Raw genomic sequence first — 56,199 nt, forward strand, 5'->3', positions numbered from 1 at the left:
TTTGGGGGGGGGGCGTGTGAGTCGCAGTCGAAGTGGTTAATAGAGAGAGAGACATTCGTCATTGGGGAATGGGGAGGAGGAGGAGGAGCAATACGTGCTGTGTGTGACTTAGCCCCGTACGGGCAGAGGGCTGGCACACGTTCTACTAGACACGCCCCCCCATTGATGAAATGAGTCGGTCTGACTTGTACCTCCGCACATTGGAGCCGAGGAAGTGTCCAAGCGCTTTGCGGGGGTGGCACCGCGTCCAATCACTAGACATTAGTTGTCCATCCGCTGAAGTGTCCAAGTTTGTCCCCTGCTGGAGACTCGGGAATCTGCTGCTGCCAAACTGCTCTCACTCCTCTCGGCCATTCCCGTGACAGCGGCTGCCTCGCCTCTAACATCCGAACGGACAGACATGACTTCCTTTCCGGGAGGTGAGTGATTTGTTCTTTCTACCAACTGCACCGCTGCCTCTAATCTGACTGCTGCTCCATCATCTGCTCCATCATCTCCTGCTCAGTCATCTGCTCGTCCCATGCCCGAACCCTGGGCTCCTGGTACCTGCGCGACATCTGCACACGGGCTCCCCAAATCCTCTGCTTCTATTGGGTCTGTGTGTGTTATATAGAGAACTAGTGGCACTCACAGCTGCAGCAGTCACAACCCACAGTGACATGACCTTCATCTCCAGCACAAGAATATAATAATAATACAATCATATCATAATATAATAACACAAGAATATAATAACACAATCATACAATCATATCATAATACAAGAATATAATAATATAATAATATAATAATATAATAAACAATAATATAATAATACAAGAATATAATAATGCAATAATATAATAACACAATAATATAATAACACAATAATATAGTGAATAAAGTAGCCCCTCTTGTGAAATATAAGGATATTATAAGTTACCAGGGAGTTTCATGACCATATAAAAGTATGAGGCTGAGTGTTTTTATACAGGTCATGGAACTCGGAGGTAACTTCTAATATCCTCATATTTTACAACTGGGGGTACTTTATTTATTATAATACACAAGTTTCAGTGAGTCATGTGACAGAAATGACATCAGAACTCACCGTTTATAACTGATGACATCAGAACTCACCGTTTATAAGGATAATATAATTTACAAGATATTCATGGCTTTTGTGTATTATATAATAATATAATAACACAAGAATATAATAATATAATAACACAATAATATAAGAATATAATAATATAATAATACAAGAATATAATAATACAATAACACAATAATATAATAACAAGAATACAAGAATATAATAATACAAGAATATAATAATACAAGAATACACACTAACATTTCCTCTGATTCACACAAAAGCACCAAAAAGGAGGAAGCAGAGTTTTGGTTTTTAATGCTGATCCTATGGGGGCGGAGGGTGCAAGAGATTCTTGGAGCAGTGGGATTTATTATTATATTTTGGCTGCAGCATTTGTGCTCTAACTCCCGGCTCCGAGAGCAGCTAGTGGGAGTTGTAGTTCAATGACATTTGGATGTTGCACACTGCTGTGTATAAGGAGAGGATTGCAATATGCCTGTGTAAGTCTTCTCACTAGGTATATAGGAGATATAGAGGGAAGGCTACAAGCTGTACAATCTCTGCTCTCCTGTAGCAGCAGTGACAAACCTTGTGCAACTAGTTTTATTTTCCATGGAAGTGCTGGGTAATGAGTGTTTTTTATTAGTCATAATTGCAATAAAGGGAAACATTCTGCATGGTTTGCTACAGGCCTCCTACAGTCTTTAGGGACTAGAGGTCAAAGCAGGAGTAGAAAATGACTTTGCTGCAATACTGTGCTCTATTACTGGATCTGTATGAGTTCTCAGAAACACTTTGTGTATTCACATGAAATTCTTATGTTACGCTCCCTATGGGAGAAGTCGCTGAAATATTTCTGTGTGACGTTTAGACTTTCTACCATTAGAGTCCCATAGAGCAAAAGTTCTCAACCGCCCAGTACCGGGCCACAGATAGTCTTGAACTGGGCCGCCGACCCTAGAGAATAATTAACCAGGACTGGACTGCGATTCAAAATAGGCCCTGGCATTCCTAGTACACTGAGGCCCCAACAGCCCCCCAACAGCCCACTTAATAGTCACTTTCTATGGCACCTTACAGCAGCCCCTCTGGCATTTGCCAGAACCCACAGATTGCCAGTCTGGGCCTGATTAACGTGTTGCGCCGAATTGGACGCCGGTGCTCCAGAATTGGATGCCGGCCCTTGACCCCAAGTTCACCAGTCCCTGGGCCAAAAAAAAGGTTGGGGACCCTTTCCATAGAGCATATTCCTATGGCATTAAACTGTATCACACCGTTTGTGTTCTCTTTATATTATTACACAGTTATAAATTCATTAGATGCCTTATTAGATTCCTTTAATGGAACAAAATCACTGCAACTCTTATATATAACATTGTTATTGTGATGCATTAGGACCAGTAATGAAGATGCTCCTCTGTCTTATATTGCTGTGCTCCAGTTGTTGTGTAAAGCAACACATTTATAGAATGCTATAGATTGGTGGCTGTTGGGTTATATATCACAGTTTGGATCAAGTACAAGGGACTGTTTTATTATTACAGAGAAAAAGGTAAAGTGAAGCCTTCTGAAATCCGAGGGGATTTACTTGTCTCATGCCAAACATACAGCACTGCCTGGATACCAAACACGAGAGTTTTAATTCTTCCATAAGGGAGAAAAATGTAATAATTTGTAAAAAATGTGGATTATTTGGATTAAAATTGAGTCTATGGGAGATAGCTTTTCCTTAATTAGGAGCTTTCTGGATAATGGGGTTCCTAATAATGGATGTTATACCTGTATATAAGTAATTCAGCCATTGTTCGATAAATATCAGGCCACATATTTGACCTTGAGAATTAATTTGAATCTAGGAGAGCAAATAAACATTTTTCCCAAATTTCACTTTAACTCACTTTCAGGCTGAGGCCCCCCTGCTACTATTTCAAGGAACCACTGCTATATCTTAAAATACCATTATATGCTTATAGTTATGATATTTTGTGCTCTCTACATTGCCTATAGCAATCAATTAGATCTTGGCTTTTGTTTTCTGTTCAAAACTTATTGCTGATTGGTTGCTATGAGAAACATAGCCGGTGATCCAAAACAGATCCCTAAATCTCTTTTCCTTGGTTGTTGTGTGTTTGTGTGTTTCAGATATATTGTTGTGTTTCTGCAGCTGAATACAATTAAAGCCATGTTTTTCCTGTTTTACTGCAGATTGTGAATAGAAACACTATAATAACAAATGATAAAGATATATGCAAATAAGGAGTTAGTGGGCTAAATAACTCTCATGTTATGCTGATCATGTATAGAAAGGCCAAGAGAACATAAATTGTACATATAAATCCTCATACATTTTCTTGGATGTAAACACTTTCCATTGTGCACTTGGTTTTCCTATTATAAAACCAAAAAACTCCACATTGAATTACTTCTGGGGGACCAGACATAGGTCAATGTAAATACAATTGTTTCCATACCTGCTTTAGATTTCAGATATATTTTTCTAAAAGTTTGTACAGGTATGGGACCAAAATGCTCAGGACCTGGGCTTTTCTGGATAAGGGGTCTTTTGTAATTTGAATCTCCATGTCTTAAGTCTGCTAAAAAAGTTAGTTAAACATGAATGAAACCCAATAGGATTGTTTTGTCTCCAATAAGGTTTTTATTATATCTTTGTTGGCATTGCACAACCATTGAGTTGTGTAGGCAACTATTTAGTTTAATTATGGCAGTGTAATTTAAGCTGCATTTGTGTCTCACATGCAAGTCGCTATTAATGGGGAACTATTGCGAAAATGTAATATTAGCTTTAGCACACTGAAATAAGAAACTTTCTAAATACAGTCAATTAAATATTCTGTATTGTTTCTGAAATAATCACGTTTATATTCACTATTCCTCTCTCAGCATCTGTTTCTCTTCATTCTCTCTTCATGCAGCAGTTGGGTGTCAGATATTCACTGACAGTTAGATCCAATATATCTTATAGGGGGGCTCCTTTTGCCTAGAAGATGTATTAGAGGTCACTCTATTAAACTCACCAGACATCATGTCTCTCTACATGCAGGATTTGTGCAAAAGGCAGTTATTTTGTTACATTTTGTTGGTACTGGAATCAGTTATTTGAGTGAGTTCTAATACATCTGCTAGGAAAGGAGCCCCCCTATAAGATATATTGGATGTAACTGTCAGTGAATATCTGACACCCAACTGCTGCATGAAGACAGAATGAAGAGAAACAGATGCTGAGAGAGGAATAGTGAATATAAACGTGATTATTTCAGAAACAATACAGAATATTTAATTGACTGTATTTACAAAGTTTCCTACTTCAGTATGAGGAAGCTTATATTATATTTAAATTTTTTACAATAGTTCCCCATTAATATATGGTTGTAGCATAATTAGTGGTGGTTGATTATTGGCTACTGTTACAGAGAAATGCACCTTTTAACTGCTTTGCCCACCTACAATGTAGAGTCCAGTTGTGGACACGTGTGTGTAAATGTGCTGAAAATGTCACTTCAAGGGCAAGAAAGAATAAGTGCACCAGTAATGCAATGGGCACATTCTCAGGAGACTCTGTGGGTATCGTAATTATGCCTCAGGGTGCAGACGCTGGTCAGCTTTAACCCGTTCTGCAACTGGATGGTACAGCACCCACAATGCAAAGCAAATGTAGATTATCTTTGATGCATCAGCACAACACTTCCTGACAGTTAAAGCAGCTGACACACAGATATGCAATTCTTTAATAGTGCAATTGAGGAAGTAAATTCAGCAATGTCTTAATTCACACTAGATTTCCCCTTCTTATTCAGGATTGTTCATTACTGATCCTATAGCTCATGGCTCTTGAACACAATCACAAAGTGATTGGAAGGCACTGGTTAATGTGTATTAAAGGAGAAGGAAAGGCATCTTACACTTGTGGGTGGCAAATGTTAGGCCCCCCAAGTGATTGTATTGACTTACCTGAAACCCCAGGCTGATGCTCCTATCAGCAGAAACCTGCACCGGCCCAGGGTTATACCAGTGAGCACCACGGAGTGATCTTCTGTCTTCCTCTTCCTTTACATGGCTGCACATGCACATGTAGAATGAAAAGACAAACTGTAACTAAAAAGTCTATTTGTACAACTGCGCATGCGTCTGCCCCGGGAAATTCGAAGAAAGAAGATGCCGGAAGAAGATCTCTCCATGGTGCTCACTGGTATAACCCTGGGCCGGTACAGTTTTCCCCTGATAGGAGCACTGGCCTGGGGTTTCAGGTAAGTCAATACAATCATTTGGAGTGCCTAACATTTGCCACTCCAAGTGTACAAAGCCGTTCCTTCTCCTTTAAAGAGATTCTGTCATGATTTTTATGATGTAGTTTTTTCCCATTACAGTATCCCTTTAAACATATAATACACAATACAGTACTGCATCTTATAAAAGTTGTCTAAATACGAGATAACCCATGGTGTAGTGCAGTGATCCCCAACCAGTAGCTCGTGAGTAACATGTTGCTCCCCAACCCCTTGGATGTTGCTCTCAGTGGCCTCAAAGCAGGTGATTATTTTTGAATTCCTGACTTTATTATACAACCAAAACTTGCCTAAACAGTTGTACTGCCAAATGGAACCTCCTGTAGCTGCCAGTCCGTTTAGGGGCTACCAATAGCCAATCACAGCACTAATTTGGCACCTCCAAGGAACATTTTATATGCTTGTGTTGCTCCCCAACTCTTTATACATTTGAATGTTGCTCACTTGTGAAAAAGGTTGGGGATCCCTGGTGTAGTGTGTGTGCAGCAGTTCCTAAATTGAAGAACAGAAATAGTCTGAGTGATGGTTTTACAGTAGATTGTAAATCGTGAATTCTCAGTGTTTGCAATATTTATGGTATGGCTCTGTTATCTCCGAATTTCAGAAAAGCCATCTCCCACTTAATAAAAAGATTACGATTTTGAAAAAAATATGTCCTTTTTCTGTGTAATAATAAATCCGTACTTTGTAAATGATCCCAACTAAGAAATAGTTAATCCTTATTGAAGAAAAAACAATCCTATTGGGTTTAATATTGTTTAAATTATTTTATTTGTAGACTTAAGGCACAAAGATCCAAATTAGGGAAAGACCCGTTATCCAGAAAAACCCTAGGTCCTGAGCATTCTGCATAACAGGTCCCATACGTGTAATTACTGATATTGAAGTGACATTGAGAGAAGCAGCCACATGAATACTGGCAGACCGTTGTTCCTATTCCTTCTTGTTCCTAGTCCATGCAGTGCATTAAACATTGATTTTTTTACTCCCTTTTAAACATGAAATACTGCAATTTAATAACTGTGTGGCTTATCCTTTAGTCCTTCACACGCTGCTATTTCAGGAGATTAGTCTCCCAGCAACAAATCGTTTCTTCTTCGGGCGACTAATCTTCCCGAACTGCCTTCCTGCCGGCTAGAATGTAAATTGCCAGCGGGATGGCACTCAGATCGCTTTGGCTTTCCGTGAGGTGACTTCGGAAAACGAAGCTTTCCGAGTGCCATCCCGCCATCTAGAATGCAAATCGGCCAACCTTACCAAAGAAACACACGCTGGTTTAGCAAATAATATTCTATTATTTAATGTCATAAAACTGAGGTTTCTTTGATATAAAACAGACAATTTGTCAATTAAAGATAAATTAAATGATGGATAAAACGAACATTATTTCATTTCCAGCATAGCAAAAATGTAACTCTTCTCATCAGCCCCTTTCAGTTGAATAAATACATGGGGAGCCATCAGTCTATTGCAGCTGCGTTCGACTGCCTTGCAAGAAGATTACCCTGTGAATGGGGCTGAAATTATTTACATTGCCTGTTTTTTTTGAGTTTTTTATGGTTCTTCAGATATTGATGGGGCAGAAGTTTATTTTGTCCAAGGACAGCATCAAGCAGTAGTTGTGGTCTGCATGGACTGCTCTACACAGGCTTTAGCCCCTGGGGTGTATGTATTGACCCTGGCCTGGTATGGGCCACACTCATTTGGCAGCCATTTAACAAAAAATTGCTTCCCATAACTCGTAATTCATAAAAAGCCAAAGATTTATTAAATTCACATGATGACCATTTAAAAAAAATATTACATACTGACCCCATATGACCTACCTTACGCGTTTCATACCCTCCAGTGCTTAGTCATCGGTGTTCATGTTAAACATAAATGGCTGTTTAATGGTCCCTGGGAACTGGGGCAAGTCCCTGGCACTCAATACAGACTGGCAGTATAGACACCCCCTCTCTCAAATATTTTTTCACACTCATTTAGCAACTTGCTGATACGATTGTTAGGTATATGTCAACTTAATGCAGTGGCAACGTGCTTCTTATAGTGGTCTTTTTAACTTTGAGGCACACATCCATATTCCAGGTCTGAACGAGAACCTACCTGAAAACCCACCCTATCCCCCCAGACCTCCAGCTGTACTACATACTGTACAAAGTCTCAGTTGGCCAGAGCTGGAGACGTGCCAGTGAGTGTAGGTGCTTCTATGATCTAGTGATGGAGCGAAGTCAACATATTAACTGGAAAATCACAGATGAGCCCGTTACCCACCCTATCATTGTACAAAAGGGCAGTTGAAGTCACAAATGATATTGTAACTAAAAATCAAAGTTTGTGTCCCTGTCGCCCCTTTGCTACAGAACAGTAACAAAACTGATTATGAAAAATGTCAAGAACTTGGCAAATGAAACTGGTGCCAAATAGATGCCCCTAGAATGGGGGACTTTATACCCCTTCCTATACACAATGAGATGGTTAGGAGACAGGTCAGGCTGTGTAGATAAGTAGGAGATAGGTAGAATGTGGATAGTGAAATCTAGGAAATGGAAAGTGAAAGTAATTTCCTGCTCCGCTTCTATATACATAGAGGAGGGGCAGGCAATACGTGATTGACAGCTGAGACTTTTAAATGAGTTTATAACAGGTATGAATGTTTTAATAAAAACAATAATTTGGGTTTCATGTATAACTTGAAAAGGGCTTTTATTATACAGCTTTTTATATCTGATTGATAAGATGCTTGGTCTTTAGCGCCATTGTTTGACCTTTTGACAAGTCTATTTCTATTTTAAGGGATTATTTATTAAAGTCCGAATAGCAAAAACTTTAAAAATTTTCTTTTTTTTACTATATAATCCAAATTTTTTGTGTACAAAAAAAAAAAAAACTTAAATTTTTCGTGATTTATAATTCCCCCGTGGATGGAAAAAGTTAGAATCTGAAAATCTAGCATCTCAGATCTGCTGAGATTGTTTATAAATCAATGGTAGAAGTGCCGGAGATATCCTGATTCTGTGGTTTTCGTTGAAAAATCCAAAAAATCTGAGTTTTCAGACGGAAAATTTGTACAATCTGAATTTTTCACTAATTTTTGAGTTTTTTTCTCCCTGCACAGGAAATTTTTGGGAAAACTTATTGCTATATAAGGGGAAATAACTCATGCTGATTTGGTTGGAGTATATTTCAGAAATAAATGAGACATTTTCGGATTTTGATAAATAACCCCCTTAGTGTTGTGTGAGTGACAAGGAGCCGTTGTGCCGTATTAAAGTTGTGATGGTGGTGGCTGCAGAATATTGATTCAATATGTCTGTCTGGGTCATATGAAAACCTTTAACTTTAGCAGAAAAGTACAAGATTTCCCACTGTTTCACTGGAGTTCCCGTGTTTTTTTCTTGATAGATTGTATAACAACACCATTTTTCTGTTAAAGGTCAGTACAGGTAGGGAGACCCGATATCTAGAAAGCAACATTATAATCAAATAACTTAAATTTTAAAAAATTATTTCCTTCTTCTCAATATTAATAAAACATTGCCTTGTACCTGATCCAATGTAAGATAAAATGAATCCTTATTGGAGCCAAACCAATCCCTTTGGGTTTATCTAATATCTACATTATTTTTAATTAGACTTAAGGTATGGAGATCCAAATGATGGAAAGATCCCTTATTTGGAATACCCCAGGTCCCAAGCATTCTGGATAACAGGTCTCATACCAGTATAGACCATTTCAGCAAAAATAGGCTGAACATACTTTTGCATTTTGTTTTAATCACAAAAAAATCTTTAGTTTTGGTTATTTCTTAAAGCTAAACAGGGAAATTGAAGCTACTCCATGTTTGGTCCTTTTTTTAAGAACAATGGGCAAAAAATATGATGAGCACAAGCCCTATTCTTTGCAGTCATGTTGGAAGTGAGTGTATATTGATAACGTGTATATGCCAGGCTATAAGTAATAATAAAATAATCTCCATCAGATTTGGGCTTGGATCGTTACGATGCCACAAGCCAAGTGCATTTATAGAAATGTGAATGTCTCCGGGTGAGTTTAACATCTGCACCGTGCACAGTTGGACAGAAAAATGTATATTGTTTTGATTTTCCCAGTCTCATAGGGAAACCTGAAACTTTCTAGCTAAACTTCTGCTTGCTGAGCGATCAAGTATGGAACGTGCCACTCAAAACTGTGAGCTGCTGGGACAAAACAGCATTGGTCTGGTTTAGAATTGAGTCCTTGGGCCATAATCTCAGGCCCAGGATTACAAAGGATTCTATCACATGAGACACAAGACCTTTATTAAAATCTTATTGGTTACAATATTGCTAGTGACACTTCCAGGGTGCCCCAAATTCCATTACTGGATAAATTCCTTATATTACTGGTAAATGGCAGTCAAAGGCCAGGCATCTACATTTGTTTTATGATGACTGTAAGCAATGGCAAACTGAGCTACTTAGAAAAGCACATTTGTAAAAGGAAATGTTAGGATGTGTCTCTTTAAATGAATTTCTCTTTAGAAATGTGTTATTCATTAAAGTGTTGCAGATAGTTTGCCCCAGTAGAGCAGAGGCCTCCTGCATATAAACACGCTCTTGTTTCAGAAGGGCCTCTCGCTCCTCCGAGGGATTTGCCAGAGCTTATAAAGTGTTCCAGGGAATGACGGAGCACAATAAGAGTGTGGCTTTTGTATGTGTTGATGGCAAGCACATTGTTTGTGTTTAAGTCTTGCAGGAGAGCTGATCTCATTAATGGCTCTATTCATTATGCAGAACCTTTCATTACTGTAACCATTGCCCTGTCAAAAACTGCCCTTGGGAAAAATAAACTTTTACCATTCTACTGAAGTGGGAGGTCAGATTGGGGGATGAGGGCTTTCCGATCATATTCTCATAATCAAATGCATTTCCCCAGTTCATTCTAGATACTTTTATTTGCTGCTTTGTGGTACACGGTCTCTCTCCTATTTGCTTCAGGAGACCCAACTGGGATGTGAGATAAGATTTGGTCCCAGTCTGGCTCATGAAAAGAGGTGAAGTTGACCTTGGAACACAAAAATCCATTGTTTTGCTTCAGGGTCACCGGGCTTGATGTTCAACCTCCCTGTAGCTTTGCCAGTCCACAGTGTGTGAGCCAGAGTGTCCCTGTTCTCTATCTGCACCGGTCAACATAATATTGGCTCATACCCCATTTTGTATAATATAAGGACAAGTTCCATAACCACATAAATCACAAAACTGAAGGCCAAGTGCTTTTATACAGGTCAGGGTAATTGTTGTAGCTTCAGCTTCAAAGCAGTGATTTAAAAATTCTTTCATTTAGGAGTGTAAGGGTAGAACTACATGGGAGATTTAGGTCCGATCCGATGCCACACAACAAAACACTGGCATCAAGTCGGATGCGCCGGAAGTCCCAGCGTGCATCCGACATTTCTATTTCTTACCTTATTTCCAGCGCATCCGACTTGATGCCAGTGTTTCGTTGTGTGGCATCGGATCGGACATAAATCGCCCATGTAGTTCTACCCTAAAATACTACATGTTTCGGGTCAAGTGTGTGACAAGTGTTCAAGAAAGGGCTTGACCTGAAACATGTAGGGGCAGATTTATCAAGGGTCGAAGTGAATTTGAGGGAATTTTCGAAGTAAAAACATTCAAAATTCAAAGTAATTTATTGGATACTTCGACCATCGAATAGGATACTATGACTTCAAATTTACTTTGACTTCATTTCGAAGTAAAAATCGTTGACTATTCGACCATTCGATAATCAAAGTACTGTCTCTTTAAAAAAAAACCTTTGACTTCAATACGTTGCCAACTTAAACCTGACGAAGTGCTATGTTAGCCTGTGGGGACCTTCCAGAGCATATTTCTAAGTTTTTTTGTAGTCGAAGAAAATTGTACGATAAAATTGTTCGAATAGTTCGATTTGAAGTAGGATCGGAGTATGATCGTACGATTGTACTACGATCGGAATACGATTGTACGATGTATAAAATCCTCCGAATTCAAATGTTGGCGGATTCTATTCGATGGTCGAATTTCGACGTTTTTTCTACTTCGAAATTCGACCCTTGATAAATCTGCCCCGTAGTGTTTTATTGCTAAATAAAAGAATACTTGCATTTTGAAATCCTGATTTACTTTAGGAGTGTTACACAGACTCCTGGCACGAACTTTGTATTGAGTACGTTTGAGCCAACATTTTGTTTTTCTTTTATTCAGGTTATGGAACTCCAAGGTGATTTCTAATAGCAGGGGGTACTTTATTATAATAATTCGTCAGTGAATCATGTGGCATAAATGACTAATCACTAAGCACCAATTATAACTGTTGACATCACCAAGCACCATTTCTAAGGCTATAACTTACAGAATATTCATGGCGCAAACCTTGTAACCAGTGACTTGCTATGGGTGATGGTAGTTTTTGCTGAGCAGTGAAGTGCGTACATCTTTTTATGGAAATAAATACCCTTTGGGAAGCTGCGCGTTCCAGAACTACAACTCCCAGGCAGCCCAAATCCGCTCCTAAGTGAACACTGAGATTTGTAGTTTTACAGCATCTGGGGTGCCAAAGCCTTTCCTATTATGAAAATGTTTATAACGAATCTCTTTTTATTGTCTCTGGGTTTCATTGCTGAATTTGCCTCTTTTCTCCCACATGTGTATAATGAACTGTATAATACTGTGTATTCAAGTTGATGAAATTGTTATGAGTTTAGTGTGTGTTTGTAGTTGTGGACACTGTCCAGGCTTTAGCCCCTTGGCTCTTACTGCTGATCAATGTTTCCATCAACTGGAGAGAAGGGTAAAGAGGTTTAATATTACTCAATATAGACATTGTGATGTTTATTAGACTCAGATATCCATGATGATACTTGGTGTCATTTATTTTTCCCTCTTTCGTTTGGCTATGGAAGTTTTATTTTATATCATTGTGTCATTTCTGATATTCTCTTGATTATTTGATCTGGTACCAAAGGCTGACGCTTTGTTTTGTGGTTTGTGATCACTGTGAAATTGGGATTGCTCTACCAGATAGATATTTCAGTATTTTTGGTTTATAAATGTACCTGAATCCAAAAGAATCATCTTTAAACCATGCTTCAGTCCCCTTAATTAAAGGCAATTGATCCGTTCAACTTTCAAAGCTTGACAGTTGAGTCTGGAGTAGATATTCAGCATTTGCCCAGTTAATTTCTATTCCCAATGTAATGATGGAGTTTATTCCTCATGTTACCAGCACCATCTACACTGGAGACCCAATAGGTTCAGCATGAGAACCTGTTACTTTTTTCATGGACTAAGGCAGTGATCCCCAACCAGTAGCTCGTGAGGAACATGTTGCTCTCCAACCCCTTGGATGTTGCTCCCAGTGGCCTCAAAGCAGGTGATTATTTTTCAATTCCAGGCTTGAAGGCAAGTTTTGGTTGTATAAAACCCAGGTGTACTGCCAAATAGAACCTCAATGTAGGTTGACAATCCATATAGGGGCTACTAAATGGCCAATCACAGCCCTTATTTGGTAGCCCAAAAACATTTTTCATGCTTATGTTGCTCCCCAACTTCTGAATGTTGCTCACGGGTTCAAAAGGTTAGGGATCGCTGGACTAAGGAATCCACCAGATACCCCAACTTCCACCAGAGCATGTCTAATCAATGCAAGGGAACTTCTACCTTTAACAGACCCAGCTCATGACTGTAGTTAGCCCCTCCGGGTTTATGAGTATGGGTAGCAGCTCCAACATAAATATATGTAATATAAAAATGGTACCTGAACTGATTTCCTTTGTATAATGTATTTTATAGAACATATAATAGTAAAATAGACTCCACATATTGACAGGACTTTTTTTTTTTTACTCCATTAATGTAACCGTAAGTCTTTCCATAACCCAGACGTGTATGGCACAAGTACAGAGTAGTTGAAGTCAGTGAAAGTAATTGATTGGAAATAAAGATTTGTGAAAGCTTTTTAGCTTGTAGTTGTTTACTGATGGTTTGCCACAAGATCACCAAGACCATTGTTCTGGCTGGTTTATGAATTGTTAGAGGATCCCTACACTTACCCAGCTATTGTCCATGTGTGCAGTAGGGATTTAGCAGTCACATGTGGGTTTAATGTTCTGATGTTCTGATATTATTCTATTTCATTCCTGTTACAGGTTTAAGGAAAGCAATGGCAGGCGGTGGACTGTTACAGTTCCAGGAGGCCATCAGAGAGGAGTTGGAAGAAGCCATGAAGGCAGACTTGGAAAAAATTCTCTCCACTGCCCCTGAATCAGAAATAGAGGTACCAGCACAATCGCTCTTCACGTTAATACTAACACAGCCAATACTACAGATACACTCCATGCTGCCTTTGATATTCTTATTTGTTTTTTAATGACATTATTTTACCAGCTGCATTATAAGGCTTTTGTGTCTTTGCTTTCAAACTACTAATAAGCAAGTCATGGTGCCTCTTTTCTATTTCTAGAACATATTCCATTATCAGATGCTACTTTCAATATGAATCGTAGAGGTCGCTTTTTAAACTGACGTTTCTTCTGCTTTATTTTTTGCAGCACACAAAGAAAGACCTGGCTGGGTTTCAGAAATTGTTCCACAGATTTCTACAGGAAAAAGGTCCATCAGTCGACTGGGGAAAGATCCAGAGACCTCCGGAGGATTCTGTAAGTTAAACATGATTCACTGCTGCTCCTACACTCATATGAAAGCAATTATAGCAGTTGATTTGATAAAAAGTTGATTTAATATTACAGTATAAACCATTTTGTAGTAGGGTTGCCACATTTTAGTTCTGGCCCTAACGGCCGGTGATGTAGAGGGTTGGGGCGGCCCAGAGAGGGGTGGGTTGTGCAATTTTGGAGGTGGGTTTATGACATATCAGGGGCGGGGTTATGACATTTCAGCGGCGGCGTCATGGAGTTTCACCAGGAAGGGACTGCAGCCCTTGGATTAGGTGAGTAGGGAAGAGGGGCGGATCTGAGGTGGGCCGGAACAAGAGGAATTACAAATTTACAGGCGAATACGTTGATGGTAAATTTGTAATACCGGCCCCGGCCTTGGCTATGCCGATGAAATACCGGCCAGGTGGCAACCCTATTTTATAGTGAAATAAAATAAGTTTATAAAACCTCCCTCTTTTGGTGTCAATGCAAATTGCTGCGGGTGGCTGTTTCAAGCTCTTACTATTAGGCTTGGGTGAATTTGACCAGTTTCGTCAAAAATTTGCTGCTGGCAAAAAGTCGCCGTAGCCCATTAAAGTCTATAGGCATCAAAAATGTTATGAGGCGCTGCAAATTTTTTTTTCTGCTTACTATATTATATTTTCTATATATTTTGTGTTTCCAACCCCAGTCATCCCTTGGTTTTCCCCTTGTTTTGTTCATCCGTTGAGCTGGGTCCTGTCAGTGTTCTTACCCTCTGTACAGTATGGAGACCTATGCAGAGAACATTCCCTCTAATTACTTTTTTGCAGTTTGGCCAAAAATGATGATTTATGTGCACAGAGAGGCAGGTGGGGCTGAATATGTGCCAAACGATGTGTTTTCACCCAAAATTCTCTTTGCACGCCACAATTTGTTGTTACTTGGACCATAAAATGTGTGTAAAAGAACAAATGAGCATTTCTCCCTTTTCTTCATTCATATTGCTGCTTCAGTCAGAGTTGAGAGAAGGATTTTTCTCTTAATGATTCGTGACTGGCATCAGAGTGGCACTTGTAATTGTCTGGCCAATTTTGCAAAAATATTTCCTGTTTCCTAAAAACAAACGGCCATACACACTAAATGCAGCTCAGGATACGTAACCCATTTATTTTACAACTGCCAAATGTGACATCTACTTAACAATTCAGAGGACAAGGCACACGTCATCAGCTTTGGCCTTGTTGAAAGGTGTTGTTATTTTTCTTTTGTTGGTGTCACTGTCCCTTTAAGCAGCCCAAGGTTTTCAGTTACTGAACTGAAAGTCACCAATTATATCCGGCTGCTAATTTTGTTGTAAATGTACCACTTTATTAAGACCTCGGCATGATTGGCTTTTCAGCAGGAGAGAAAGTGAATTCATATGGAAATCATGCCTGTTGCTAATTACTTACAACTAAATTAATTTCATGTTCATTTTTTTTTAATTCAAGCAGCTGGAGCTACTGAGTAAAATATAAATACAGGTTATGGAAGCTGCATAATACCTTGTGCTGTATGGTATTTATAAGTCAATTTATTCAGATTGCTTAATTAGTAGCGTTAATTGAGAAATAATTGGAAGTTCCTGTAGGGACATCGTTTGTAAATATTTAGCAATAGTTGTATTAATTGCAATATAATCAAATGGAGCTGTTTGCTTGCTGTGTAAGTAGAGTAGATTGCCAGTTAATTACATTTTCTCAATTAGCTTTCTTCTATAGAGTAATCAATAATTGGCTGTCTTTCTTTCTTTTTTTTAATGTTGTCACTGGCAGAAAGGGAATATGTATAAGGAATTGGAATGCCAGGATTCTCCTTTAACCCTTTAATGTAGAATTGATGGTGGCCACAAAAAAATATACCCGTGCCAAACTCTCCAGTTGTAGTTTGTTCTGTTTTTGTTTAAATATGTGGCATGGGTCAAGAAAATGGTTAGGTCATGTGTACAGAATAATACATTTCTAATTACTTTTTAAAGCAATGTTCGCCAAACTCATGGAATACTATAGATATATTGGGAAATATAAGAGGAGATTTTGCTCTCTTACTGGGCAAGTGCTGCTTCCCATCTGAATACACCCCTGTGTAACTTCTACATAAACTTAGTCCCTTCTCATCTGAATACACCCCGGTGTAACTTCTACATAAACTTAGTCCCTTCTCATCTGAATACACCCCTGTGTAACTTCTACATAAGCTTAGTCCCTTCCCATCTGAATACACCCCTGTGTAACTTCTACATAAGTGTAGTCCCTTCCCATCTGAATACACCCCTGTGTAACTTCTACATAAGTGTAGTCCCTTCCCATCTGAATACACCCCTGTGTAACTTCTACATAAGCTTAGTCCCTTCCCATCTGAATACACCCCTGTGTAACTTCTACATAAGCTTAGTCTCTTCCCATCTGAATACACCCCGGTGTAACTTCTACATAAACTTAGTCCCTTCTCATCTGAATACACCCCGGTGTAACTTCTACATAAACTTAGTCCCTTCTCATCTGAATACACCCCTGTGTAACTTCTACATAAGCTTAGTCCCTTCCCATCTGAATACACCCCTGTGTAACTTCTACATAAGTGTAGTCCCTTCCCATCTGAATACACCCCTGTGTAACTTCTACATAAGCTTAGTCCCTTCCCATCTGAATACACCCCTGTGTAACTTCTACATAAGTGTAGTCCCTTCCCATCTGAATACACCCCTGTGTAACTTCTACATAAGCTTAGTCCCTTCCCATCTGAATACACCCCTGTGTAACTTCTACATAAGCGTAGTCCCTTCCCATCTGAATACACCCCTGTGTAACTTCTACATAAGCTTAGTCTCTTCCCATCTGAATACACCCCTGTGTAACTTCTACATAAGTGTAGTCCCTTCCCATCTGAATACACCCCTGTGTAACTTCTACATAAGTGTAGTCCCTTCCCATCTGAATACACCCCTGTGTAACTTCTACATAAGCTTAGTCCCTTCCCATCTGAATACACCCCCGTGTAACTTCTACATAAGCTTAGTCCCTTCCCATCTGAATACACCCCTGTGTAACTTCTACATAAGCTTAGTCCCTTCCCATCTGAATACACCCCGGTGTAACTTCTACATAAGCTTAGTCCCTTCCCATCTGAATACACCCCTGTGTAACTTCTACATAAGCTTAGTCCCTTCCCATCTGAATACACCCCTGTGTAACTTCTACATAAGCGTAGTCCCTTCCCATCTGAATATACCCCTGTGTAACTTCTACATAAGTGTAGTCCCTTCCCATCTGAATACACCCCTGTGTAACTTCTACATAAGCTTAGTCCCTTCCCATCTGAATACACCCCCGTGTAACTTCTACATAAGCTTAGTCCCTTCCCATCTGAATACACCCCTGTGTAACTTCTACATAAGCGTAGTCCCTTCCCATCTGAATATACCCCTGTGTAACTTCTACATAAGCTTAGTCCCTTCTCATCTGAATACACCTCGGTGTAGCTTCTACATAAACTTAGTCTATGAGGGAATTACCATGTTTTAGCCTTAGCAGCAAACCAGAGGCAACAGCAGGAAACATAAAGCAAAGTGTAGTCTATTCATAGATAAGAATCAAACTTTATGTACTGGAGTGAGAATGTTCTCCTCTGATCCACGTAAAAAGAAATTGAATTAATCACACAGATGGTAAGATATGGAAGCTGTTTCCTTGTATTCTCTTGTCAGGTGCAGATTATTGCCGCTTCTATCTGTGACCAGCCGTAGACTTTATGTTTGTTTCACATGTTGGTTGCAAATGAACAAAAAGGCTGAATATCAGTTTACAGATTATGTTCATGACAAGCAATTGAAAGTTGGTATTTAACACAGGGTATTGTATGTTAAATCTTGCAATTAGGGATGCACCAAATCCACTATTTTGGATTCGGCTGAACCCCCGAATCTTTTGTGAAAAATTCGGCCGAATTCTGACCAGAATTCCGATTCCAGTTGGAAGGGGGAAAAATGTTCACTTCCTTGTTTTGTGACAAAAAGTCACGCGATTTTCTCTCCCCACCCCTAATTTGCATATGCAAATTCGGTTCGGCCGGGCAGAAGGATTCGTCCGAATCCTGGCCAAATCCCAAAACGAATCCTGGATTCGGTGCATCCCTACTTGCAATAAACTATTTTATTTAGATAATGTTTTTAATGTCTGTAAATTTTGGGAAGCAGCCCTGGAGGAGGAAGGGAAGTGAGTTGAGCTGAGAGTTGATAGGCTTCTCTGGAAAGGTGAGTGCTAAAAGGCCAGTAAAATAAGTGTATTTATCTTTAAAGGACATGTAACCCCCCCCCACACACACACACAAAAATTTTAACAGTCTCTCTGAAATCTGGTTATAAACACAAGCCAGGTGCGGGGAGCATCACATTTCTCTCACACGCTCACCTCCATGCTGCACGTAACATCCGTCCCCCTCGGGGTCAAGTCCATGAAGTTTATCCAAAACGGAGCACTCGGAGTGATGTGTTAAAATCATTAAACTTTAATAATCCAAGTTAAAAAACAGCATGTCAACATACAAAGTATCAGATCATACGCTTTACGCGTTTCATGGCTTCTCGCCACTTCATCAGAAATCTGGTGCTGGTTGTTCAAAGGTTAATAGTAGTGCTGCAACATCCATTTAATCACCTGGAAATCCTTCTCCTCCTCTAACCCACTTCACTTGGCCTCCTCCCTTGGGAATTTACGTTGGCTGTTGGCTGCTGAGCATGCTCAGTTCTTCTCATCTTCTCAACTTAGATTATGACACGCCATCCAGTCTAGCAGCCAATGGAAAGATGCCATTTCTGGTTCCCATAGAAACTCTGCTGTAGTTGTTTGCTCATATTTTTTCTTCTTCTTAACCTCCTCTCCTGAGCTCAGCTCAGTTCAACTCCAGGAAGATGAAAGAAGGTGTAAAGTTCCCTGTGATACTGTTACAATTAGAAGACTATGAGAAGCCAAGTTATCTGCAAGAAGCCCCCGCAAAGTCCCATTGTTGAAAAAAAAAGACATGCCGAAGAGCTTACAATTTGACAAAGAACACATTGACTGGCCTAAAGAGAAATAGTGCAACATTTTGTGGACTGATGAAAGCAAGATTGTTCTTTTTGGGTCTAGGGGCCCCACACAGCTGAATTTGTGGAATTCAAGTGACAGTACAGAGTGAAGCATCAGGATATGGGGATGTTTGTCATACTGTGGTGTTGGGTCTATTTATCACATAACAGGGATCATGGGTCAGTTTCAATACATCAAATACTCAAAGAGGTCATGTTGCCTTATGCCGAAGAGGAAAAGCCCTTGAAATGGGGGTTCAACAAACAACGACCCCAAACTCACCAGTAATGAGCAACCTCTTGGTTCCACACCAACAAGATTGACGTTATGGAGTGACCAACCCAATCCCTGCAACTTAATCCAATAGAAAACTTGTGGGGTGACATCAAAAATGGGGTTTGTGAGGCAAAAGGAAGAAATACAGAAGAATTGTGGAATGTAACAGGTTGTTGGAAGTTGGGGGACTCCATGTAACACAGATGTGCAGCACAGAAACACTGATTATACAACTAAATATTAGTTCCGTCATTCAAAGGAAAGCAACATCTTGAAACATACACACAAATATACACACACGGTAATGATATTAACCAGCTTCTGTGGTTTATTGTATGATAAAAGTGAACTGAAATGAGCAGGACATGCAAATAGCTGAATACTACTGGCTTTACAGTTTATCTTTCTATCCATCTGGATACTGAACTGCTGAACCCGAAATGTTTTGCTCTGAACAAATATAATAAAAGCAGTCACACTATCTCGTATATTTTGTGTCTTTGTACTTTTAACAGCCTAACTGTCGCAATAAAACCTGCGCGTACTGAAGCACGTTCTGAGCAAGAATATTTGCAAAATGGGTAACGCTGCTTGAAAGGTTCTGTCAGCTCAATCAGTAACCCGGCCTTGTGCAATGGTTGTGCAATTGTTGTGCGATTGTTGTGCAATGGTTGTGCGATTGTTGTGCGATTGTTGTGCAATGGTTGTGCAATGGTTGTGCGATTGTTGTGCAATGGTTGTGCGATTGTTGTGCAATGGTTGTGCAATGGTTGTGCGATTGTTGTGCAATGGTTGTGCGATTGTTTGCGTGGCTTTCCAACTGTTTAAAGGTGAGCAGAGTCCTGTTTAACATCCTGCAGTTGTGATATAGCCAGGCTATTACTCAGGTATTCTCACTGCAAGGAAGAGTAAAGAAGTAGCAGTTTTTTTCTTGAAGATAGAAGTGCCGATTACATTCTTGTTTAGTGCCGCTTTACATACAACCAGCCATTTAAAGGGAGACTATCGCAGGGAAATGTGCTGTTTTCAAAACGGAGGCATTGTGGATCTGCTGCTTGATGTGCCTGGATTTTGACAGGCAGACACTTAGGATCTTGGCGCTTAAATCCTGCATTTTGGCGACTAAATCCAGCTCCTGTGTCTGCACCAAGCGGAGACACGTCGGTCACCAAAGCAGCAGCAGTGGATTCTTTGCCTTCTCCGCAGGCCAAGATCTGCAATGTCTGCCCCAGCCTTAGGAAAGTTTCTATAAGCTGCAGTCTTTCTTTACAGCAACCCTGCAAATTGATTCAAGTAGCCCCCCCACTGCCAACCAGGCCTCAGAATGTAACAAGTTAACTCCCTGATACCTGACCACAAAGTTTTCAGTACTAGTGGATGAATAGGAAGCAACATGGGGGGTTTCAGGCGTCTCCATGCCATTAGCTTTAGACTCGATCTATCAGTTTGTACAGTAAAGGCCAAGCATAGACTTGTAAATAATGGTACAGTAAGTTCCAAGAACAATATCCCCACATCCTAAATATATTTAAACAGTGAGAAGCAGTTTCAAATACATTATGGGGCCGATTCACTAAATTCGAGTGAAGGATTCGAAGTCAAAAAACTTCGAATTTCGAAGTATTTTTTGGGCTACTTCGACCATCAAATGGGCTACTTCGACCTTCGACTACGACTTCGAATCGAAGGATTCGAACTTAAAATCGTTCGACCATTCAATAGTCGAAGTACTGTCTCTTTAAAAAAAACTTTGACCCCCTAGTTCGCCATCTAAAAGCTACCGAACTCAATGTTAGCCTATGGGGAAGGTCCCCATAGGCTTTGCTAAGTTTTTTTGATCGACGGATATTCCTTCGATTGTTGGATTAAAATCCTTCGAATCGTTCGATCGTACGATCGCAGAATTTGCGCTAAATCCTTCGACTTCGATATTCGAAGTCGAAGGATTTCAATTCCTAGTCGAATATCGAGGGTTAATTAACCCTCAATATTCGACCCTTAATGAATCAGCCCCTAAATGTCGTTAGAGGTACTGGGTCCTGACACCCCCTTACTATCCAAAAAAGCAGGGGGCTTGTTGGAGCACTTTTCAGCAGCCTACAGGTCACAATGAGCTCAGACATTTACACGGCTCTGCTGAATATTCATTTACCAGCCAGTGGCAGTTGGATGAAAACAGAGAGCAATTCCTGGAGATGGCAATTTTGATGCATTAGCTGCTTCAAAGGACTTACATGATGCTGAGCTGCTGGTTCTGCAAAGCTCACGATCACTTATAATGAATGGATGGATTATCTGGTTATGGCAGATTCGGACTAGGATGCCAGGGGCCCACCAGAAAACCTTAGGCTGAGGGCCCATTTTTTAAACTATTAAACCTCCCCTCCTCACTCAACTTCTTTATTTTTCTAGTCTCTTATCTCTAAATACTAAACTCTATTCTTCCATTATTAACCATTTTTGTTCCTATAAAGAAATAGGGAATGACCATGAAATAGGCCAAATGATTAGAAGCAAGAGGACCACTGACACCTGGACCCACTGGGAGTTTTCCTGGTATCGCGGTGGGCCAGTCCGACACTGAGATGGAATATCTTAAATAGTTACTATAGGCGGTCTAACTCTGATCCATGGGACTAATAAACTGGTTAAGCTAAGAGATACAACTAAATCACATAAAGAGCAGGGTTGATAATCCAGGGGCGCTCGGCTAATGAGGCAGCGCCAGATACATTTCCAGGGGCGGCAAAAAGCCACTCCTGTACTTTTAAGAGCCGAATTTCTGGTTTTGAAACTGGAAATTCGGCTTTTCTAGCAGGGCCGGAACTAGGGGTAGGCAGAGCAGGCACGTGCCTAGGGCGCAAAGTTGGGGGGCGCCAGGCACGCGCCTTCTCTGCTTCTCCTACCCCCTAGTCCGGTCCCCGCTTGCAGATGAATCCGGCTTGTGCTTTTTAGGACATGCGCACTGCGTCGGCTTTTCGCGCATGCGAGCATTCATTTTTTCCTCGCATGCGCACAATTGGTATTTCTGCGCATGCGCGTCTGTGGAGCACTCTGCCCGGCCAGGCAGCCTAGGGTGCCTGCCCAGGTTGGCCCGGTGCTGTTTTCTAGTACAGAAGACTGAAGTTGCACTCTCCACACTAGTGTTCCTGCCTCGGATGCCTCCCCTGCAGATGGGTAAGCCGATGAGGGGGGGCAGCATTTTGAGGAGACGCCTCAGGCAGCTTCTTCACCGGAATTGCCGCTGGCTGCATCTTAACTTGTTTATTTATCCTGTTATTACCTGGGTGGATGGGAGCATCTTAAAACCAGTTGTCAAAAGATGAGCCTCTTGCCCTGCAGGCTAACAATTCATACCCTGCCATTGAACCAATGGGACATCTTTTAAACTAACCCTGTTAAATAATATTACCAGCATGACACCTCCTTCACGTTAGCAGCTGGGGGGCAGATTATTTGTTTGGGGTTCTCCACAGGCCAAGATCCGTATGGTGAGGCTCTAAGGCCTCTGTGTACCCCCACCCAATGTCTGTGAGCACAATAAAAGAAAATGTCATTTAAAGCAATTCTAAATAATAGGGATGCGCTGAATCCACTATTTTGGGATTTGCCCGAATCCTTCATGAAAGATTTGGCCGAATACCCAACCCCGAACCCTGATTTGCACAAGCGTTTAAAATACTTTTTAACTTCCTTGTTGTGTGATGAAAAGTCATGTGATTTTTAGGATTTGGATTCGGTTTGACCAGACAATTCGATTCGTCCGAATCCTGGTGAAAAAGTCCAAATTCCAAACTGATTTCTGCTAACTTTGTTTTAGGAATGAGTGGGCCGATGAACAGAGAGAGCGGGTTCACTTGTAGTTACATCTACAAACACTTTTGAGGGGGGTCGCCGACTCTTTAACTGTTCTAAATTGATACATTTAGTTGATACATTTCTTATCTTTGTCTCTGCTGAGCAGAATCCCTGAGTTTCATTACAGGCAACTGTTAGACTTGATACAATAGTTGCACTTATATTCCACAGATACTGCTGAGAATTGTAGCAACTAATTGTATCAACTAAATGTATCAACTAAATGTATCAACTAATTGTATCAACTAAATGTAGCAAGTGAATGTATCTACTAATTATATCTACTAATTGTATCAACTAATTGTATCAACTAATTGTATCAACTAAATGTATCAACTAATTGTATCTACTAATTGTATCTACTAATTGTATCTACTAATTGTATCAACTAATTGTATCTACTAATTGTATCTACTGATTGTAGCAACTAATTGTATCAACTAATTGTATCAACTAAATGTATCAACTCATTGTATCTACTAATTGTATCTACTGATTGTAGCAACTAATTGTAGCAACTAATTGTATCAACTAAATGTATCAACTAAATGTATCAACTAATTGTTTCAACTAATTGTATCTACTAATTGTATCAACTAATTGTATCAACTAAATGTATCAACTAATTGTATCTACTAATTGTATCTACTGATTGTAGCAACTAATTGTAGCAACTAATTGTATCAACTAAATGTATCAACTAAATGTATCAACTAATTGTTTCAACTAATTGTATCTACTAATTGTATCAACTAAATGTATCTACTAATTGTATCTACTGATTGTAGCATCTAATTGTAGCAACTAATTGTATCTACTGATTGTAGCAACTAATTGTATCAACTAAATGTATCAACTCATTGTATCTACTAATTGTATCAACTAATTGTATCTACTGATTGTATCTACTGATTGTAGCAACTAATTGTAGCAACTAAATGTATCAACTAAATGTATCAACTAATTGTATCAACTAATTGTATCTACTAATTGTATCAACTAAATGTATTTACTAATTGTATCTACTAATTGTATCAACTAAATGTAGCAAATTGTAACAGTTCAGATGCTCCTGGATCACTACTGAGCTGCCAGACTCAAACACCAGACACATGAACATTGAAATGAAAATTTTGGGAAAATGGTAAAAAATAGAAAATGGAAAGCAATTGATAAATGGGACCTGGGGTTTGCTGGATAATGAATCTTTCCATAATTTGAATCTTCATACCTCAAGTCTACTAAACATTAAAAAAAAAACAATAGGCTGGTTTTGCTTCCAGTAAAGCTTATTATTATTATAATAATAATAATAATAATAATAATAATAATAATAATAATTATATCTTAGTTTGGCTCAAGTACAAGGAATTTGTAATGGAAAATCATTTTTAAAAATTTGAATTATTTGGATAAAATGGACTATATGGGAGATGGCCTTTCTGTAATTCAGAGCTTTCTGGGTAACGGATCCCATACCTGTAGTGGATGTTATACTGAGGTCTGTGTTATTGTTATTAATAGTTCATTGTATTTGAACAGTAAAACAGCAATTCATTGGAAATAATTTCTTGAATTTCTTGAATTGCTCACTTCCAATTAATTTGTCTCTGCTGTGTGACCCTAGTTCTGGCCCTGAAATGGCAGGAGAGGCCAACATTTTGGGGCAAATTCACTAAACGCCGAAGCGCCTAACGCTAGCGTGAATTCGCTAGTGTTACTTCGCACACTTACGCCTGGCGAATTTTCGCTACGGACGTAACTACGCAAATTCACTAACGCGCGCAGTGTACTGAACGCTACCGTTTACGCTAGACTTCCTTCGCCACCTCAGACCAGGCGAAGCGCAATAGAGTAGATAGGGATTGCTTCAAAAAAAGTTAAAAAAATTTCTAAGTCCCAAAAAACGCTGGCGTTTTTTCATTTTTTATGGGTGATAGGCTGAAAAAGATCGAATTTTTTTTTGGGGCTCCCCTCCTTCCCCTCTACATTCCCTAACTCATGGCAACTTAACTATACAGTGGGCACATGTGTAGGGCAAAAAAAATATATTATTTGATGTTTTGAAGGTTTCCCAGGCATTTGTAGTGCTGCTGCATATTCCTCCATTGAAATTTGAATTTGGCGCCATATGCAAATTACCCATCGCTCGCGTAACTTCCCAACCTTACGCTACCCCTGAGCGCAACTTTGGATTTTAGTGAATTTGTAGAGCGCTGGTGAAAATACACCTGGCGAAGCGCGGCGAAGCAGACGCCGGCGCAACTACGAATCTTAGTGAATGTCCCACTTTGTATGTTATATTGGGAAACGCCTAATGAAATCATGTTTATAGGCACCAGGAATGCAGTATTTCTAGTAAAGAACTTTGCATTTAGCAATGTAAATACAGACTAGACTTTGCTTGATGTTACTGACTAAGAACTCAAGGGATTCCTGGTGTTGGCGACAAGTCTAGGATATTGGCCGTCGCTCAATTGTGACTGATTCTACGCGGCGCTGCCCTGACCAGAACATTATTGTGTCCTGACAGGTTTCCAGGTGTTACAAATGATGTTGAGAAGAAAACTTCCCCATGTGGAGCCGAGACTCTTCCATGTTTTATCTTGAGTCCAACCATCAAAGCAACGGGGGACCTTCAATGGGGCTTTTTCTCCTACTCATCAGTGATCAGGGATACAATAGAGTTTATACTAGTTAAACCACTTGAAATGATATGGAAGGAAATTAATCATTAAAAAGTATTTGGCTGAGCAGTTTAGTTGCCTCCCAACTGATATGTCTTTGGCTGAGCCACTAAATAACGGGCAAAGGTCGAGGCTGATATTTAAAGTTACAGTCGCCTTGTTATGGCCCCAGTAATTCCCTAATCTGCTCAGTTAATGTTCAGTTATGTACAGAGATACCCTTGCACTGGCAGCTTTATAATTATAATTCACTTCCTTAATATTATAATGCTGTATAATAAAATATATTCAGAAATATACACATTCAAATATTCAATGTGATGTACTTGCAACTGGGGCCAATATTAGAAAATTGCTTCTCACTGTGTGATGTACTTAGTACTTATAGTGGTCATTGACCCTCACTGTATATAATGTCCAGTGCTTCACCTGCCTCTACTCACCTCACACAGCAGCTTGTTTATATAAACTATAGTAGTACTTATCTGTTATCTACTGTGTATCCTGTGCTTGAATGGCTGCCCCCATGGCTACACTGCAGCTTGTTTATATAAACTATAGTAGTACTTATCTGTTATCTACTGTGTATCCTGTGCTTGAATGGCTGTCCCCATGGCTACACAGCAGCTTGTTTATACAAACTATAGTAGTACTTATCTGTTATCTACTGTGTATCCTGTGCTTGAATGGCTGCCCCCATGGCTACACAGCAGCTTGTTTATATAAACTATAGTAGTACTTATCTGTTATCTACTGTGTATCCTGTGCTTGAATGGCTGCCCCCATGGCTACACAGCAGCTTGTTTATATAAACTATAGTAGTACTTATCTGTTATCTACTGTGTATTCTGTGCTTGAATGGCTGCCCCCATGGCTACACAGCAGCTTGTTTATATAAACTATAGTAGTACTTATCTGTTATCTACTGTGTATCCTGTGCTTGAATGGCTGCCCCCATGGCTACACAGCAGCTTGTTTATATAAACTATAGTAGTACTTATCTGTTATCTACTGTGTATCCTGTGCTTGAATGGCTGCCCCCATGGCTACACAGCAGCTTGTTTATATAAACTATAGTAGTGTTTCTGAATCAAACACACAGTTGTACCAGTGCAGGGCAACACTACATTATATTTTCATTTCTTTAAAACATTTATATTTCTTGATGTTCCTTTAAAGTGGCTGAGGAGGGGTCGCTACCATAGATCAGACCCCCGCAGTCTTGATGTGCCGTATGTTGGTTACAGCATCTAGTTTTATTGGCTGGAGATGACATTACTTATTCCTGTCACAGTACATCAGACTGACAGTTGGTAGGTGTTGCCAGTGTAACTGTCGGACAGCTTTCTGCCTGTCAGTACTTTTTCTGTTCACTAGAGGTTTGTGATTCACCACTGAAATGAATCCTCTAAAGTAACCGAATCTCTCAGCCCCGACTGAGAAAGGAACGACCTGCAGCAACATTGTCTGATCTCCACCTGATCTCCCCAAACACAACCTCTGATGCCTCTTTACTGATTCCTATAAAACATCTGCACTTCTGCTTCTGTGTCAGGTCAGGACTCTCACAAAACCAGCAACTGTCAGGTATTGCCAATTTCCAGACTTGCCCCTGTCTTGGCTCAGGGATGGAGTTTGTACAACCCAAGCGCTCACATGACTAATCCAGTGGGATTCTCCTTCCTTCCATCAATGACAGATCTATTCCTTATGCTGCAATGAAACAGTTATCTGTAGTGTGGCCCTAGTATAAGGCTGCCCTAGGCTTATCTTCTGGGGCCACAATAAAGGAAACATGGGGCTTTCCAGCTGGTTTAAAGGAGAAGGAAAGGCTAAAAGTAAGTAAGCTTTATCAGAAAGGTCTATATAAATACACCAGTAACCCCTCAAAGTAATGCTGCTCTGAGTCCTCTGTCAAAACAAACAGCACATTTCTTTCCTTCTATTGTGTACTCATGGGCTTCTGTATCAGACTAACTGTTTTCAGCTTAAACCTCCAGGGCTAGGGCTTGAGCATGCTCAGTTTGCTCCTCTCTCCCTCCCTGCTGTAATCTGAGCCCAGAGCTATGAGTGAGCAGGGAGAGACTCAGGCAGGAAGTGATGTCACACCAAGCTAATATGGCAGCTGCTATCCTAAACAAACAGAGAGTTTCTAGAGCTGGTTACTCAGGTATGGTAAAACATTCTGCAGAATAAATATAGTCTTATAGCTTGTACTATTGTGACCAATCTATTGACAATAAACTGCTTCGGTAGCTTTCCTTCTCCTTTAAGCTGCCCACTCCCTCTGCAGATCTCAGTAGATGAGAAATCATTATATAATTTCCAAAGCCTTTCCCTTTGTTCAGACGAATGTTCTTGTTCCACAACTGAACATGTGCAGATCTTTATTAAAGCAGTTGCATGTGGAGCAGTGGAACCACGGGATTGAGTTCTGGGCTGAGTGCTGATCACTCTTCTGCTTTCACAATATGTCACTGACATTTCATCAGATTTTCCTTTCACAATAAGTCGTGAGCTTTCTGCACCCCGAGGTGTTTCTGCCGAGAACAGACTCCCTTTATTTATCTACATAATGTAATGGGCTGTTCAACCAGGGAGGCGGCGGCACATACACACTCACACACTCACACTCATACTCACTCACACACTTACACACACACACTCACACAGACACATACACACTCACACACACACAGACACACACACTCACACACAGACACACATTCACACACTCACACACACACTCATACTCTCTCACACTCATACTCTCACTCACTTACACACACTCACACTCACACACACACTCACATACACACTCACACACAGACTCACATACACACTTACACACTCACATACACACACTCACATACACACTCACATACACACTCACACACACACTCACACACACACACTCACACACACACACACTCACTTTCACACACACTCACACACACACAGACAGACAGTGGGAATTGTGCACCAGGATAGAAGAACTCCCAGCATTCTGTTTGCTGTTGTTTTAAAGGAAAACTATTTGCCTTCCATTAAGATAAAAGAAACGTCAGTCTGTGTCCATTGCCAGTTATTGCGACATTTAACCCTATAAACACTGATGTGCCGCATGGAGTGATCCTCATATAGCTCAATACAGATAAGAAGGGTTCACTACTTTAAAAAAAACCGTAGTACATTATAAACTGGAGTATGTAAATAAATGTGCGATTCATTCAGGACTTTAGCAGGTTGGTACTGACTTGAAAGATGCAGTTAAAATGTTTTATTCCAAAAGATTTATCCCAAAATACAGGACTTACACGTTTTGTGCTTTGAGGGTCCCCATTATGGCACAAAACGTGTAAGTCCTGTATTTTGGGATAAATCTTTTGGAATAAAACATTTTAACTGCATCTTTCAAGTCAGTACCAACCTGCTAAAGTTTAATCTTAACATGAAGTCTGGACCCCCCCCCCCCCTAATAAAAATGGTGATATTACCCCATTCATTGCTGGAGCTCTGATTGATGTGTAGATATACTATGTAAATAAATGGTCTTAAGCCACCCCCCCACACACACACAAAAATTGGTTAAACAGTAGGGTTATGATGGGGTCCCATATGGGAAATCATAGTACAGGTATTGGACCTGTTATCCAGAAGCCCCGGACTTGGGGTTTTCTGGATAATGGATATTACTGTAATTTGGATCTTCAGGCTATGGGGTATATTTATCAAAGAGTGAAGTTAGAGATCACCACAGCCCTCTAGAGTGAAATTCCGTCACTCTCCATTCATTTCTATGGGATTATGAAAGGCGTATTTATTAAAGGATGAACTTTCACCCATTAGTAAACACTCTTTTAAAAATCCCATAGAAATGAATTGAGAGTGATGGAATTTTAAGATGAAATAAAGCCAATAGGCTGGTTTTGCTTCCAATAAGGATTAATTATATCTTAGTTGGGATCAAGTACAAGCGACTGTTTTATTATTACAGATTAAAAGGAAATCAGTTTTAAAAATTTGGATAAAATTGAGTCTATGGGAGACAACCTTCCCATAATTTGGAGCTTTCTGGATAATGGTTTTCCGGATAACGGATGCCATACCTGTAATATCACTGTGCGGCATGGGCCAAGCCTACAGCCAAACACTAATGGCTTCAGTAAATATATCATTCTCCCATAAAAGAATAATGTGCTTAAAGCTTTGTATGAGTGTAGGACAGCCTTACTGATCCATGCGTGGGATGATCTATCTCCCCAAAAAAAGTGATTTGATTTTATACTTTAGTTTCCAGTTTCAGGCACTTTTGATCCCTCTCCTGCTCAGTAAGTAACTTAATTCAGGCCTTTGCTTTGCCTCAATGAAAGCTGGAGGCTCATCTTCCCCTGGGATCCCGTTACATTTGCTCTTTTATTTGCTCCATTAATAGTAATTAATAAATGGGCACTTTGTAACATATACATTGGGCACCTCTGTTTTACATCATGAAAGGTCACATTGATGTTTCTTCCTCCTGATTTAAAATCTTCTATTTTTTGTTTGGTTAAAGATTCAGCCATACGAGAAGATAAAGGCGAAAGGTCTCCCCGAGAACATCACGTCCGTCCTAAACAAGCTGGTTGTGGTGAAGCTTAATGGCGGTTTGGGTACGAGCATGGGCTGCAAAGGTCCCAAAAGCCTGATTGGAGTTCGGAATGAAAATACTTTCCTAGATCTTACTGTGAAGCAAATAGAGGTAAGTGTGGAAGTTAACGAGTGTCTAAATTGTAAGGGAGCCTTTAACCATGATTGAGCCCGACAGCCTCCAATGCAACATTCCAATGGGAGCTACAGACTGACGGACAGATTCATAAAAGACTTTACAAAGTGCTCCCCAATGGTCTGTACAAGATGCAGCTTTGATTGAATATCACTAACAAATTATTGTATTAAAACATTAACATTAAAATAAAAAATACATTCCAAGATATCTTTTTAGAGCTTTTAGGAATATTTTAGGTTTGTGCTTTCTCTTAGGTTAATGCTGAAATGTGCGGGTTGAGAATCCTCCCCTACACTAAGATCAGCCTCCTGCCCTGCCTGCACCCCGAACAGTTCCTCCCCCATGGGTGCAGGGTACAGGGTATAGGGTGCAGGGTGCAGGGTATATGGTGCAGGGTACAGGGTGCAGGGTACAGGGTACAGGGTGCAGGGTACAGGGTGCAGGGTACAGGGTTCAGGCTCATGCAGTGGATTTCAGTGAAGAGACGCAGACTCTCAATGTTATTTGGCCAAATCTGACACAACACAATTATCCCGGGTACAGACAAGACAGGAGGCTAATGCCACCGTAGGGGCTGATTTTCTCTGCTGAAATGCAAAGCTCCATCTGCCATTATCCATGTCCAGTCTACATTGTTTAACAAGGCTCATTGATTGGGATATTTTCCCTTTAACTTGTTCATGTAATTTCTCACATCTCTGAGTAAATCTGTACATGGAATTGTGCAGGGGGCAGCTGCTGAGGAGCTCACTTACAGTAGAAGTCGGTATTCATTTGCCACAATCCAATGTTTGTAGTATTTTTGCCTTTTAGTTTTGGGAAAAAGTGTAATATGTTCTCTAAAATTATTCTTTTTGCTGTTGCTAAACCATCTGTTGTGTCACTACGAGACGGATTCATAGACACAAACACTTTGACATTGTTCCTCCTCCATTTAGACTCCATCATGTTTTTCATCTGCAGGGGATATCAGTGCGCCTCATTCCCAGTCATTGGGGCAAACACAGGAATACTGGGGGTTCAGGCAATAAAATGTGTGGAACAGGAAAAACATGATGGAGGCCGAGCTGAGAAAGAGTTCTGCTTTGTACGAGACAAACATGCTCTTGTTACATTCATTGTGATAATCATGATCAGAAAATAATTATCATACACATTGTTCCAGTGCAGTAATAGTACAAGCCAGGGGACAGACATTCCAATAAATAAATGTAAATAAATAAGTAAATATAAATAAATAAGTAAATAAATATACACTAACACATGGGCAAGAATTCACTGGCACAGAAAGAAAGAGGTTCCTGACTGTAGAACTTACTCTACAATCTTATTTCCAAATTGAGCCTGTGCTTCATTATAGAGGTTCATTTTTAACTGGGGCTACAGAATAAAAAGGCAAATGTATATTTAATGAGCTGAACAGAGCAGCGCAGAGCTTTCTATCTATTCCACTGTATTTATCACATGACCGGTGCTCTGGGTGTGTAATATTATTTGGCAATTAGCCATTCATTATCTATTTCGTTATTTTTCTTAGTAACTAAACATCACATACTCACACAAACTCTCTCTCTCTCTCTCTCTCTCTCTCTCTCTCTCTCTCTCTCTCTCTCTCTCTCTCTCTCTCTCTCTCTCTTTCTCTCTCTTTCTCTCTCTCTCTCTCTCTCTCTCTCTCATGCCTTTATTTAACCCTAAAACACCTTGCATAGTGGTTTTAAAGGGGTTGTTCACCTTCAAACACATTTTTCAGTTAGTTTCAGAAAATAAAGACTTTTTCCAATTACTTTCTATTTTCTATGTGTGACAGTTTTTCTAATATTGAAGTGTAAAGTTGCATTTTTCACCTTATAAAGCAGCTCTGGGAAGGGGGGGTCGCCGACCCTGTAAACTGTTCTCATTTGATACATTTAGTTGCTACATTTCTTATGTTTGTCCCTGCTGAGCAGAATCCCTGAGTTTCATTAAAGGCAGCTGTTAGAATTGATACAATAGTTGCTAATAAATATATTTATTATATTTATAATTATTTGCAGCGTAAACAGTGTAATTTAGAAATAAAAATGACATCATAAAAATCATGACAGAATCCCTTTAAAGTAGGGTTATTTAAATTGCATAAAGATTCTTTACGTAAAACCCCAGGGCCTGAGCATTCACGATAACGAGTCCCAAACCTCTATTGGTAAACCAACACCATATTGTTATACCCCTCTCCGGACACTCTGTTAAACCATGAAATCTACCAGACAATGAGGCAAGACTGAAACTGCAAACTCAGCCTAAAATATCTAGGCGCTGTTGTCTGGCTCTGTTTGTGGCTCTGGGTTGGCTCAGCCATATGTACAACCTCTGCTTTTCCTTCTTCAAAACTGGATTTTGATATTTCCAAGTGCAGAACTTTCCCTTTATTTCCTTATGTTCCCACGATTAACATAATCAGAGGAAAGCCCCAGAAAAGGTCAACCAAGGGGAACCAAAATAACATTAGGTAAGGGATTTTATTGTAAAATCCAGATAATTAAAGTTAAAAAAAGCACTGGATCATTTAGTTTTCCAATAAGACTTTAGGCTTAGCAAGCCAAACAAAAAGATGTCTGTATGCTGGAGGCCCAACCCTAAAGCTTATGTGTCTGATGAGCCTCCGCTTCTCTTCACTAAATCCTGTGTCGGCATTTTCAGCAGCCAAGAAAATAATATATTGAATGTCTCCTCGTGACCTGCAAACAGCTCCATGCTTGATGGATATGGGATTTTCATTAGTGCCAGATAATGAGTCATTTGGAATGTGCAGGAGATTTCTAAAGTTGGATTGTGTTTCTCACTAGCACTTGAATACAACGTACAACACAGATGTTCCCCTGGTCCTGATGAACTCTTTCAACACAGATGAAGATACCAAGAAAATCCTACAGAAATACAGTCACTGTCGAGTGAAGATTCATACTTTTAATCAGAGCAGGTAATATTTCACTCACTATATAGTCACTTGTGTGTGGGATTATAGTTTGTGGTGCTGATACAACACCCCAGTTCTGTCCTGCTTTCTGGTTGTGATTGTAGATACAGAATCAATATCAGTGTAAATTAGTTCCACAAGAATGGGGTCATGATCTCACAATGTAGAATGTAGGGCCCAATACCTGTGGCTCACAGGTTATACTCATTCTAATTCATTTTAGGCATATGGGCATTGGGAAAGAATTGGAGATGGACATCTGGCTGCCAGTACACTCATTCTGAGGCTACAATGATACTGTATCTTATTCTCTGTGGGACTTCTCATAGTGGCAGTGGGTGCTGATTGGGGGAGAAAGCCCATTTGCTCTCCTACGTGTACCCAAAAGCCCATCAGTTAAGTTAATATTAGGAGTAAACTCTATTTCTGGTTTTAAGAGTAGTCTTGATCAAAGGTTCTAATCTAAGGGGGTCTTGAACTGACAACATCTGACAAGCTCTGATCTAGAGCAACTTTTTTTTTTACTCATAAGCTAAACAGAGCCCACGGGGAGGCTTTATTTGGCAGGACACATAGTTTTATACAACCAAAACTTGCCTCCAAGCCTGGAATTCAAAAATAATCACCTGCTTTTAGGCCACTGGGAGCAACATCCAAGGATTGGGGAGCAACATGTTACTCACGAGCTACTGGTTGGGGATCACTGATCTAGAGGCTTACCTCAAAGGTCTTTTTTTTTCTTAGTCCTTAGACTAAGGGGGTTATTTATTAAAGTCCAAATGGTAAGGTTTTTTTCAATAAAATCGGAATTTTTAGTGCAGAAAAAAAACTAGAGTTTTCCAAGATTTATTATACCCGAGGCTGCAAAAAGTCAGAATCCAAAAATCCTCCATCTTCAACCTGTCAAAGTCCTGTAGAAATCAATAGCAGAAGTTTTATTTATAATTTGAAGATATTATTGTCTCCACTGAGTTTTGTTTTTGAGCTTTTCCGCTGATTTCACAAAAAATTGCTACATTTTGGCATCAAATCTGAAAAATTGCAGTCCAGAAAAGTTGCAGTTTTGGTGCCAGACTCTGAAAAAGTTGAGTTTTTTTCCTGATCTGATTTTATTTGAGTTTTTTTTATTGATAAATAAAGACAAATATTGGATTCTAGTTTGGTCGGCCTTTTTTTATTTAAAAAATCTGAAAAATTCAGATTTTGATAACCCACTAAGACTTTTATGTACAAGGTTGTATGACACCATAATATAATCCATCCCATGAACATGTTAGATGCCAGATTACTGTAATCTTATCTCTGTGGTATTAAGGAGAGCTAGAGCAGTATTATTGGAGGTAGGTTGGAGAGAAGTAACAACAAGGTGAGATGTCTAAAGGTGATTTACATTCATTTACTGGGAATCTGTATTGAAAACAGTGTTTTTGTTTACACAAACCATAAACAAATGGGCACTGCCAATATCTCGTGACTCTGCTGCTCTGACAATGTTCCCTTGTAGGTACCCGAGGATAAGTAAAGAGTCTTTATTACCCGTTGCCAAAGACTTGTCGTATTCTGTGGAAAATGCTGAGAGCTGGTACCCCCCTGGCCACGGTGATATCTACTCCAGCTTTTATAATTCCGGCCTCCTGGACAGACTCATCGGGGAAGGGAAGGAGTACATCTTTGTTTCCAACATTGACAATCTCGGGGCCACAGTGGATCTTTATATCCTAAACCATCTCATGAATCCACCAAATGGCAAGAGATGTGAATTTGTTATGGAGGTGACAGACAAAACAAGGGCTGATGTTAAGGTACGGCTGCTGTTTTGCACTTCCCACTCGTCCGTATGGTTTTATATGGCACATTGTTATCAGAACAAAAACCTTACGTATATCTGACCATATTCATATTGTGTCAAGCTGTGCAGTAAATGTTGTATTTTGTATAGACTGATGCACTTCTTGGTCGTTGTTACTTTTCACTCTAGCTTTATGGCATATTATGTATATTGTGTGTGAGAGGGGTGACTTGGATATTATATATATATACACACGTCTGTAGAAATAAGTCAGACAATGGTCAGCCTCTAATGTTTTACAGCTTCTGTTGGAGCTAATGTTGTGCAACGCTGGGTCTCAAACCACTTTATCAAAGTCCATGGAGTCAAATCCTTTAGTCCAGAAGGAAAAGCTCACTGAGTCAGGAGCAGGATCCAGTAGCCCAACTGCACGGAACAATAGTCTTTATAGTTTATTTAGTAGTAAAAATAAAAAGTTGGAGAGCAACATGAGCATGCAAAGAGTTCTCTGGGTGCCAAATAAGGGCTGTGATTGGCCATTTGGGAGCCCCTATGTTACTGGGAGCTACAGGAGACTCTGTTTGGCATTACACATGTTTTTTATGCAACATCTACTTTGAGGCCACTGGAGCAACATCCAAAGGGTTGGTGAGTAACATGTTCATCATTAGCATACTGGTCTTAGGCATAGTATGAACTCGGATCCTAGCAACCAGTTAGAAGGTAGCATTTACTGGTCACCTGTTTAAAAGCAAAGATCCTATTGGCTGCTCTGGGTTACTGCTCCTGGACAAACTTTGTGCCTTTTATTACATATGGGGGTTTGGCTCTAGATCCTTATTCTTGCAGATGGGATTGTTACACACTGACTGACTCATTATACCTTAGTAACTGATCTTTTAAGCTCTTGGCTTGCGGAAATAAAGTCTGGCTTAACCTAGTATGGTACAACTTCCCATGTAAACAGGGGCATGGGTTGCCTGTATTTCTTATCAATGTCTACATAGGATTTCCTTCACAACAAACAAAATATTTTGCTAAGGGACACTTCAGTATTCAGCCTTATGCACACAGAGAATGCTGGTCAGAAATATCACACAAAGGTAACTACTTATAACTGCACAACTGCTAAGGTAAAAATGTAGAATACATTAAAGGGCATTACTTTCTTTAATGAAAAAGAAACCTATCTCCAATATACTTTAATTAAAAAATATGTACCATTTTTATAAGAAACCTGACTGTATGCAGTGAAATTCTCCCTTCATTTACTGCTGTGGATAGGAATTGTCAGACAGGGGGAGCCCCCACCTTACTTACCTGCCATGCAGAACTCAAGCAGCTTTGTTTATGACAATCCCTAAGCAGCCCAGACCACACTGAGCATGTGCACAGTCTTAGTCTTGCAAAGATGTACAAGATGGTGACCCCCTATGGCCAACTTTGAAAGCATAAATTATTTGTTTGATTAGGCTTATGGTGCAGTAAGTTCATGTTTATGTTTAGTGTACAAAATACAGCATTTCTAGCCTTATTCTATTTTACACTTTACATGCCCTTTAAATGCAATTTATTTTTACACTCTTATCTTTTTTTTATTTTTTTGTAATATCCGTATAGTAGTGATCAGTACAGGAGTGATGAAGCTCTGCAGGGGTTATGGAATTAGGGGTCTCACTTATCCAGGTTACTAGAGGAATGTAACTGCTCCCTGTCATCTGTATCAGACATTCCAATGTGGAGCTGTAATTTAGACATATTATCAGGTCAGTGTTGCATCTGTGCCATTAGCAGCCCCTAATTTTCATCAGTAGGACAGAAGGGGTGCTGCTCCTTTTTCTTTTTAGGGCCCCCCAGATGAATCTATACAATGCTAAAGCGTAAGCTCCATAATACCAGGCAAGTGCACCTTCTCTAAACTAAAGTTATTACATTATAATTGAAGAAGTAAAGAAGTAAACAGCAGAGAGGAAAGAAAAGTATTCAGAGCTCTCCATGTTATTGGTTAGATTCTTTTTAAGACTTTTTTTAAAAAAACTTCCCAATTTCAAATGAAAGTATTGAACGTGTTAGCGCTTCTGCGAGCTCCTGTATAGTTATTGGGGGCAATAGAGCAGAAGATCATATATTTGTCCCACTTATTGGCAGGTGAGTTGCTCCGTGGCCACTTAGAGAGAGAGAATTCTGTTTTGTGCCAAGTCAGCAGCTAAGTGTCACTTTTATTCAATTCTGCCAGTAGATTCCAGGCTTTATTTAGCTGCTTTTAGGGACTGGCTGGAGCAGTCACCATTTCTAAGCTGTAAATGCTTCACACAGTGTCCCCAGCAAATATAATCTTTCTACAGGGTATAGACTCACTCGTTTCATGTGCCAAAATGTCTCCAGATTGTCCAAGTGCAATGGGGAAAGTTTACAATCCGACGTTTGTGTTCTGTAAGCTGGCACAGCAAGCTAACACTCCATCCCAGGACTTGCCCTTTCTGCGTCTCTACATTTAATCACAATATACATTTTATTGCTGATGACATCAAGTTTCAGCTCAACAAGTCTGTCTCAGAGCTGCCCTGCCAGCAACACGAGGTTTCATTGGATACAGTTGCCTTGTGTTATGTGAGCCACAATTGGGCTAATGGCACAACTATTGGGCTAACGGAACAACCTGTCCACTAGCAATCAGGTCCTGATCTGACCTGTACCCCAAGTTCTTGCTCAGTGTTTCTTCTCTATTGGGATGCCATCTGTCTATTCACTTAAGGTGGCCATACATGGGCCGATAAAAGCTGCTGACAGACTGAGTCAGCAGCTTATTGGCCCGTGTATGGGGCCCCCCGACAGGCTTCCCCGATCGAGATCTGGCCAAAAGTCGGCCAGATCTCGATTGGATGGGACTAAAAATCCCGACCGCCCGTAAAGCCACCGCTAGGATCCGATCATTGGGCCCTATGGCCCACGATCGAATCAGCCCGATATTGCCCACCTCAAGGTGGGCATATTGGGGAGAGATCTCTCAGTGTATGGCCACCTTTAGACCACAAGTCACAGAAACTCTAAAACACAGCTGTGCCTAAAGCCCAATCCTAGAAGTAACAAAGTACTAGCATATTTAAAGGAGAACTATCACAAAAATAAAATCTAAGCTTCATCTCATAGAGATATGAAACATTGTAAATATAATAAATTACAAATTCTGTACCCTTTCTGAAATAATAATAATTCACTCTCCATCTCTCGGCATCTGTTTCTCTTCATGCTCTCCCTATGCAAGAGTCAGATTTTGATTGACAATTAGGTAGAATAGATTTTTTAAGGAGGAAATATCTTTTCTATCAGATGACAGAACAAAATCCTGCATGTAGAGAGACCATAACAGTCAGAAATCATTTTCGTGCAATTATTGTTTCAGAGATATTCTTAATTTGGATTTGTAACAGTGACTGAAAGCTGCCATATTGCCTGAGGCATTCCCCGCAGATATTCTCACATTGTAACAAGGTTCTCTTCTATGTTCCTGTTTACAGGGTGGGACCCTCACTCAATATGAAGGGAAACTGAGGCTGGTGGAAATTGCCCAAGTGCCCAAAGCCCATGTTGATGAGTTTAAATCGGTCTCAAAGTTTAAGATCTTCAACACAAATAATTTGTGGGTTTCCTTATCTGCGATCAAGAGGCTACAAGAAGCCAACGCCATCGACATGGAAATCATCGTTAATCCCAAGGTACGGATTCATTAAGTGTTCGTTTCTCTGTATGTGTCATTTAATTATCACTTGCATTAGGGCAAAAGCTAATGAGAGAGGAATAATTGGGCAGATTTAGCTACTACTCATATTAACTATGAATTGTATTTTGCTGAAGCTACAGGGCTGAACCTCCTCTTCCGTTGGGCTAATGTTGCATTAAGTGACTTTCCAATAACAATTGGAAACAAACAATAACAAACAAGGCCTGACTGGGGTTTCCTTATGTTTTTGCTAATCACCTGAACATACAGTAGGGTCACATGGGACCTTGTGCATTTCTCCTACTTATGTTGTTGAGCAACCAATCAAAATGACTTTCTGGCATGGTTGAATTCACAGCAGCGAGTGGCTACTGCACAGGCTGGGCGGGGCTTAGACCAACAGGCCTTTTAGCTCAGAGGAGCCGGATTGGATCCAACATGGTTGCTCAGTTGACTGGACTTCCACAGGTCTAGTGATGATTATACAACTGAATTGGTGTAGCATATTTATCATAAAGATGGGGCTGTTGACTTTCAATGTCTGGCTCATCCCGTTGGCAGAGTTGAGCCCTAATAAAAGGAAAATATTGATGATGTTTTTGTTTTTCAGACTTTGGATGGGGGATTAAATGTGATTCAGCTGGAGACGGCCGTTGGAGCAGCTATTAAGAGTTTTGAAAATTCTTTGGGTATAAATGTTCCTCGAAGCCGTTTCCTTCCAGTAAAGACCACGTCAGACCTTCTGCTCGTCATGTCCAACCTGTACAGCCTTCAGGCCGGCTCCCTGACGATGAGCGACAAGCGAGAGTTCCCCACCGTCCCACTCACTAAACTGGGAAGCTCCTTTACTAAGGTGACATTTCCCTCTGCGTTTAGTTATTGGGGCCCCATATTCTTGGAGAAGTCTATAAGCAAATTATACAATCAGTTTGGTTTCCTCTCCACTATCCTTCTTAAAAATCCAATGATCTATTTCCCAAGATCCCTTATACCAAGAGTGTAATGCAACCCCCCTTCCTTATCTATTTCTGTTGTAAAGTGATGGATTCTTGAAGATTGAAGTGTCTGGGCTTCTGTAGTGGGTGGGGCACAGATTCTCTGGTAATTCAGCTTTTTACATCGGAGCAACGTGGGGAGGGGTTGCATTGAGATACTGTTCATAGACCTTTTCTACATAGGTCTGAATGAATGAGCTCATGTCAATGTGGGGGTATATTTTCCCTTTAAGCACAGGACCCAGGGCAGAAATATAATGAACTTTTTAAAAAATAACTTGAAAATCATTTCAAAGTTACAAAGAGGCAGAAGAAGGAAAATAATTAAAAAAAAACCTAAAGGAATAAGAGTGACTTCCTCAGCTTGTGATACCTCCAACTTTGTACAGCAGCCCTATTCCCCCTACTCCTGAATGAACAAATTACTGAATATTACTGTTTCCCACACAACACTTATTATTATTATACATTATATTATACATTATTATGTTTCATTAGGTACAAGACTACTTGAAGAGGTTTGAAAGTATCCCAGATATGCTGGAACTGGATCACCTCACTGTGTCCGGAGATGTCACATTTGGGAAAAATGTTTCACTTAAGGTGCGTACAGAATCCTGAGTCACCACTTTGTATCAGCGCAGGTGTCTGCGTTCCTATTATTACATCCCCGGCATGGCGTCCCCAGTATTGCGTCCTCTGCACAGCGTCCCCAGTATTACGTCCACGGCGTCTCCAGTATTACATCCTCAGCATTACGTCCGCGGCATGGCGTCCCCAGTATTATGTCCCCAGTATTACGTCCTCGGCATGGCATCCCCGGCATGCCGTCCCCGCATGGTGTCCCCAGTATTACGTCTTTGGCATGGCGTTCCCAGTATTACGTCTTTGGCATGGCGTTCCCAGTATTACGTCTTTGGCATGGCATCTCCAGTATTACGTCCTCAGCATGGCGTTCCCAGTATTACGTCCCCAGCATGGCGTCCCCAGTATTACGTCCCCAGCATGGCGTCCCCAGTATTACGTCCCCGGCATGGCGTTCCCAGTATTACGTCCCCGGCATGGCGTCCCCAGTATTACGTCTTTGGCATGGCATCTCCAGTATTACGTCCTCGGCATGGCGTCCCCAGTATTATGTCCTTGGCATGGCGTCCCCAGTATTATGTCCTTGGCATGGCGTCCCCAGTATTACGTCCCCGGCATGGCGTCCCCAGAATTACGTCCCCGGCATGGCGTCCCCAGAATTACGTCCCCGGCATGGCGTCCCCAGTATTACGTCCCCGGCATGGCGTCCCCAGTATTACGTCCCCGGCATGGCGTCCCCAGTATTACGTCCCTGGCATGGCGTCCCCAGTATTACATTCCCCGGCATGGCGTCCCCAGTATTACGTCCCCGGCATGGCGTCCCCAGTATTACGTCCCCGGCATGGCGTCCCCAGTATTACGTCCCCGGCATGGCATCCCCAGTATTACGTCCTCGGCATGGCGTCCCCAGTATTACGTCCCCGGCATGGCGTCCCCAGTATTACGTCCTCGGCATGGCGTTCCCAGTATTACGTCTTTGGCATGGCGTCTCCAGTATTACGTCCTCGGCATGGCGTCCCCAGTATTATGTCCTTGGCATGGCGTCCCCAGCATGGCGTCCCCGGCATGGCGTCCCCAGTATTACGTCCCCGGCATGTCGTCCCCAGTATTACGTCCTCGGCATGGCGTTCCCAGTGTTACGTCTTTGGCATGGCGTCTCCAGTGTTACGTCCTCGGCATGGCGTCCCCAGTATTATGTCCTTGGCATGGCGTCGGCATGGCGTCCCCAGTATTACGTCCCCGGCATGGCGTCCCCAGTATTACATCCCCGGCATGGCGTCCCCAGTATTACGTCCCCGGCATGGCGTCCCCATTATTACGTCCCCGGCATGGCGTCCCCAGTATTACATCCCCGGCATGGCGTCCCCAATATTACTTCCCTAGTATTACGTCCCAAGTTATGTTTCCTGTTGTCTGCCCTGAGCTTTATGTGAAATGCGGCTCCAGAATTTGTTTCAAGTACAAGGTACTGTTTTATTATTATAGAGGAAAAGGAAGTCATTTTATAATAAAAAAAATAGAATTATTTCCTAAAATGGGCTCTATGGGAGATGGCCTTCCTTTAATGGAAATTTCTGGATATAAGGTCTTTGGACAAGAGATCCCATACCTATACCTCCAAATGCAGAGCTGGGTGTCCTGTGGTTTCTTTCTCATTCTTAACACAAGAGCAGGGAAATACTTTAATCGACAGACCCCGGAGACAGATACTGTTTTATTATTACACAGAAAAAGGAAAAAATTGGTTTATTTGAATAAAATGGAGTTTATGGGAGACGGCTTTCCTGTAATTCAGAGCTTTCTGGATAACGGATCCCATACCTGTACATATATTTATTAGTACAACCTAATGCCTTTAACCCTTTTTCCTGTTTCCATTCAGGGGACTGTAATTATAATTGCAAATCACGGAGACAGAATCGACATTCCTCCCGGAGCCGTATTAGAAAACAAGATCGTGTCTGGAAACCTTCGGATCCTGGATCACTGAGCTCCGACCCTTTTTTTTATGGATGATGTAGAATTCCGGCAAGTGTTCTACACGTGGATCTCTAGTTTTTAATTCTGACCCCCCGCTGTACCTCGCAGTATTCTCATGTGTGTGATATTCTTTATTTATGACACAGCCAGAAAGCAATATGTAAACATTTAGTCTAAACACAAATCTGCTCATGTGGAAAGAAACTTCAAGTGCAATATTGTCCTAAACTGGGAAATAAAAGGACAAACAGACGTGTTTGTGATCAGATTTATTATGTTTGGTGGGAGGGACACGTTTTCTACTTGTGATTCTCTCAACGGGAGGATTTGGGAAATTGTCTCTACCTGTCTAGTTCCCTTTATGGTTTCATCCAGGGGCCCAGGAAGTGGATTGGCCACTAAAGACGATGATTTATTTAGAAAACCTTTGTTCTGCTCTTCATCCTGCGAGGAAGATGTTTGTTTCATGTCTGAGTTGTCTCTTAGTAAAGCTCCAGGGAACATTCCATCAGCTCTCACATTATATCAACTATATGGAACGACCTTATTACATGAATATACCCATGAAAGATGGACTTTAGTCAAGTCAAGTGGATTTTATTGTCATTTCAGCCATATACAGTAAATACAGTAAATATAGTAGAAACAAAATGAAGTTCCTCCAGAACCCCCCGGTGCTATACAACAACTCTAGTACACGGACACGCTGGGCAAAGTGGACATTTCAGTTCCTTATGAATATATTCAGTTCAGTCCTTGGGAGTTGAGATGCCTGATGACTTGTGGAAATAGACTGTTTCGCATTCTGGAAGTCAGCGCTGGAATACTGCGGTATCTTTTACTGGATGGCAGGAGGGTAAAGAGATGATGTGCAAGGTGGGTGCTATCCCTGACAATACTGGTCGCCTTCTGGAGACAGCGGCTAAATATCCATAATGGCAGATAGCGAGACCCCAATGATCTTTTGTCCTTATGTCCTCACCACCCGCTGCAGGATCTTGTGATCTGATACAGAGCAGTTTCCATACCAGGTAGTGATGCAGCTGCATAAATTGCTTTCAATAGACCCTCTGTAGAAGATAGTGAGAATGGGTGGTGGAAGGTGGGCTTTTTTCAGCTTTTGCAGAAAGTAGAGATGCTGCTGGGCTTTCTTCACTATAGAGCTGGTGTTAAGGGACCAGGAGATGTTCTCAGCCAGATGTTCCCCAAGGAATTTGGTGATCTTGACAATTTCCACCGGAGATCCATCAATGTACAGTGGAGAATGATCCCCACGTGTTCTCCTTTGTTTTGTTTGGATTCATAGACAGATTGTTGACTTTGCACCAGTCCATTAGCCATTTCACCTCTTGTCTATATGCCGACTCGTTGTTCTTGATAAAGAGACCTACTGCGGTTGTATCATCAGCGAACTTGATGATCTGATTGGATCCATGACTAAAGGATTATGGCACCATGAATAAAGCTTACAGATTGCTCATAGTTCTACAGGTATGGGACCTGTTATCCAGAATGCTTGGGACCTGGGGTTTTCTGGATAATCGATCTTGCCTACCTTAAGGCAGTAAATCGATTTTCAGGTTGGAACCATTCGATCGAATATTAGACATTTAATTTTTTTCTGAAATAACCTCCAAGTCGAATTGTGAGTATATTTGAATTAAAAAAAAATTCACATGAATTCATAATCCAACCTTTGAAAAATAGGCCTCCCCAAGTGTAAAACAATGTGGGCAAGGGGTAGAAATTGACGTACACCAATTTTGTATCCATATTTGTATTTGGGAGGATAAAAATGACTTACTCTGGACAATAAGCTGCCGCCTGCACTCACTCATACCCACTCACTCTCATGATGCCTCCTACTTAGTGTGTTAGGGGGTAATGTATTAATGAGCAAACTCATAGCAACCAATTAGCTATAGGTTATTGGATCAGGTGCAAACTTTGCAGGTCTGATTACTTTACAAAAATAATCTCTATTTCCCAATAAGCCTGGCGACACGTCTACAGGAACAGGTGATGGTGATAAACAAAGTCATGAAAAGTGAAATGTCAATTTGTGGCAGGTGAGCTTCTCATTCATTGAATTCCATTTGCCAGAAAGAAACTGCAATGAGACACATTTGTAACTTTCCTCATCTACTGTATATTCATTCTATGCTCATCCAGACTTAGGGAGTCTGCACTCATAACTAGACTTAGGGAGTCTGCACTCACAACCAGACTTAGGGAGTCTGCACTCACAACCAGGTTTAGGGAGGCTGCACTCACAACCAGACTTAGGGAGTCCTAAAAGATTTTAATGAAAGAATTCTATAGAAATAGACAACATAGGACTTTTTCCATTGGACTTGATGTGGTTTGGACCTGCTTTCTGAACTGAAGCAAGCCCAGATTGTGTGTGTGTTTAAATTATCTTTGGGGGCAAGAGGGGCACCCAAATTTCTTTTTGGTGCTGGAATATTAGAATTATGCTCTTTGCTAAGAAAGCTCTACAAAATGTTGCCAAGTTGGATCAAGAAGGCTCAGTTGGCAGGTAGATGTGGTGCTGCTCTGGAGCTGGATCTCTGCTACAACCTATTCCAAATGGAAACCTCTGTACTCTAGTCTGTACTCTAGTCTGTACTCATCCCACTCTAGTTACATGTTTATTCCAAGAGCCCAAATCACTGATATACTGTATGTAATCAGCAATGTACCTGCTATGCATAATTACTTACTAGATCGATTCACACCTATAACATGGTAGTCAATGGAGCAGATAAGGGAGTGTGAGAGAAATCAATAATTGTGGGTTGAGAAGTTTATGGATCTGTTAGACTTGGTGTATGTGACAAGGGGATAAACTGCAGTTGTTTGGCCAATGTTGTGCTTGATATTTGCCAAACTGAACACGTCCTTGAGGGAACCATCGGCCCACAAATGAAAGTTTCCATAATTACCAGAGGAGGCATTAATTTGTCTTTGGACTAGTGAGAAGCAGACGTGGGAGACTATGTACAGAGGAGACAGGTAATACTCCAGTGCTGACAATATTTACTATATTTGTTAGAATATTTACTGGCACGGAGATACCCCAGAACACAACAAGGAGACCCAGTACTGGCAAGGGTTTTGCACTATAATAAGTCCTGCTTCTTTTGTAAAGACGAGCAAAACGAGGTCAAATTGTTAATTAAGTCAAATTTACTTAAAAATTGAACCAGAAAATATCCAAGTCAATAGCAGATACTGCAAATAAATACCTTTGCCCTAACAAATACCCAACAAATACAGCCAAAGCAAAAATACCTTAATTTAAAAAAATGATCGTAGAGAAATACTGATTGAAATCCCAGCAGTTTGTAGCAAGTCCCCAGACAATTCATTAGTGACAATCGAATCAAAGCACCGATAAGTAAAGGGAAATGAATTCACTCTCAGCTCTTCTGTGTAAAGTCTTGTGCCGAGAGCTTTAAAGGTACAACCAATGGCTCCATCGTGCAGAGAAAGCAAACTGAGAGCAGCTCTGAACTGAAGCCTCATCTATTAAAGGGGAAATAAGAAGGAAGTAAATGTAAGGCCCTTAACCCCTCTGCTGCCTGAGTGCTGCAATTCATTCCTCTGGTTATTTCCATTAACACCAGCCAACTGTTATCTGTAAATATTTTCTTTCCAAATAATTTAAAATGAAAATATATTTTACTTTCACTGGAAAGAATCGCCATTGTCACTACCCTAAAGGGAACAGAGTGAAAGCGGTTGTAGAGCGCGGTGTTCCTGGCGGAATATGGAGAGACTCTCCTTGAGGGGAGATTGGTTACAGTTATGCGCTTGTTCAATTTGGTCCAAAGAAACCTGAGGCCATTTCCAAAGAGAATGAAAACGATGTAAGTCAGCCGATCATTTGTTTCCACTGAGGCCGATAGAAAGGGCAAGATCCAATTACTGGATTCAGAGATCCTTCCAGCCTTTCAGTTGTACCTCGGGGGTTTACGTCTCGGCCTAAAAGGAAAAACTCTCAAGTCCTGAAATAAACGTCATTTGGGTTTTCAAGTTTCTTCCGTTTTTAGTTATCAACTTTTCTGTTCCCAGATTTCAGCCAAGTCAAGATCCAGAGCTTTCAGGCCTTTCAAAGCTCGTCCATTGTCAATATAAATGTCTGCTGCAACCAATCTGAATATGGACGAAACAAACAAAAGCTTGTTATAATGGTCAATCCTCTCGTTTAAAATGATTTTTATTGTTTTTCCAAGTTAAACAAGCAGAAACTTGGACAAAAGACGAAGGCTGAACCGTGAAGCTCATTCAGTTATAAAACAGTAGATGGAGCCATCTTGATTGTTCGAGAGATTAAGACACATGGGTTACACCAATCATTCAACCAAACTACTAAACTACCTAACCTTAAAGTAACACTCGGCGAATATTACAAAATTCTAAAATAGTTCACTTGTAATAAAATGAATAAAAATAAAGCATACAAAGACATTTTCATTGAACCTTTATGGATTAGTTTAATATTGTAGCAAGTGCTAAGTATGTGATTTGTATGTGATTCTGATCCCGGAATATTGACCACATTTCAGTAAATGATCTTTTAAGGTTCTGCTGATTTTATCCTTATTGCTTCTTGAATATCAGTCATTGAAGGACTCGGAGAGACAATTTAAGAACAATTGCTGTAAACAGCAAAATTAGGTTTGGTCAATCCTCTCAGTATCCTCATAGACCACGTGAAACAGCAGCAGTTTCTATCAATTCCTATAATGTCACACAGACTGGCCTGATACAGTCAATAAAATATATTTACCGCATCCAAAATGCTTGAATCTTTATGAAATTTAGATTCCTCACCCGTAGTCTCAGTGTTCTCTAGAAAACCAGACTGTGGTCCCCCATCATTGATGACGTTTAAATGACACAACTGTCGCTTCAAATGAAATAAGTGGCTTGAATTTATTTTAAGAAACAGAGCCTGTGAAAAGATAAAAGAATGAAACGGTTAAAAGCAGGCAAGTGTATATAATATATACAGGCAATTTCATCTTTATATGTAACAGGAACAGAATTGTGCTATTTAAAATGGATATACACCCAAATTGAATGCAACTTACCGATATGTATGAAAACACAATGGTTTCATTGTTATTTGTAAATGTAATTGCTACTGAATGGCGTATGTCTGTGATGCTCCGTCGTAGTAGAATTAGGTTGTGTTTTATCAGTAGCGAGCAGGACAATCACCCTAAACACAAAGCTAAACTGGAAAAGGTTAAAAATGAACAACCTGAATGTGAAAGCCAAGACCACAATCCAGCTGAGAGTCCGTGGCAAGGCATGAAAATTGCTCTTAAAGGACAAGCAAAGTGTAAAATAAAATAAGGCTAGAAATGCTGTATTTTGTATACTAAACATAAACATGAACTTACTGTACCACAAGCCTAATCAAACAAATGATTTATGCTTTCAAAGTTGGCCACAGGGGGTCACCATCTTGTAACTTTGTTATACATCTTTGCCTGACCCTGCACATGCTCAGTGTGGTCTGGGCTGCTTAGGGATCGTCATAAACAAAGCTGCTTGAGTTCTGCATGGCTGGGAAGTAAGGCGGGGGCTCCCCCTGCTGTTCATAAGTATGATTGTTTCCCTGCAGAGCAGTTAGGGACCGTCTGACAATTCCTATCCACAGCAGTAAATGAAGGGAGAATTTCACTGCATACAGTCAGGTTTCTTATAAAAACTGTACATATTTTTTAATTAAAGTATATTCTTTTTCATTAAAGAAAGTAAAAATGGGATTTTATTTTTTTGCCTTTCCTTGTCCTTTAATCAATGAACCACATCCAATCTCCCAATGAAGTCCTATGAAGAGAAATGGGCAATAACAGCAGGATCCCCATGTGCAAAGCCGATATGTACTTACCCCAAAAGACTCGGGTTTCTACCAAGTGTTGACTTGGGGGATTGTCACAAATATTTGTGCAACCAACAAACGTTTTTTTGTTTGTGTGACAAAAAATTACTTTGCACCTTCAAAGTGTCAATCCAATGGTAAAAATCCCAATTAAATCCATCTGAATCCATTCCAGGTTATGTCACAACAAAGAAGATAACTTGGCGGATACTTCTGCAGAGCATTCCTGGCGGTTTCTTTACAAAAGGGATTCAAAAACTTACCTGCGTTTGCTCTTCAGGAAGAAGCTCATAAATAACCTCATGCATTTTGGACATTTGCTTGTAGATGTTTCTAAAACACGTAGAAGGGACTGGGGCTTTAAGCTCATATTGGCAGAAAAGAATAGAAGTTGAAATACTGTTGCAGAGAGTCAATACCACATACACACTCTTTTACAATCTTCAAGCATTCTGAATGTGAACAAATATTAGTCTAGATCGTAAGCTGTGTGTCCTTCAAGATATGTACAACCATGTGAAAGAGTATTTGTAATCTGAGTATTGTGGGAAACTTGCAGACAAGTCCATTGGCTTCTTATTATAGATACAATGACATGTAGACTCATGGACTTTGCTTAGTTTGTGTCCACTACAAAGGACTTTCCTATATAAACACATTTTGTGATGGCCATAAAGACACAACATTGAGCTGAAATACTAATTAGCCAGAGGGGATATTGTTACATATTTGCTTATGTTTTTCTTCCACAGTATTTTTGCTATGTGATGTGATGGGATGGTGGTGCCACTTTATACATTTGCTAGTACAGGTATGGGATCCATTATCCAGAAACCTGTTATCCAAAAAGCTCAGAATTACAGGAAGGCCGTCTCCCATAGACTCTATTCTGATCAAGTAACTTACATTTTAAAAAATGATTTCCTTTTTCTCTGTATTAATAAAACAGTCTCTTGTACTTGATCCCAACTAAGATATAATTAATCCTTATTGGAAGCAAATCAATCCTATTATAATAAAGGGGTAAAAAAGGGAGGGAAAAGGGAAAAATGTCCAGTATTGTAAACAGTAAGGTACACTTACCGTATATACTCGAGTATAAGCCGATCCGAGTATAAGCCGAGGTACCTAATTTTACCTACTAAAACTGGGAAATCTTATTGACTCTAGTATAAGCCTAGACACAACTACAGCCCTGTCTCCCAGCAGCGCACATTCTGCCAAAGAGAACCCCCCCAGCGATCAACCGGACTTCTTTGCAAAGTTGATGGTGACAGAGAATTGCCAAACGGATTACTGTGTGCATTGTCCTACTGTCCCACTACCATGTGCAGAGGGTGCTGTTTGATATTGTCATCACTGTTAATCCTTCATATAACCAACAGAGGGCGCTGTGTGATATTGCCATCACTGTTAATCTTTTGTATAACCAACAGAGGGCGCTGTGTGATATTGCCATCACTGTTATTCTTTCATATAACCAACAGAGGGCACTGTGTGATATTGCCATCACTGTTATTCTTTCATATAACCAACAGAGGGCGCTGTGTGATATTGCCATCACTGTTATTCTTTCATATAACCAACAGATGGCGCTGTGTGATATTGCAGTCACTGTTATTCTTTCATATAACCAACAGAGGGCGCTGTGTGATATTGCAGTCACTGTTATTCTTTCATATAACCAACAGAGGGCACTGTGTGATATTGCCATCACTGTTAATCCTTCATATAACCAACAGAGGGCGCTGTGTGATATTGCAGTCACTGTTATTCTTTCATATAACCAACAGAGGGCACTGTGTGATATTGCAGTCACTGTTATTCTTTCATATAACCAACAGAGGGCGCTGTGTGATATTGCAGTCACTGTTATTCTTTCATATAACCAACAGAGGGCGCTGTGTGATTTTGCAGTCCCTGCTATTCTTTCATATAACCAACAGAGGGCGCTGTGTGATATTACAGTCACTGTTATTCTTTCATATAACCAACAGAGGGTGCACTGTTATTCTTTCATATAACCAACAGAGGGCATTGTGGGATATTGCAGTCTCTCCCCAAGTGAACTGTTGGTATAGGAATGATTAAAAGTGACTGCAATCTCAACTACTGCCGCTGACTCGAGTATAAGCTGAGGTAGACTTTTTCAGCACATTAGTTTACTGTATAACAAGACTCTCTTCTAGAAATAGCTGTGATAGATACTTTGAATATTTTCTGCTACAATAAGGTTCATTGTTCAAATACAAAAATGTTGCTGTTACCTCTAACCAACTGCACCTTCAATAATGGTCGAGTTCCAAGCGATGCACCTCCGCAAAATAATTGCCGATTTATACATTTTTAAAACATTTTTTGGTTACCTTTTCTTGGGTTGGGGGGTGTGTACTTACCTTCATGAGGTCATTTCCTGTCTGTCACTAATTTAAATGCCTTTCCACACATTGCTGTACACTTGACAGTCACACTAGACTCAAAACATGTTGTGTTAAAGCAATAAACACTGAAGTTTGAGCAGTAAAGCTGCGTTAGAGTCGATCCTTGTGAATTTTAAACCTTTTGAAGGTTCATTGTTCATCATCATGATTGGTTGTAAAATGATTTATGATTTATGTGAAATACACAAAATAAACAAACAGGGAAGATTATTATCCCAATTATAAAGAAAATTATCGTGGGGAAATAATTACCTTGGAAAGCAGCTTTTCAAACTGTCCATTATTGTGACAAGTTTGGCTGAAATCTCTGAAATGTGGTCATTTTAGTCCTGTGATTATATTAAGAAAAAGTAAAATAAATAATACATTTATATTATATTTTACTTCACACAGTAGCTCAGTAAGGCCTTCCAAGGACACAATACATTTTCACTTTTAGCTAAAAAGCTTCATAAATTGAACTATTTGTTGCGCCGCTGTTTTGTTTTATACCAGATCAAAATGAAACAAAAAGGTAGGAAAACACAGGCCAATAAAGATCATACTAAGGTACTTTTAACAAACATACAGGGGTTTATTTATAAAGATTGGGCACATTTGCACAACAGCAGTAATCCATAACAACCAATCAGTAATGAGCTTTTTTTCAGCCAACTGAAGATAGAACAATGAAAGCAAACACCTGATTGGTTGACATAGGTTCCCTGTCCCAGAGCACATTCATTATCAATAGACCCCTCGTATGATTTGGCCAAACATCTTGGTTTGTGTTTGGCTCACAGATTCACTTGAGATTCACCAAATCTTTTTTTGGGGGGGGAGGGGCACATACACCTCCATGTGACAGGCACAGCTCATCATATATTAATATTGTTTTACAAGTCTCTATTAAATCAGGGTGAATACACACAGCTACTTCTAGTAGCAGCTACAAAATAGACAACTAAGTGGAGAGAGACCATTTTTGGGGTAAAAGTGAAGGTAAACTGGTGTAAAATACTTTCTCCATATAAACAAACAGAAACCTAAATTACGACTTACCCAACAGTTTTCATATTTTAGTGAAAGAAAGACAATTTTAAGACACTTTTATGAATTTGTCTTTCAAATGACATAAAAATGGCGCAAAAGATACATTTTAAACTACATTTTCTGCCGACATTTTAAAAATGGAGTAAACTTCAGTGTAACTCTTCCCCGTGTGTCAGATCAATTTTAATATATTTGCTTTTGTAACTTGTACTTGATCCCAACTAAGATATAATTAATCCTTATTGGAGGCAAAACCAGCCTATTGGCTTTATTTCACGTTTACACGATTTTCTAGTAGACTTAAGGTATGAAGATCCAAATTACAAAAAGATTCATTATCCGTGAAAACCCCATGTCCCGAGCATTCTGGATAACAGGTCCCACACCTGTAATAATTAAACAGTAACTTGTACTTGATCCCAACTAAGATATAATTAATCCTTATTGGAGGCAAAACCAGCCTCTTGGCTTTATTTCATGTTTGTGGATAAACGGAGGGCACACAATACAATCAGATATTTGGCAAAAATATGTGCAGGAGGCACACAAAGGCATTTGTGCCGAAACGTTGGGTTTATTCTCATTTGTGGCGAGTATATCCGCTCCTTGTTGCTTCTCTTTTTGCTTCATACAAACCTTTGGGTGGAATATATACTATTACTATGTATATCATTGTTGTATAAACTGAACATTTGTTAACACAATTGTATGTTTGCAAATTGTTTTAAACAGTAAAAGATTTTTTGATACCACCTGAGTCTATATTTGAATAAATTTGAGAATGCATAACCGATTATATGGTATGTTTATTTCATGTTTACATGATTTTCTAGTAGACTTAAGGTATGAAGATTCAGATTACAGAAAAATCCGTTATCCGAAAACCCCCAGGTCCTGAGCATTCTGGATAAAAGATCCCATACCTGTATTAACAATTTGAGTGAATATATTATCTAAAGGAAAAGTAAAGCCTCCCAGCCAATTATTTTAGTTTGGCAACAATTAGACACTTGACCTGAGATAATAAAACATATTTCTGTTACAAATCCCTATATTATGCAAAATAGCATTTCTTGTATTTAGATCCTTATATCTTGTTACACAAGTGGAATTACACAAACATGTCGGCAGATTTAGAATTCCCGGGTTATCCTGAAAAAAAATGATGTCTAATTTTTCTAGGTAAAATAAACCCCCTCCCCCAAAAATTCCAATTGATGTCTGACTGACAGGTGTAGTAAGAGCTAAAGGCAAATTCAGAAAAAAATGTCTATAAAATGTTGGGCAAAAGACAAAATCTGAAAAGTGTCTGTTTAAAAGACAAATTCACAAAAGTAGAGAAAGAGGTTTTTGAATTTGGTGGGAAATCCAACATTTTTATCTCCACTTTTTATTTTGTCTCAATATCAGCACTTTTGTGAATTCCCCCCTAAGTGGGCTGTAGAGACTAGTAAGTAGAGACTAGTAAGGAGAGACTAGTAAGTAAAGACTAGTAAGTAGAGACTAGTAAGTAAAGACTAGTAAGTAGAGACTAGTAAGTAGAGACTAGTAAGTAAAGACTAGTAAGTAAAGACTAGTAAGTAGAGACTAGTAAGTAAAGACTAGTAAGTAGAGACTAGTAAGTAGAGACTAGTAATAAAAGAGAGGCTCATTATTTAGCTTGGCCCTTGCTAGCAGGAACTTGATGCAACGATGGTGGCAGGTACAATAATTCCTGTATACTGTTGGCAATTTTACCAAGTTCCAGGTTAGTTAACGTCATTTCTTCATTTAGACTGTTAAAAAAGAAAGTTATTTAATGGAGCAACACTCTCAACCTGCATCTTTTTACTATTATTATATTTAAAAAAACTTTTTAGGGTTAGTTTTCACCTCTACCGCAATTAACTCTTCATTTCTTTTCTTAGCCTTCCGGATTGCTGATTTACAACATTTATTACAGTGTTTATATTCATTAAATGCAGCTTCTGTCCCTACAGATTTGTAGTTATTAAATGCCTTTCTCTTCTTTCCCATTAACTTCTTTACCTCTGTATTAAGCCACACAGGATGATTCTTAGAGCTTCTATGTTTAGTCCTTAAGGGAATAAATTGAGAACAGTAATGATTTAATATCATTTTAAAGGACAACCATTTTTGTTCTGTGTTTTTAGCTGAAAACCTAATGCCCCAATCAATACTCTGTAGGGCAGCCCTCAAGGCACTAAAATTAGCTTTTCCAAAATTCCTGGTTTGTGTTGCCCCAGTATATTTTTGTTTTTTGCACCAGACATTAAAAGATATAACATTATGGTCACTATTACCCAGGGGTTCAATGACTTGCACATTTGCTATAAGTTCTGGCTCATTAGAGATCACTAAATCCAGAATAGCATTTTTTCTGGTTGGCTCCTCAACAACCTGTGCCATAAAATTGTCATGTAACAGTTTATAAACTTGTTCCCATTAACTTATCTGGCAGTACTGTTGCTCCAGTCAATATCTGGCTAATTAAAATCCCCCATTATCATTACTTTACCCAAACTAGCAGCTTTTTCTATTTGCATCAGGAGCTTATCCTCGTCACTTACATTAGGGGGTCTATAGCGACTCCTACAATTAATTTGCTGGATAGAATTCCACCCATACGACTTCTGCCCCCTCATTTTCTAACATAACCTCCTCCTTTATATTAGATTTAAATCCTGTCTAACATACAGACATACCCCTCCTCCTTTTCTATTGCCTCTGTCCGTCCGAAACAAAGTATAGCCACTGATATTTACTGCCCAGTCATGTGACTCATTCAGCCATGTTTCGGCCAATGCTGCCCTCTCTGTGGAATCCTGCATATCTATCGGAGAAAATATTTGTATGTATGTATTTTTTTGTTACAATTAAATGTAGCAATTCAGAATTTGTGTGTGGATTATTCAGCAGCCAGACTGAAACACCAGAGACAGGAACATTAAACTTTAATCTTCAATTTTGAAAAAACTGAGAAAATGGAAAGTAATTGAAAAATCTAAAAACAACTGAACTGAAAAAAAATGCAGCACCAATGCAGTTACCCACAGCAGCCAATCAGCAATTTGTTTTCATCTGTCTGTTAGAGGTTTGAAAATGAAAGCACAAATGTGATTAGTTGCTTTGAGTAACAGTCTGGACACTTTTTAAGATTAAGTCTTTTGGTTCCTTTTAATGTAACTTCTAAAATCATTCTAAAGAGAATGATTCAACTTCAAAGACACAAAACTGTATCCTTATATAGCCGTGCAAGGTAAATAGGAAGAACACATCAGTTATCATTTCTTGTTGATTACATGAAGGCAAATGTCAGTGTTATGAGTCAACATGTAGAGCAGTGATCCCCAACCAATGGCTCGTGAGAAACATGATGCTCCCCAACTCCCTGCGGTGGCTTCAAAGCAGGAGATTATTTTTGAATTCTAGGCTTGGAGGCAAGTTTTTATTGCATAAAAATCAAGTGTACTGCCAAATAGAGTCTTCTGTAGGCTGTCACATAGGGGTAACCCAATCACAAGTTTTATTTGGCACCTCCGGGAACATTTTTCATGCTTGTGTTGCTCCCCAACTCTTTTTATATTTGAATGTGGCTCACAGGTAAGAAAGGTTGGGGACCCCTGATCTAGAGGGAACAGAATGCAAAGCCAATCTCTGTAAGTAAGTGAATGTATTGTTCAGGGCTGAGCTCACTCCACACTGGGCTGAGAAGCTTGTTATCTGTAAACGTGAAGAGCATCTATCTGCTGCTTCTTCATGTAATGTGCCTGGCCTGTGTGTGTCTAGCTTTAGTTATAATACCTTACAATGGTTATACACACAACTGAAAAAAAGTGTCATCATTTCACAATTTTGATAAAGGAAAACTATACCCCCAAAATGAATACTTGAGCAACATATAGTTCATATCAAATTAAGTGGCATATTAAAGAGTCTTATCAAACTGGAATATATATTTAAGTAAATATTGCCCTTTTGCATCTATTGCCTTGAACCACAATTTTGTGATGGTCTGTGTGTTGCATAAGAGATCACCTGACCAGAAATACTGCAGCT

General features: G+C 39.9%; 1 protein-coding gene across 1 annotated transcript; it reads left to right on the forward strand.

Annotated features, from left to right (window-relative positions):
• Positions 1-207: 207 nt before the first annotated feature.
• ugp2.S (UDP-glucose pyrophosphorylase 2 S homeolog) lies at positions 208-43,020 on the forward strand. Its single transcript, NM_001089760.2, is given in 10 exon segments — positions 208-419; positions 13,560-13,687; positions 13,962-14,069; positions 30,530-30,715; positions 33,568-33,701; positions 35,203-35,500; positions 39,006-39,203; positions 39,819-40,061; positions 40,702-40,806; positions 42,671-43,020. Coding segments are annotated over 10 exon segments (1,527 nt in total). The 5' UTR covers positions 208-400; the 3' UTR covers positions 42,779-43,020.
• Positions 43,021-56,199: the final 13,179 nt, after the last annotated feature.

Source organism: Xenopus laevis, chromosome 5S, assembly GCF_017654675.1.
Source record: "Xenopus laevis strain J_2021 chromosome 5S, Xenopus_laevis_v10.1, whole genome shotgun sequence".
NCBI classification, from domain to species: domain Eukaryota; kingdom Metazoa; phylum Chordata; class Amphibia; order Anura; family Pipidae; genus Xenopus; species Xenopus laevis.